A 72,089-nucleotide genomic window follows, 5' to 3' on the forward strand; every position below is an offset into this window, starting at 1 on the left:
TAAAAAGAATAATTCCTAAAACAACAATATGGATGCACCTTACAGATATTATATTGAAGACAGACACAAGGCAGGAGGAAGTCAAACTCAAGGCAATACTTGATTCCATTTATATGAAGCTCAAGAACAAACAAAAATAATCTGTGGTGACTGAAATCAGAAAATGGTTGTTTGTGTGAGGGGATTATTTAAAAACGAAAGGAGCACAAAGGGATTTTTGTGAAGTGATAAAAATGTTCTATATCTTGTTTAGGTGGTGGTTACATGAGTATATACAATTGTTAAAAGTCATCAAGTTGAAGTAAGATCTGCAGATTTTTATTATATGCAAATTTTATTTCAACTTTCAAAAATTAAAAGGGCTATCATTAATGAAGTTTGTGCTGTAGTTTATTTAACCATTTCTCTAATGATAGACATTAGTTTTCCCCCTCTTTGTCACAATAATAAATTATAATACAATAAATATCTTAGTATATTAGGTTGATTCATATGAAATTATCAATATTCAATATTTCCATGTATAAAAATGATAAGTCCATATGTTAATGTTTTGGATTATTCCCTTAGATTAAACTTTCAGAGTTGGGGGGCTTGAGCAAAATTTATGAACATGAAAAACTGTTGATACATATTGCTTAATTGTTTTCCTATTAGTTCTACAAATGTATAAGTCCTACTAACCTTTTTTTGTTGTTGTTAATCCTCACCTGAAGATATTTTTTCATTAATTTTTAGCAGGTTAATTTATTTATTTATTTATTTATTTATTTATTTTTATTTATTAAATTTATTGGGGTGACATTGGTATAGATAGCCCAGCTAAAAAACCACATGTATATGGACAGATAATTTTCAACAAAGGAACCAGAAACACACAATGGAATAAAGATAATCTCTTCAATAAATGCTGCAGAGAAAACTAGAAAGCCACATGCAAACAAATGAAACTGGATTATAGCTTGTCCCCATGTACAAAACTTAATTCAAAGTGCATCAAAGACCTAAACATTAGACCTGAAACAATAAGTTACATAGAATAAAAGATAGGTAACAAACTTATGGACCTTGGTCATAGAGAACATTTTATGAACTTCACCCCAAAGGCAAGGGAAGTAAAAGTAAAAATGAATAAGTGGGACTATATAAAACTAAAAAGCTTCTGCACAGAAAAAGAAACTGACAACAAAGCAAAGAGGCAGCCAACCAGATGGGAGATGATATTTGCAAACAGTAGCTCTGACAAAGGTTTATTTCCAAAATATATAAAGAACTCATAAAACTCAACACCAAACAAACAATCCAACCAAAAATGGGCAGAGGACCTGAAAATACACCTCTCCCAAGAAGACAGATGAACAGCCAATAGATATATGAAAAGATGTTAAACCTCACTAGCAATTAGGGAAATGCAAATCAAAACTACAATGAGATACCACCTCACCCCTGTTAGAGTGGCCATTATCAACAAGACAAGCAATAGCAAGTATTGGAGAGCTTGTGGGAAAAAAGGGAACCCTCATTCACTGCTGGTGGGAATGTAGACGGGTACAACCACTATGGAAAGCAGTCGGGCAATTCCTCAAAAAATTGAGAATAGAGCTACCATATGACCCAGCAATCCCTCTCCTGGGTATATATCCACAAAACTCGAAATCATGTATTCACAAAAGTATGTGTACCCCTATGTTCATTGCAGCATTATTCACGGTGGCCAAGACATGGAAACAACCAAAGTGTCCTGTGATAGAGGACTGGATAAAAAAGATGTGGCACATATACACAATGGATACTGCTCAGCCATGGGAAAGATGAAATACTGCCATTTGCAACAACATGGATGGACCTTGAGAATATTATGCTCACTGAAATAAGTCAGTCAGAAAAAGTATATGGATCAGAAGAACCATATAATTTCTCTCATATAGAGGCCTGGTGCATGAAATTCATGCACAGGGGGGAGGAGGAGGGAGGATGTCCCTCAGCCCAGCCTGCACCCTCTCCAATCCAGAACACTTTGGGGGATGTCCGACTGCCAGTTTAGGCCTGATCCCGCAGGGGATTGGGACATCCCTCTCTCAATCCAGGACTGCTGGCTCCTAATCATTCGCCTGCCTGCCAGCCTGATCGCCCCCTAATTGCTCCCTCCTGCCAGCCTGATTGCTCCCTAACTGCCCCCCCCCGCCCCCGCCTTGCCAGCCTGATCGCCCCTAACCACCTCTGCCTCGGCCCCTGCCACGGTGGCTTTGTCCGGAAGGACATCTGGAAGATGTCCGGTCTAATTAGCACATTACCCTTTTATTAGTATAGATGTGGTATGTAAAACTAAAACTTGTGGACGAAAACAGCAATGTGGTGGTTGCCAGAGGGAACGGGGTGGGGGAGAAGGAGGTTCTAAAGCAGCGGTTCTCAACCTGTGGACCACGACCCCTTTGGGGGTCGAACGACCCTTTCACAGGGGTGGCCTAAGACCATCGGAAAACACATATATAATTACATATTGTTTTTGTGATTAATCACTATGCTTTAATTATGTTCAATTTGTAACAATGAAATTGGGGGTCACCACAACATGAGGAACTGTATTAAAGGGTTGCAGCATTAGGAAGGTTGAGAACCACTGTCCTCATGTATGGTGACAGGAGATTTGACTTTGGGTGGTGGGCACATGGTGCAATATACACACACTTGAAACCTATATGTTCATGTTGACCAATTTCCATTGATTTTTAGAGAGACTGGAAGGGAAGGGGAGAGACAGAGAGAGGCACATGGATTGGTTGCCTCTCACACCAGCTAGGGCCCTACTAACCTTTCAAGAACGTGTCTATTTGCACCTTAATTTTTTTTAATTCTTTATAATTTGATATCCATTTACATCTCTTCCACAAGCATATGCACTGTCTATCTTACCAAAGAGAACACTTTGTAGCTCTCTTATGGCTCATGTATATGTATACTTAAGGGTGTATAAGAAAACAACTTCTGAAAGTCAAGAACAACCTAATTTTTCTTTATCTCCTAGCCTAGGGCCTTGTGCATGTCATTCATTCCCTCAGGGAAAGTCTATTGAATTCGCACAATGGACCAGTAACTGAGATAGGTGCGGCAGGCATTCAGGACGTTTACAGAACTGAGCACCACTAGTTTCAGATATCCTTTTATTGTACCAGTGGGTCGCATTCAACATACACGCCCCGCGTTTTAAATTTCCAGATTGAGACTTTCTCATTTCTATGGTGCACTAATCCGGAAATAAAGGCGCTGAACCTTTAGCCTTTAAATGTATTGACTATGTACAGGTCCTTCCCTTGGCCCTGTTAATAATTCCTTAAAACGCACCCAAGCTCCATACTCTGGGGGACTTCGAACGGGGAGAGTAAAATCGAGGGCAGCCTGGCGATGCAGGGACTTTTCACCGAAGTCTGAAGGGCACCAGGGTGGTGAATGTCTCCATAAGGAACCCCGTGTAATAAATATGCAAATCATGCCGCACAGGCTCGCTCTGGGTCCCGGAGCGCCCGCAGCCCCACCCCACTTCCCGGGGTTGCCATACTCAGCAGGGCCGGATCGCCTCCCGCGCGGTAACGGAGGCCAGCCCCGCCCCCCGCCCCCCGCCCCGCCCCGCCCCGCTCGCCCCGCCCCGCCCCGCCCCGCCCCGCTCGCCCCGCCCCACCCCGCCCCCTGCCCCGCCCCAGGCGCGCGCCCTGAGCCCCGCCCATCCGGCTGGAAGGGCCGCCGGCGCTGCGGCACAGCTTCCTGCCGTCGGATTCGGGCCGGAGCCGCCCGTGACCCGCGCCGCGCGTGGACGCGATGCGCGCGCGCCCGGGCCAGTGACAGCCTCCGGGATGGACGGTGGCTCCGTCTCGGGAGAGGGGCCGAAGCGCCCGCCCGACCGCCGGCGGCTTCTGCTCTTCTTACTCGCCGGCCGCTGCGGAAGCCCGGGCGGCGTCCCGGCGCGCCGCTGCCTGTCCGCGCTCGCGGAAGGTCTGGAGGCGCTGGGCCCCGGCGCCCCCGCGGCCCGCGTCGCGTCACGTGCCTCGGCGCTGTTCCTCCTGGTGCAGGTGCCCGTCCCGCGCCTGGCCGCCGCCGCCCCGCGCCGACCCCTGGGAGACCGGGAACGCTCGCGCCTGGGGCCCTCGGGCCCCCCAGCCGGGCGCTGCTGCGCGTGGAGGTGCCAGCCCGGCCTCGTCCCAGGCGTCGCCTGTGCCGCAGGCCCCCTCCACCTGTGCCATGGCCGAGTGCCCGCCCTCGCGTCCACCCGGAGAGGTAGGGTCCGGCGGTCGGAGGAGAGGGGGCTCGCCCCGTGGGGCTGGGACAGTGGGGCGGGGAGGGGCTGTGGCTTTGACCTCCCGGGGGGAAGGCCGGGAGACCCAGAGGTCGGGTCACTTGAGGTCACCAGGCTCCTAGGGCGTGGGGACGAAGGTCTGTCTGGCCCCGCCCTTCTGGTCCTCGGTATCCAGGACTTGGCCAGCTATGAAGACCTGAGTTACTCGGAATGCCGGCCCAAGGGTTTGGGCGCAAAATTGAAATGGGATGCGGGGAGGTGGTGCGTGCCGGGGCCGAGAGTTTGTGCACGCCCCTGTGCAGAGCTACCACGTGGGCGCTAGCGCACAGGTTGCTGTTTTGCCAGCAACTCTGATGAAGGGTGTGCGGAAGGCTTGCACGTTTGAGAAGCGGAGCTCTGGGAAATGAAGGGACTGTTTTACAGTTTAAGTTGAAACTCTAGTGGGTTCGTTGTTTCCTTCAATTAAGCACTAGCTCCTATTCTGTGCCTGGTACTTTCCTAGATACTTGGGATCTATCAGTCAGCAAAATGCCTTCCTTCTGTTAACGTAAAAAAAACATTGAAATCTGTAATGAATTTTTGTGAGTTTATTCGAGCCAAACTGTTGACATATGCCAGGAAGCAGAACCTCAACGAATTGAGATAATGCTCCAGAGAATGGCGGGCTACATCTGTATTTATACATTGCAATCAAAGGAAAGGGACATAGGTGGGTTACATGAAATCCATTGGTGAAAGACTAGAGAGGCGGGAGAAAGCAACGCAGGGTAAAAAGTAAAATGATAGACACATACTTAGGTGGGTGCAGGAACAATTAACATAACAATGAAGAAATTTGTGGTATCTGTCCTGGAGCCCAGGCACATTAGGTTGTGCCCCAAGGGGTCCAGAAAAAGGGAAGTCACAAGTTACCCAGACATTTCAAGGGTATGTTTTATAGATGCAAAAAGACAGGCTCAGTTAAGGTAAAGGTTGACCTTGTCAGTGAAGATACCAGCCTAGGTATCTTAGTTAAAGTTTAATTTTAGACCATCCTTTGTGGTTACTTTAGGTCTCTGAGTTTGCAAGACTGCCATGCAGGCCTCCCCTGAGCTTGTCAGGTTAGCATGTGGCCCCTTTTGTCCACACTTCTTGGAGCTTAATTCTAGCAGAGGAGATGATACACACATAGATGAATACACACATAATAGATAGATATAGATATAATTTTGTACACATATACAATTTACATATGCACATATGATATTTACATATGCACATGTGATATTTATATGTACATAATGTACACAATGGATAAATACTACAGGAAAAAATAGAGGTGGTAAGGGTTAGGAAGTGAGATGGGCCTCCAGTTACGAATTTAATAGCATCATCAGAATAGGTTTCATTGAGAAGGTGGCTAAATACTTGAGGGGGATGAGAGCAGTCACTGTCCTACATGAGATTAAGGAAATCTAAACAGGTTCAATTTACTAGGTTTGGCTGGGGAAGATACTGATTGGTAGAGCAACAAAGTGAACCAAGCTTGACATACAGAGGTTGGCGAATAAGTAGTGAGTGCACTCTGTCAGTGTCCTGCAGTAATTTTGAGTTAGAGATGGCTTTGAACTTTATTTCTGTACTTGGCCTTTTGGTGCTCTTTTTTGACAAGCTGGAAACTTGTGATTTATTTTCCTCTAAAAACTCAAGATTATGGGGCAAAAGGGAGAGTGTTCTTTCTCATCAGCTTTTTGACAAGCAAGGTAGTAATGTTGTTTTCGTCTCAGATTATGTCATTCTTCACAGTGTGGATGGATTAATAAATACTATGGGGAAACACAGCCAAGACAGTTAAGGATCATGTATGCCCACTCACCATCAGTAAATGAGAGTTTTGTTCCTTTGTCTTCAGCCTAATGGTTTGTTTGGTGCCGAAGGTTCCAAGTAGGGCTACTTAGACTTAAGGATGTTATGGGTAGGAAATTTGTACTTGGTTCCCTCCTCTGGTCAAGGGTAACTTTGGGCTTCTTTTGTGTGTTTTTTTAATATCCTTTTGATATACTGAAGGTCCCCCAAGGAGAATTTCATATTACACTTTAACATAGCTCGGTTTACCTGCTTCCTGTTTTTAAATAGGAATTTATAGTTCGTGGGCCCCGTCTTGTTGTCACAATAAAAGAGGAAAAGTGAGTCAGAGGTGTTCTGGATGTCTGAGTATTGCTGTTACCCTTTGACAGAAAGCAAACTGGCATTCACCTTCTGTCAGCGGGGGTTGGAGGGCCAGCTGGGAAGTGGCCAGCCCTTTTCTCCACTTCTCAGATGACAGTATTTCTTTGAAACAAGCTTGCAATTGAAATTCCAATACTTTTTTTGAAAAAAATAAGCAGTATCTAAGTTGGAATTGGCTCTTGCTTAGAAAATAGTCATAATGCTTTGTTTTATTGGGGAAGGGGGGCAGATTATTATTAGAAACAAGGAAATTGGGAGTAGACTAATCCCATAATTCTTCATAAACCAGCATCTAGACTCCAATGTTTTCAAGCTCCCTAACCCATTACACCGTCCTGAACAGTTCTATGATGGATGAGGTGGCCTGTGGAGAACCCCTTGAGAGGTGCATTCATTCATTCATTCATTCACCCACCCAATGTTTTTAGAGCTTGGTCTGTTTTGTGTCAGCAGACATTCAGGTTCTCTTCTCATGAGACCAGTTTTTGTCCCAGGACTGTAGATAAAGAATGAAAAAAGAGGTACTCATTTATGTGAAAAAGGAAGACCATAGGCAAAGAGCAACACTTCCTCCTGTGATTTTTGTGAACATATAATCAGATGTGCCTCCCTTTGCACGGTATCTGTCACCTAATAATTGGTGACAACCTTATAATTTTTGCCATTGTTACTCTGTCCTCTGAGCATGCTCCCAAACCCTGTCCCCACATGGGGTGGACACTCAGCTGCATGCATAGACATTATGACTCTGCCCCCTAATCATAAATGGTTGGGTCCAGCAGGGCCTCTCAGAGGTCAAATGGCTGGCTGTGCCACTAACTGGCAGTGTGACTTTGGGCAAGTGTCTCAGCCTCCCTGAGTCTTATATTTCTTGTTTGGAACATGAGGCTCATAATAGACCTATATCCCCTATAGGATTGAGCTGAGGATCAAATGAGTTACTGCATGAACAGTATTTAGCACATTGTGGGGCACATGGTAAGTACCTTTAGATATTAACTATTCGTGTTACTACTGACCCATGTGACTACAAGTCATTTGAGTGCCTATTGTATACCAAGCACTGTCCTAAGTGCTGCAGGTACATAGTGAACAAAACCAGGCACACCCTGACCTTGCAGAAGTTAGATCTAGGAGGAGAAGGCAAACAATAAACAAGTAAATATAATATCCAGTAGGGAGCAGTGCAAGGAAGAGCATTAAAGCAGGATGGGTCTATGATACAGCTGATTAAGAAAAGGGGTAACATCAAGCTGTTCACTGAATGTTTTGGGTTCTCCTTCCCGACCTTTGTGACTTGATTTGGCCAATGAATTATGAATAGAAGGGGTAGGTGTCATTTCTGAGTGGACCTGCAGAGGCATGGTGTGATTCTCCACACCCCTTTAAAAATAGAAAAAAAGGAACAAAAAAGAGGTACTCTTTTATGTAAAAAGGGAAGACGATAGGTTAAGAGGAGAAAGGAGTTGATCTCAAAATTTCCTTCTAGACCAGTGGTTCTCAACCTTCCTAATGCCATGACCCTTTAATACAGTTCCTCATGTTGTGGTGACCCCCAGCCATAAAATTATTTTCATTGCTACTTCATAACTGTAATTTTGCTACTGTTATGAGTCGTAATGTAAATATCTGATATGCAGGATGTATTTTCATTGTTACAAATTGAACATAATTAAAGCATAGTGATTAATCATAAAAACAATATGTGATTATATCTGTGTTTTCCAATGGTCTTAGGCGACCCCTGTGAAAGGGTCGTTTGACCCACAGGTTGAGAACCGCTGTTCTAGACAGTCTCATGATCCAGATCTTAGAAATCATACAATTGAATTTTTGTTTTTAATATGTTGTTGGCCTGCAGTATGGCAGGCCCTCTGCTAGATGCTAACAATACAAAAATGACTAAGATTGGCTGCTCTTGGGGTTATGGACTAACACATGATACTGATATGGAAATGATATAACAAGTGCTATGATAGAGCCATCTGTACCAAGCTGAGAACACAGATAAGGGAGCAATAAAGGCTGCTCCCTGACCTGGGTGGGGTTGGCAGAGAGAACTATAAACTGTATAATCATAACCAGAACATAATGAAGACTTAGGAAGTTGTCAAATTAAATGGAGGCGGGGGGGAGGGGTAAAGAAGGTGCTTAAAATTTACCAGTTGAGAAAGGGGAGCAAACCAAGCTTCAGGATGGAATACCAAAGTATGAAAGAAAGTTCAGGAGGCAGAATAGCTTAGGCGGCTAGAAGAAAGCTGAAAAGGTAAGTGGGGGCCAAATTGGCACAGGCTTTGTGTGCTTTGCTAAGGACTTTATAGTATAGTCTGGCTAGTGATTTTTTTTTTAATATAAGGGCCCCTTTTAACCATTAAACACAGATAGACAATTGTTGCATTTTATATTTTGTCAGTCTGCAAACTGTGTGCTACAGAGTGATTATTGGATCTCTTGATCTTACTTGATGCTGACTATGACCAGCAGCCATACTCATTCCAAGTCACCAGGAAGTTAGGAACCACTCACTGCTCTAGGCTTACAGAGAAGAATCAGATCCGTGGGGTCCTGTCCATGTCATCTTTTTGCTTACTTTGCAGTTGCTGTTAGAGTGTGTAAGGCTGAGAATAGGAGTTGATTAGCTGAAGTATCTTTCTGGTCATTTAGGAGATCTACTGAGAAAACCTTTGAACTTTGAGTTAGTAGATGACTGTTCTCTCTTCTACCACTCTTCTACAACACCTGGCATCATTTGAAAAGTAAGAACAAATATGTAGCAAGGTTTACATACCTGTGTTTATTACATTTAAATGGAGGATTTTTATTTTATGTTGTCCATCTCTTTTTTTTCCTTTGCTATCAAAATGTCTTTTTTTAGTATGATTATAATAGTAAGGAGCTCTTAGGTTTACATGTCCTTTTTTGGCAAAATTATAAGTTGACACTGCAGTTGTTCCATTAAAAAAATAAAACTATTATTGTGGTTCAAGAAATACAAAAGCCAGGAAGCCATTACTATGCCACCTCCTTTAAATGAGCACCTTGAAATAAGTATACAAAACAGGTTGGATCTGTGGTTAAGTGCACAGAAATTCATAAAAGTGGTAATATACAAATTGTTAGACTTCATCTCTCCAAAAATGGGCTTTTGCAAAGACATTACAAGGAAAGAAAATGACAGATCAATGTCTCTTGTAAATAAGGATTAAAAAAAAAATACTAGCAGACCAAATCTTGCAATACATAACAGGAGTATACACCATGACCAGATGGGATTTTGTCCCAAGAATACCAAGTTCATTTAGTATCTGAAAATCAATTTATGTAATGCACCTTATTAACAAAATAAAGGAGAGAAAACCACATGATCATTTCAAAAGACAAAGAAAAGGAATTTGAAAAAATTTAGCACCCCTTCATGATTTAAAAAAAAGACCACTTGACAAATTAGGACTAGGAGGGAACTGCCTCATCTGATAAAGGGCGTCTGTGAAAAACCCATGGCTAACATACTTAACTAGGGGCCCAGTGCACGAATTCGTGCACCTTGAAAGGACCTGTGGGCGTGGGGGCAGGTCTCGGCCCATCCTCTGCACTCCCGCCCACTTCCTCCCACCGCGCCTCTGGTCACCTGTCCATGGGCAGCCCTGCTCCTGCCACCGCCACTCCCACACGCTGACAGCACTGGCCCCGCTCGCACCCATCAAAGACGCGATTGGGGCCGGCGCCAGCAGTGGGTGCAAGCAGCAGCTGCTGCCCTGTTCGCCCCTCAGGAGCAGGGGGAGGTGGAGAAGCCCTCGGGTAATCAGGGCTGGCAGCTGCCGCTCACACCCAGTGATGGTGCCAAGTGATTGGGACCGGCAGTGGGTGCGAGCTGGGCTGGCGCTGGCAATGGGTGCAAGCGGTGGCTCGGGCACTGGCAGCAGGTACGAGTGGGGCTGTCGCTGACAGCAGGTGCAAGCAGCAGGCAGCTGCTGGCCCTGATCTCCCCTCAGGAGCAGGGGGAGGTGGAGAAGCCCTGAGGGGCAATTGGGGCTGATAGCCGTCACTCGAACCCGCTGATGGCACCAAGTGATTAAGGCCGGCAACAGGCGCCAGCAGTGGGTCAGTGCCGGGCAGGACTGTGGCACGTGGGAGCAAAGAATTTTCAGTAACCACCAGAGGCTCACCCCAATGACAGTGACTGGTGCCCCACCAAGTTCCGCTCATGCCCCCTGGTGGTCAGTGCACATTATAGCGACCGGTTGTTCCGCCATTTGGTCTATTTGCATATTAGCCTTTTATTATATAGGTTGGCGAAAGACAGACTGCTTTCCCTCATTGTTCCTATGGGGCCATTAGAAAAAGGTCAGGAGCAAGGATATCTGCTCTCATCATTCCATTTAACATTGTACTAGAATTTCTAAGCAGGGAAGTTAGGCAAGAAAATGTAAAAGCATTCAGATTGTAAAGGAAAAAGTAAAACCATCACTATTCACAGGTGACGACCTTGTACATAGAAAACTCTAAGGAATTCACTAAAAAACTATTGGAGCTAATAAGTTCAGCAAGATACAGGATCAATATATTTTTTAAAATATACAAAAATCGCCAGAACCGGTTTGGCTCAGTGGATAGAGCGTCGGCCTGCGGACTCAAGGGTCCCGGGTTCGATTCCGGTCAAGGGCATGTACCTTGTTTGCGGGCACATCCCCAGTGTGGGGCGTGCAGGAGGCAGCTGATCAATGTTTCTCTCTCATTGATGTTTCTGGCTCTCTGTCCCTCTCCCTTCCTCTCTGTAAAAAATCAATAAAATATATTAAAAAAATAATAATAATAAAATAAAATAAAATATACAAAAATCAGTTTTATTTCTACACACTAGCAAGGAAAAATCTGAAAAACCTAAAAAAGAATTCCCTTTATAGTAGCATCAAAAAGAATAAAACACATAGGGATAAATTTAACAAAAGAACATAAAATTTGTACTCTGAAACCTATATAACATTATTAAAGGAATTAAAGACATAAATAAATGGAAAAACATTCCATGTGTGTGAATTGGAAGACTTTAATATTGTTAAAATGGCAGTACTCCTCCAAATTTATCTACAGATTTAATACAATTTCTATCAAAGTTCCAGGTGCCTTCTTTGCAGAAATTGAAAAACTGACCCTAAAATTCATATGGAAATGCAAGGGACTCAGAATAGCCAAAAGCAGTCTTGAAAAAGAACAGGGTTAGAGGATTCACTTCCTGATGTTGAAACTTACTACACAGTAATCAGGAAAATGTGGCACTGGCATAAGAACAGACATACTAGTATAGATCAATGGGATAGAATGGAAGACACAGAGATAAGCCCTCACATTATAGTCCATTGATTTTTTTTTTTTACCAGAGTCACAGGACAATTTAAGGGAGAAAGTAGTGCTGGGACAACTGGACACCCACATCTTTCAAAAGAATGAAGTTGAACCCCCTTCTCACAACATCCTATCTAATAAAAGAGTAATATGGAAATTGACAATTTCTCCAACACACAAGATGGCCGCCCCCATGTGGACACAAGATGGCCTGCAGGGGAGGGCAGTTGGGGGTGATCAGGCCAGCAGGGGAGGGCAGTTGGGGGCAATCGGGCTGGCAGGGGAGCAGTTAGGCATCGATCAGGCTGGCAGGAGAGTGGCTAGAGGGTGATCAGGCTGGTAGGGGAGTGGTTAGGGGGTGGTCAGGCTGGTAGGGGAGTGGTTAGGGGGTGGTCAGGCTAGTAGGGGAGTAGTTAGGGGGTGATTAGGCTGGTAGGGGAGTGGTTAGGGGGTGGTCAGGCTGGTAGGGGAGTGGTTAGGGAGTGATTAGGCTGGCAGGCAGAAGCGGTTAGGGGCAATCAGGCAGGTGAACGGTTGGGAGCCAGCAATCCTGAATTGTGAGAGGGGTCCCAGATTGGAGAGGGTGCAGGCTGGGCTGAGGGCACACACACACACCCTCCCCCATGCATGAATTTTTGTGCACCGGCCTCTAGTATACAAATATTAACTCAAATCGATCAAAAACCTAAATGTAAGAGCTAAAATTGTAAAATAATTAGAAGGAAACGTAGATGTAAATCTTTGTGAACTTGAATTAACCAATAGTTTCTTAGATATGACACTAAAAGCAAGGAACAAAAGGGAAAAAAAATAAATTGGGCTTCACTAAAATAAAAAACTTTTGTGCTTCAAAAAGCACTACAAAGAAAGTGAAAGACAACTCACAGAATGGGAGAGAATATATGAAATCATATATAATACGGAACATGTATCTAAAATATATAAAGAACTCTTACAACTCGGCAATAAAAAAGATAATCCAATTTTTTTAATAGGCAAAGGGTCTTAATAGAAATTTCTTCAAAGGAGATATACAAATGTCCAATAATCACATTGAAAGATGCTCAACATCATTAGCCATTAGGGAAATGCAAATCAAAACTACAATGAGATACCACTTTACACCCGCTAAGATGACTGTAATAAAAAAGATAATACCAAGTGTTGAGGATGTGTAGAAATTGGAACCCTCATACATGGCTGTTGGGAATGTGAAAAGGTGCAGCCACTTTGGAAAACAGTCTGGTGTAACCTCAGAAGGTTTAACATAAAGTTACTGTATGGTGTAGCAGCTCCACTCCTAGGTATGTACCCAAGAGAACTGAAAACATGTTTACACAAAAACTTATATAAAAATGTTCATAGCAGCAGCATTCATAATAGCCAAGAAGAAACAACTCAAGTGACGTTTAATTAATGAATAGGTTAAATAAAATTGGTATATTTATGCAATGGAATAGTATTTAACAATAAAAAGAAATATGGTACTGACACGTACTACAAGGTGGATGAACTTCGAAAACACCATGCTAGGTGAAAGAAACCAGTACAGAATACCACATATCGTATGATTCTGTTCATATGCAGTATCCAGAGTAGGCAAATCCATGGAGACAGAAAGTAAATCAGTGTTTGCCTGGAAGTAGGGGTGTTGGGAGTTTAGGTATAGGGCTTCTTTGGGGGATGATGACAGTGTTTTAAAGTTGATTGTGGGGATGCTTGCACAACTCTGTATATGTATATAAAAAAGCCTAAGTGACTGTTATGACCGAATAACCGGTTGACTGGTGACTATGATGCGCACTGACACCAGGGGCAGATGCTTAATGCAGGAGCTGCCCCCTGGTGGTCAGTGCATTCCCACAGCCAACCTCCTTCAGCTGGCCTACCTCCCACAGTCCCTCCCCCCAGCCGGCTGGCCCCGATCAGGACTGGGCAAGATGGCCCTGATCGCCAGCCAGGCTGAAGGACCTCACCCATGCACGAATTTGTGCACTGGGTCTCTAGTATATAATAAAAATAATCAAATTATATACTTGAAATGGGTGAGTTGTACAGTAGTATGTGAATTATAGCTCAATAAAGCTCTCGTGAAAAACAAACAGGCTTTTGAGGTATGACTGATTTTTTTATGTTGCTGATTTGCTTTTGTTTACCATTATGTCTGTTTGAACTTTATTGTCCTTTCTGTTCTAGAGCTAAGCCTCTCTGCTGGGTGCCTACAGTTGGAGCACAAACGCCGAGATTTCACCTCCGCTGGGAGTAGGAAGCTCTACTTTGACACCCATGCCTTAGTGTGTTTATTTGAAGAAAATGGTAATCCTCTCTCTTTGGTCACTCAGTGCCATAGAAGAACACAATAAATTATGACTTCTCTTATGGTTTCATCTAATTTCTCTTATTTCTCTTTGACTTTTAAGTTTACAAGTAATCTTTTGGTCAGTCTCCATTTCTTAAGTCCTCATTTTCTGTTGAAGGACGTTTTTGCTCCATCAGTGCAGTAAGAGATTTTCTCACACAGTCTGTCCAGGTGAAGCATATTCTTTTAACATCACTCCAGAAATACAGCGCTAAAGATACAAAGTTAGACACAAGTCAGCAAAACTCAAGGGTGGTTCTTATGATGACTATCTGAAGCACATAAGTGATGTTTTATTACTGCATCTTGTGTGCTTTTACAATTTTTATGAAATTAAAATGTTGCTGAGCAGTAGTTATTGATATCAACTCATTGTGTTCTTTATAAAAATATTCAAACTAACATTTTCCCTCACTGCTCTTGTGTTCATTAATGTAAAAGATTGCTCTGAATTTTGTTGAAAGTGCACTTAATCTATAATAATAATAGAGGTATATGCAAATTGTCCGGGACGCCATCACAGTAATAATAACAGTAACGACCAAAAAGCAGGCTGCATGGGGCCACCAGGCCGACAGGGGGGTTAGTGAGGGACTACCAAATTACTGAACAGCAGGCCGTGTGGGTCGGCCAGGCCAGCACAGGGGGCATTTGGGGGCGACCAGGCTGGCAGGGGGGGCAGTTAGGGACGATCAGGCCAGCAGGCAGAGGCAGTTAGGGGTGATGAGGCTGGCGGGGGGGAGGAGGTAGCAGTGATCAGGCAGGTGAGCAGTTAGGAGCCAGCGGTCCCGGATTGTGAGAGGAATGTCCGACTGCTGGTTTAGGCCCCATCCCCGGGACCCGGCCTAAACCGGCAGTCAGATATCCCCCAAGGGGTCCTGGTTTGGAGAGGGTGCAGGCTGGGCTGAGGGGACCCCCTCTTCCCCATGCGCGAATTTTGTGCACTGGGCCTCTAGTATATAGATAACATCCTTATATTTAATCTTATCAAGACAAATACACCAATACTGAGACACATATATTCTCAAAATCAGAACCTCATATATCATAGATTATGCCTTGGAAATAAATATATGTGCTTTTACTTCATTGTGTAGTTATTTACCCAGCTGTGCATGATTGTATCTGAAAAGCTGCCCTCTGTAGATGTACTATATGTCCAGGTCAAGGTGATGGAATAAATTGTGTTCCTATGGGGCAATTAGGAGCTCTGAGTTCAAGCTGTGCTGGTTTCTAGCCTGGGCAGTCCTTTCATCATCCTCAGTTTCCATTACCTCATTGATGGCATGGGCATAAAAAGAATTCCAAAGAACCTTTTAAAAATATATATATGTTTTTAGTGATTTTAGAGAGAGATAGAAACATCTATGAGAGAGAAACATCAATCAGTTACTTCCTGCGTGCCCCCTACCAGGGATCAAGCCCCAAACCCGGGCATGTGCCCTGAACCCGTGACCTCTTGGTGCATGGGCTCAACCACCGAGCCACACCAGCTGGGCTCCAAAGAACCTTTTACTTTTTTTTCTCTCTTTAATTTTTTTCCCCAAAGATCCTTTTAAATATTAAATGAAATAATGTGCTTAAGTGTACTCTGGAAAAAATGTCAAATGCTATATAATAATTTTGGCAATCATTTTCTTCTCAAACTTGAAATAATAGTCGTTTTTCACCAAATATTTCTTTCATTGGCCAAAAAGAAAAGTGGAAGTGAGAAGAGGGCCATCTAAATTATCTTGATGAACAGCAGTCTTCCTAGTTTTTTTCTTATTCTTTTTTTTGGGGGGTGGAGTGTAGGGTGGGGACTGTGTGTTTGTAATCAAAGTAACCAATTGTAAAAGGAGATATTAAAGACAATGGCGACATTTCAACATACACTAGGTGTATGATGGCGTTGAGGGAGCACAGGTAATTTTGTTAAGTGGAACAATGCAAGGTAGCTGCAGTGGACTCTAGATGGCCACCAATCCTTCCAACGAGAGGTGGAGTTTATTGCCCCTCTCCCTCTTTCAGATTTGCTTATTTAGACAGAAATTGCATATGTTAAAAATATGATGTTTTGGTAGATGTACTTTCTGCTTTTCTTGGGTTCAAACCTTGGTCCATGAATATTTGCATATTTCAAGAACAGTGATGTGAAGACCCCACTGAAGTGTGTGTAGGGCATGACTGTGCTGAGATCAGTGGTGGATGTGTAAGTTGTCTGGGTTAGGGTAAGGCCAGGAAGAACCCTTCAAGGAATATTCCCTCCTTTACCCTTTTTTTCTTCAGTTATGTCTCCTGATTAACAAAACTTGCTATGTCTATAATCTCACTAATCCTGATGTCTTATTCTCTCATTCCTACAAAAAATAATTTGTATCTGGTAAGTCAGCAGGTTTTAAGGCTTCTGCTTTTCCTTATTACCTTTCACCTTCCACAGGTGCTTGTTAAATTTTAAGACTTTGGAGTTTATTTGCTTTTTATTATCAGCATAAGTCTTTTCCACTCTCTATTTTTATTTTCTTCATAATTGCCAGATCTCATTATGTTTACCTATGAACTTTTTTTTTCTCTTTTTTTTTATTGCTTAAATTATTACAAAGAGTATTACATATGTCTCCTTTTTTTTTTCCCCCCGTCCTTGATAATCCCCTGGCCTCCCCTACCCCCCAGTGTCTTATGTCCATTGGTTATGCTTATATGCATGCATACAAGTCCTTTGGTTGATCTCTTACTCCCCCCCTCCTGCTCCCCGCCCCCCGCCCCGGCTTCCTGCTGTAGTTTGACAGTCTTTTCGAGGCAACTCTGCCTCTGTATCTATTATTGTTCAAAAGTTTATAATGGTCTCTATTATCCATGAATGAGTGAGATCATGTGGTATTTTTCCTTCAGTGACTGGCTTATTTCACTTAGCATAATGCTCTCCAGTTCCATCCATGCTGTTGCAAATGGTAAGAGTTCCTTCTTTTTTACAGCAGCATAATATTCCATCGTGTAGATGTACCACAGTTTTCTAATCCATTCATCTACAGATGGGCACTTAGGCTGTTTCCAGATCTTAGCTATGGTGAATTGTGCTGCTATGAACATAGGGGTGCATATATCCTTTCTGATTGGTGTTTCTGGTTTCTTGGGATATATTCCTAGAAGTGGGATCACAGGGTCAAATGGGAGTTCCATTTCCAGCTTTTTGAGGAAACTCCATACTGTCTTCCATAGTGGCTGCACCAGTCTGCATTCCCACCAGCAGTGCACAAGTGTTCCTTTTTCTCCACATCCTCTCCAGCACTTGTCATTTGTTGATTTGTTGATGATAGCCATTCTGACAGGTGTGAGATGGTACCTCATTGTTGTTTTGATTTGCATCTCTCGGATGATTAGTGACTTGGAGCATGTTTTCATATGTCTCTTGGCTTTCTGAATGTCCTCTTTTGAGAGGTGTCTATTTAGGTCCTTTTCCCATTTTTTGATTGGATTGTTTATCTTCCTTTTGTTAAGTTGTATGAGGTCCCTATAAATGTTGGAGATTAGGCCCTTATCAGATATGACACTGGCAAATATGTTCTCCCATGTAGTGGGCTTTCTTGTTGTTTTGCTGATGGTTTCTTTTGCTGTGCAGAAGCTTTTTATTTTGATGTAGTCCCATTTGTTTATTTTCTCTTTAGTTTCCAATGCCCTAGGATCTGTATTGGTGAAGAAATTGCTTTGGCATATGTCTGAGATTTTGTTGCCTTTAGATTCTTCTAGTATTTTTATGGTTTCCCGTCGTATATTTAAGTCCTTTATCCATTTTGAGTTTATTTTTGTGTATGGTGTAAGTTGGTGGTCTAGTTTCATTTTCTTGCATGTATCTGTCCAATTTTCCCAACACCATTTATTGAAGAGACTATCTTGACTCCATTGTATGTTTTTGCCTCCTTTGTCAAATATTAATTGAGCGTATTTGTTGGGGCTGATTTCTGGGCTCTCTATTCTATTCCATTGATCTATATGTCTGTTCTTGTGCCAGTACCAGGCAGTTTTGAGAACAGTGGCTTTGTAATACAGCTTGATATCTGGTATTGAGATCCCACCTACTTTGTTCTTTCTCAGGATCGCTGCAGCTATTCGGGGTCGTTTTTTATTCCAGATGAATTTTTGGAGAGTTCGTTCTAGGTCTGTGAAATATGCCGTTGGTATTTTAATGGGAAGTGCGTTGAATTTATAGATTGCTTTGGGCAGTATGGACATTTTAATGATGTTGATTCTACCAATCCAAGAACATGGTATGTTCTTCCATCTCTTTATGTCTTCCTCTATCTCTTTTTTCAATGTCCTGTAGTTTTCTGAGTAGAGGTCTTTTACCTCTTTAGTTAAGTTTATTCCTAGGTATCTTAATTTTTTTGTTGCGATGGTAAATGGGATTGCTTTTTTAGTCTCTCTTTCTGCAAGTTCACTATTGGTGTATAGAAATGCCATAGATTTCTTGGCATTAATTCTGTATCCTGCTACATTGCTGAATTCTTTTATTAAGTCTAATAGTTTTTTGATGGAGTCTTTAGGGTTTTTTAAGTATAATATCATGTCATCTGCAAATAAGGACAGGTTTACTTCTTCTTTTCCAATTTGGATGCCTTTTATTTCTTCTCTAATTGCAATGGCTAATAATTCTAGTACTATGTCGAACAGGAGTGATGAGAGTGGGCATCCCTGTCTTGTTCCTGTTCTTAGGGGAAATGGTGTTAGTTTATGTCCATTGAGTATGATGTTGGTTGTGGGTTTGTCATATGGCTTTTATTATGTTGAGGTATGATCCTTCTATTCCCACCTTGCTGAGAGTTTTTATCAAAAATGGGTGTTGAATTTTGTCAAACGCTTTTTCTGCATCAATTGATATGACTATGTGGTTTTTTTCCTTCAATTTGTTTATGTGATGTATCACGTTTATTGATTTATGGATGTTGTACCATCCTTGCATCCCTGGGATAAATCCTACTTGGTCATGGTGTATGAACTTTCTGATGTACTGCTGGATCTGATTTGCTAAGATTTTGTTGAGGATTTTGGCATCTATATTCATGAGGGATATTGGCCTGTAATTCTCTTTCATTGTGTTGTCTTTACCTGGTTTTGGTATTAGGGTGATGCTGGCTTCATAGAATGAGCTTGGAAGTGTTCCTTCCTCTTGGATTTTTTGTAGTAGTCTGAGGAGTATAGGTTTTAGTTCTTCCTTGAATGTTTGGTAAAACTCCCCTGTGAAGCTCTCTGGTCCTGGGCTTTTGTTTGCTGGAAGCTTTTTGATGACTACTTCAATTTCTTCCATAGTTATTGGCCTGTTGAGATTTTTAGATTCTTCCTGATTAAGTTTTGGAATGTTGTATTTTTCTAGAAATATGTCCCTTTCCTCCAGGTTGTCTAGTTTTTGGAGTAAAGTTGTTCGTAGTATTTTTTAACAATTATTTGTATTTCTGTGGGGTCTGTTGTTATTTTGCCTCTATCATTTTTTATTTTGTTTATTTGGGTCCTCTCTCTTTGCTTCTTGGTGAGCCTGGCTAGAGGTTTGTCAATCTTGTTTATCCTTTCAAAGAACCAGCTCTTGGTTTCATTGATTTTCTGTATTGTTTTTTTGGTCTCTATGTCATTTATTTCTGCTCTAACCTTTATTATCTCCTTCCTTCTGCTCACTCTGGGCTTTTCTTGTTGCTCTCTTTCTAGTTCTTTGAGCTGTAGATTTAGATGATTTACTACCATTTTTTCTTGTTTGTTGAGGTAGGCCTGTAGAGCTATAAACTTCCCTCTCAGGACTGCTTTCATTGTGTCCCAAAGGTTTTGGATTGTTGTGTTTTCATTGTCATTAGTTTCCAGGATGTTTTTAATTTTTTCTTTGATTTCATTGGTAACCCAATCAATATTTAATAACATGCTATTCAGCTTCCAAGTGTTTGAGTATTTTGGGTTGTTTTTATTGTAGTTTATTTCTAATATTATGCCTTTGTGGTCTGAGAAGATGCTTGGTATGATTTCAATCTTCTTGAATTTGGGGAGACTTTGTTTGTGACCCAATATGTGGTCTATTTTTGAATATGTCCCATGAGCACTTGAGAAGAACGTATATTTTGTGGCTTTGGGGTGAAGTGTTCTGAAGATGTCAATTAAGTCCATCTGATCTAGTGAGTCATTTAGGATTGCTGTTTCTTTGCTGATTTTTTGTCTAGCGGATTTATCCAGTGATGTCAGTGGTGTATTAAAGTCCCCTACTATGATTGTATTGTTGTCGATCTCTCCCCTGATATCTTCCAGGAGTTTTCTTATGTATGTGGGTGCTCCTACATTGGGTGCATATATGTTTACCAGGGTTATATCCTCTTGTTGTATTGATCCCTTTAGTATTATGAAGTGGCCTTCCTTATCTCTTGTTATGGCCTTCACTTTGAGGTCTATTTTGTCCGATATAAGTATTGCTACCCCAGCTTTTTTTTCATTTCCATATGCCTGAAAGATATTTTTCCATCCCTTCACTTTCAGTCTGTGTGAGCCCCTTCTAATGAGGTGGGTCTCTTGTAGACAGCAAATGTATGGGTCATGTTTTTTTATCCATTCAGCCACTTGATGTCTTTTGATTGGGCCATTTAGTCCATTTACGTTTAAAGTTATTATTGAAAGGTACTTGTTTGTAGCCATTTCTTTTTGTGTGTGTGGCTGTTTTCTTTCTGAGCTTGCTATTTCTTCTTTTTACACTAGTCCCTTTAGCATTTCTTGCATTGCTGGCTTGGTGGTGATAAACTCCCTTAGCCTTTTTTTGTCTGTGAAGCTTCTTATTTCCCCTTCAATTTTGAATGATAGCCTTGCTGGATAGAGTATTCTTGGATTCAGTCCTTTGCTTTGCATCACTTTGTAAATTTCCGTCCATTCTTTTCTGGCCTGATGTGTTTCTGTTGAGAAATCGTTTGATAATCTGATGGGGGATCCTTTGTAGGTAACTCTCTGTTTCTCTCTTGCAGCCTTTAAGATTCCCTCTTTGTCTTGTACATTTGCCATCGTTATTATGACGTGTCTTGGTGTGGGTCTTTTGGGGTTCATCTTGCCTGGGACTCTCTGTACTTGTGTAACTTTTTTCTTCCCCATATCTGGGAAGTTTTCTGTCATTATTTCTTCAAATAGATTTTCTAATCCTTGCTGCTCTTCTTGTCCTTCTTGCAGCCCTATTATGCGTATGTTACTTCGTTTCATGTTGTCCTGAAGCTCCCTTAGGCTCTCCTCCTGTTTTTTTAATTTTTTTCTCCAGTTGCTGTTCAGATTGAGCTTGTTTCTCTGCCTTATCTTGTAAATCACTAATTCGGTCCTCTGCTTCTTCTGGTCTGCTGTTGAAGCTTTCCATGGTGTTTTTGATTGTAGCTATATCACTTTTCATTTCTTCCTGATTCTTGCATAGGTTGTTGATTTTCTCATCCATCCATTGAATGAATTGTATAACCATTCTGAATTCTTTTTCTGTCATGTTGCATGCTTCAACATCATTAATATCCTTTCTTGGTGATTCCTCATTGGCTTTCCTCTGGGTGTTGTGTCGTCTCTTCATTCTGATTATCTCCCGATGGTTCAAACGTCGAGTTGCGTGGGCCTGGGCCGTGTGCAGTGGTAGCCTCCCACCACCCTAGTGTCACTGAAGAGCTCTGACACTAAGATGTGTGGTTGTTGTTGGTTGGTGGGAACCAGGCTCACTCTGAGTCAGTGTTGCCAGCACTCAATGTGGCCTCGTACGTGCCCTTAGAATCAGGGACCCTGCCTGCACCGTGCTGAAACAGAGACCCCCCTGGAGCGTGTTGAAAACCAGAGCCCCCTAGCATGCGCCAGGAGTCAGAGTTCCCCAAGAGGCCAGTATCAGAGTCTCTGTTGCTTCGCGCCACCTCGCCTTGAGAATCAGGGTCCCTGTGTGCCCTTGCACCAGGAATTGGATTCACTGGCTCTTAGTATGAATGCACAGGGAGTCAGGATCTCAGGCGCAGGTGATAAGAAACAGTCGAGTCACTGGTGCTTGGTGCTGCCTCCTGCCCCAAGAAACGGGGCCCCTGGCCCTGTGCTACGCGGACAAATTCCCGTTCGAGTGTTTGCTCCCAGCCCAGGGCTCAGAAGCAGGTAGTGCGCGAAGGATCAGTTCCATGGTGCTCGTGCACTTCCAGGCCAAAGTTCCTGCAGAGCTGAGGCCCCGGCAAGGGGTGGGTCTATCAGTTACTATGGCGCTGCCCACGAGCCTGTGGGAAGGGGGGATGGGCTCTGTTACTCACGGATCTGCTGCGGGGATCTCTGAACTTTTGGTGTCCGCAGGTCTGTAGCTGTGGTCACAGGTCTCTGTCCCCAGTGGCTGCAGGGTCCTGGTATGTGTCTGAGATCAGACTGGGTGGTGCTGAGGCCAGGATCCTAGTCTCAAGCAGCTCTGTTTCCCAAGATGGCGTGGTCGCTGTGCCTGTGCTAGCCGCCCAGGAGTGTCCGCGCCGGGAGCATCGGGACTCCGCTGCCTAAGACTGCCCGGGTTTAGCAGCCCCTTAGAAGACCTGCAGAATCTAACTGTCCCTAGCTCATACACACACACCACACACGTCCACACACTCCTCTATAACTTCCTTGCGCTCTCACACTCTCTCCTTCCCTACCTTCCTGCTGGTCGCCATTTTTTCCCTCTACCTATGAACTTTTCTTAAAGTTTTAAAAATTGCAAAAGACATGTTTATTTTCAAAAAATTAGGAAGACAGAAAAGAAACATGAAAAGCTATTCTGAATCCCAATGTTAACACTTTGGTGGGTCAACATTTTGGGTTATTTTTCCAGATGTGCATGAACTACACGTTGAAAACTAAAGGATTTTGAATGAAATAAAGGGAATAGATCTTCTTTTCTTAAATTGTTTTTTAGAACTTTATTGATTTTAGAGGAAGGGAGAGAGAGAAACACCTATTGGTTGCCTCCCACACGCACATGCCCCAACCAGTAACCTGGGTATGTGCCCTGACTGGGAATCGAACTTGCCACTTTTTAGTGTATGGGGTGATGGGCGTAAGTCTTTGAAGGTCTTTTTTGTTGCCTTTAAGTCTGTGCCTTGTTCTTTTTTTTCCTCTTTTTTTAAATATATATATATTTTAAGTGTGTCTGCTTTTTATTTTTTTCTCCATCAACATTATATTTAAAAATCTGCATTGTTGAAAGTATTACATATGTCCCTCTCTTTCCCCCATTGACCTCCTTCAGCCCACCCCCTACACCCCACTCCAGGCCTTCAGCACCATATTGTCAGTGTGGCCATGGGTTATGCATATATGCATACAAGGTCTTTGGTCGATTACTTCCCACCCACCCACCCACCCTCCCCACCTTCCCTCTGAGATTCCACACTCTGTTCCATGCTTCCATGTCTCTGGATCCACTCTGTTCATCAGTATATTTTGTTACTTAGGCTCCACATATGAGTGTGATCACGTGATACTTGTCTTTTTCTGACTGATTTATTTCACTTAGCATGATACTGACCCTTCATGCTGTTGCAAATAGTAAGAGTTCTTTTTTACAGCAGCATAGTATTCCATGCTATAAATGTACCATAGTTTTTTAATCCACTCATCTGCTGATGGGTACTTAGGCTGTTTCCAAATCTTAGCTATTGTAAATTGTGCTCCTGTGAACATAGGGGTGCATATATTCTTTTTGATTGGTGTTTCTGATTTCTTGGGATATATTCCTAGCAGTGGGATCACTGGGTCAAGTGGGAATTCCATTTTTAATTTTTTGAGGAAACTCCATACTGTTTTTCACAGTGGCTGCACCAGTCTGCATTCCCACCAGCAGTGCACGGGGGTTCCTTTTTCTCCACATCCTCACCAGCACTTCTCATTTGTTGATTTGTTGATGGAAGCCATTCTGACAGGTGTGAGATGGGACCTCATTGTCGTTTTCATTTGCATCTCTCTGATGATCAGTGACTTTGAGCATTTTTTTCATATGTCTCTTGACCATCTGTATGTCTTCTTTGGAGAAGTGTCAATTTAGGTCCTTTGCCCATTTTTTAATTGGATTAAAGATAAATACATAAAATAGATTTTTTACTTATTTCAGAGAGGAAGGAAGAAGGAGAGAGAAATAGAAGTATCAATGATGAGAGACAATCATTGATCAGCTGCCTCCTGCACACCCCCTCCTGGGCATTGAGCACTCAACCCTGGCATGTGCTCTGACGGAATCAAACTGTGACCTCTTGGTTCATAGGTCAATGCTCATCCACTGAGGCACACACCAGCTGGGCTGTGCCTTGTTTTTTTTTATTATAGTCTCATGCTTAATCTCATCCATATTATATCAGCTATAACTTTATTCAAACAAATGTGCCATTAATTAATTATAAGAATCAATAGAGCCCTAGCCCAGTGGTCGGCAAACTCATTAGTCAACAGAGCCAAATATCAACAGTACAACAATTGAAATTTCTTTTGAGAGCCAAATTTTTTAAACTTAAACTATATAGGTAGGTACATTGTTATTAACTTAATTAGGGTACTCCTAAGGCAGTGATGGCGAACCTTTTGAGCTTGGTGTGTCAGCGTTTTGAAAAACCCTAACTTAACTCTGGTGCCGTGTCACATATAGAAATTTTTTGATATTTGCAACCATAGTAAAACAAAGATGTATGTATATATTTTTAAATATATTTCTTTGTTGATTTCAGAGAGGAAGGGAGAAGGAGAGAGAGAGATAGAAATATCAATGATGAGAGAGAATCATTGATCGACTGCCTCCTGAACACCCCCTACTGGGGATTGAGCCCGAAACCTAGACATGTGCCCTTGGCTGGGATCAAACCTGGGACCCTTCATTCCACAGGCTGATGCTCTATCCACTGAGCCAAGACAGCTAGGGCAAGATGTATATTTTTTTATATTTATTTTATATATTTAAATGCCATTTAACAAAGAAAAATCAACCAAAAAAATGAGTTCACGTGTCACCTCTGACACGCGTGTCATAGGTTCGCCATCACTGTCCTAAGGCTTAGGAAGAGCCACACTCAAGGGGCCAAAGAGCCGCATGTGGCTCGCAAGCTGTAGTTTGCCGACCACTGCCCTAGCCCATTTGGCTCAGTGGATAGAGCGTCAGCCTGCAGACCAAAGGGTCCCAGGTTCGATTCCTGGCAAGGGCATATACCTCGTTTGCAGGCTCCTCCCCGGTCCAGGCCCTAATCGGGTGCATGCAGGTGGCAACCAATCAATGTATTTCTCTCACATTGATATTTCTGCCTTTTTCTCTCTCTTCCACTCTATCTAAAATCAATGGAAAAATATCCTTGGGTGAGGATTAAAAAAAAAAAAAGAATCAATAGATTCTTCTGAAATTCTTATAGATGGACATATTTAATAGAAAGAATTACTTTCCAGGGACTTGGTTTTAAACATTTTATTAGCATTTCCAATATGAAGTATAAATTACTATCTAAAGTTATTAAAAACAGTAATACTGCTGAGTTGAATCTTTATATAACTCAATTTAGCATCATTTCTTGAGTATAAAAGTAAATATATTTTTTCCAGTGTGGGCCCCTATCACTAGTGACTGAAGAGAATTGTGGAGGAAAAACGAAAGAATTGATTTTAACATTATCTTCGAACATTAAATTAACAGCAAAATTATAATTTCCATAGTCAATAATTTGATTTATGCTAGATATAAAACAAATGAGCTTTTTTACTTAAGTAAATTATTTTTGCTAAATATATACATTTTAAAATTAAGGAAGTCACATCCATTGAAGAAAATCAAAATTATCTAGAATCTTTGTTAAATCACAAAAGTGATAAATTGTATCTATAATATTGAGTCTTGCTTTTTTTCACTTGACCTTGCATGACAGGCATCCCCTATGTTATTAGACATCTTCTGAGAACATGGTTTTGACAGTGCAGAAGGACGTTAGAGAGCAGTTAGCCCAACTGCTCATTTCACATGAGGAAACACTCAGACATGTCATACTTGTCCAGATGACAGACACATAATAGCCTGTGACTGTAGTCTCCTCATCTGTTTGCCTTATACGCTTTCCACCTGCTTCTCAAATTTAGACATTTGCTCCATGTGTAACTTTGTGTTGTCTCCCTTTCTACGAAGGCTTTTCTTTGACAACTAGAGTCTCCTAAGTGTGATTGTCTGTGTGTGTTTGCTTAGGGTTTACTACTCAACAAGCAGAAATCATTGTATCTGCATTGGTGAAGATCACGGAGGCCAACATGGATATCGTCTACAAAGACATGGTCACCAAGATGCAACAGGTTAGCTTTGTCAGGGCACCTTTGCAAATTTGTAATATATATTTTTGGATAATGTCCTATTGAAAAGCATGTAGTTAATTTTTATCATAGTTGAGGGGCTAATTATTGCAGTGGCATAAAAAGTATTTGCTCAAAGCTATTTAGTAAACTCTTGTAGAATCAAATTATTATGCTAGAAATTCACTATATTTGAAAAGTCTCTCTGCTTGAAAACTGTTTCAGTCCACCATCCTATATAATAAAAGCCTAATATGCTAAGTGTCCGGTCTTCCGTTCATCCAATCAAAGCATAATATGCTAATTATATGCTAAGGCCACTCAACCACTCGCTATGACGTGCACTGACCACCAGGGGGTAGACGCTCCGACCAGTAGGTTAGCTTGCTGCTTGGGTACGGCCATTGACAGCGAGACAGCTGGACATGCCCTGGAGCCCTCCCACAGTCCCTCCCTGGCTGGCCAAACTCCTGCATCCCTCCCCAGCCCCAGTCGTGCACTGGTGGGGTCCCTCGGCCTGGGGTATGTTGGAGAGCCAGTTTCAGCCCAATGGCAGAATGACCAGTCACTATGATGCACACTGAGCACCAGGGGGCAAATGCTCAATGCAGGAGCTGCCCCCTGGTGGTCAGTGTGCTCCCACAGGGGGAGCACTGCTTAGCCAGAAGCCAGGATCACGCGGGGAACAGGCCTAAGCCATCAGTCAGACATCCCCCTAGGCCTGGACTGCAAGAGGGCACAGGCCAATATGAGGGACCTCCCCATGTGTGCACGAATTTCATGTACCGGGCTCTAGTACTTTAATAAATGGAGGTGTGGCCAGAATTATAGCAGTGTGTTTTTGAGCCAGTGGTCTTCAGACTGCCACCCTTTTAACTGTCATCCACTTGATGATGATACTGGACTTGAGTTTTTATTCTTTTCCTTTTCTCATTTTGGAAGAGAGAAACCTCTTTTCTTGTGTCCACATTCTTCTAGTTTCTCATTAAGATGATACCAGGTAGAGACCATAAAAGGTGTATTTCCTAGACTATACTAGGTTATCTGTTTTGCTTTCCTTTTCCTAGGAGATCACTCTTCAGCAAATAATGTCTCAGATTTCTAACGTGAAAAAAGATATGATTATTTTGGAGAAGAGTGAATTTTCAGCCCTCAGAGCAGAAAATGAGGTAAAACTAAACAGCCATTTATCCTTATAAAATGCTTCATATTCAGACATTGAGATATAATGTACATAAACGGAAGTGCACAAGTAAGTACATCTTGATGAATCATCACAAAGTATGCAGTACCAGAGTAGAATATTACCACACCCCAGAGGTGGCCACTGTCTTGGGTTCTGTCACCATTGACTAGTTTTGCCCATACTAGAACTAGAAGTGATGAGATCTTCAGTGTGTTTTGCAGCAGTAGGTCATTCTTTTTCATTGTCTGTGGTATCATATGAATATGCCACATTATTCTACTATGATGCATATTAGAATTGTTTCCAGTGTTTGGTTATTATGAATAAATGCAGCTATAAAATAGCCCTTAGTTTCTTAAAGTGTGACATGGGATCAACGTTTAAATAAATGCTGTCTTTGCATCTTCCTTGTGTTGTTAGTCCTATCAGAATCCCATAAAGGAAGCTCACTAATTACCTGTTTGTTAGTCTTAGTCTTGCAAGAAACCTTCTAGCAAAGATGCTTTCTTTTGCTAGAAAAAGATACAGCCTGAAACTCTCAGAATTATCATTCAAGTCAGCTGTTTGAGGGCATTTAGTTAAAAAAAAATTTAAAGGAGGTATTCAAGAAAGCAAAGTCTCTAAAGACAAGTTTGTATGTTAAGAAAAAATTGCACCATCCTGGCCATGACAAGTAATCACTTCTCCTATGGAGACTATACAGCTAAGGTTGTATTCTGAATGTAGCAACTTTGCATTGAATGAGGGAAGACCTTGTGCATAAGTACATGTTCTAATATTAGTTTGGTACCAAGTTTTCTTTTCTTCTAACCTTCTAAGCATGTTTTTGACTTGTTTCTTTTTAATGTGTTTTTAGAAAATAAAACTTGAACTACATCAGTTAAAACAACAAATAATGGTAAGATCCTCATTCCTATTTGCTTGCTTGTTTATAATTACCTAAGCTTAATAATAAATATAATGTTAGAAATACTTTATATGTTCTTAAAAACTTAATTCTATGTTAAATGTGTGATATGCCTCAAAGGTACACATTGAAAGATTTAGCTAAAAACACAGCCAATGAGTAAATTACTGATGTGTGTAACCAAATTCATTAAGAAAATTGTGTTCTAGAAGGAATTAAGTCATTTTTAAATAAGAAATTCTCTAAAGTAGCCAAGTGGAACCCTTATATTCTTTTTGAAGGGTTCTCACATGTCTTTAGAGAATTACATGTGATTTTAAAATGATTAGCACTGTTTCAGATTGATTTTTTTAAATGGCAAGGACATTGATGTGAAAGAAGAAAAGATTTTGATGAGTGTCAGAAAGAAGGCTGTATTTAAATAAGAATGTAATATTTTACTTCTTTGAATCCATCTCTGCTTTCCAAAGTTGTCCAAGAAACAGCTTTAATCATAAATTCCACAGGCTATTTATTGTCTTGGGAAGTTTGAGATAAAAAGCAACAGTGACCCACGCTGGGCTGATTTAAGCATAAAAGGGAATTATTTCTGTATATAACTGGAAAGTCCCAAAGCAAGGCTGACTCCAGATGTGGATTGACCAGAGTCTCCCCAATCACTGGTCCCCAGCTCTGTGAGCACCTGGGCTGACCCTTTACCTAGAAGAGTGGAGGCAGCTTCCACAGGCTTCACACACTCAGTGGGTTTTAATTTCTTACTTTGGATTTCTTTCTTTCTTTGTTGTTTGCCCTCCTACTAGGATGAAGTGGTCAAGGTCCGCACAAACTCCAAATTAGACTTCAATCTAGAAAAGAGCAGAGTAAAAGAATTGGTATGTTCCCTTATTAAAAATAGAGTATGAATTAAATTTTTTGCAGGATGGAATGCTTGGTCAAGTCTAAGTTTATACACAGTTCACAAGTACTATTAAATATTTACCTACATGTCATTAAGACACAGTTTTTTTCTTTATTTTAATTATATTTTGGATTAGGGCTTAAATTTGATGCTTTCATAAGTAACATTAAAATTAAAATGTTGCCCTGGCCAGTGTGGCTCACTCAGTTGGTTGGAGCATCGTCCCATACACAGAAGAGATAGTGATTTGACTCCTGGTCAGGGCACATACCCAGGTTGCAGGTTTGATCCCTGGTCAGGGAGCGTATGAGAAGCAACCAATCAATGTTTCTCTCTCGCTCTCGCTCTCTCACTCTCTTTCTTCCTTCCTCTAAAAAATAAAACAACAACAAAAACTTTAAAATTAAAATATTGGTCAAATAAGTTTGAATCCTTTTTTGTTTCAAAGATACTAAATTATCACTTAGATATTAATAAAGAAATTCAACTCAATCCTGACTTGATAGTAAATAATATTAAATTTTATACTATAATTCAAGATTTAAAAAATATTTCCCTCTTGTCTTTTCCTTTAATAAAGAAATCGCAATGACTTTATTATTTTGAAATGCAAATTCTAAATGAGTAAGTTATGTTAAATTGAAACTTTTAATTAGGAAAGTTAGTGCTGCACATTTGTTACCAAAAAGATAAACTAAGAAAACTGGAAATACAGCTCTGTTGCCCTTGCTTTTTCAAAGATAATGCATATAAATATAAATACGATATTTTTTTCCTCAGAGCTTTTGCAGTAATCTTTTTTTTTTAACTGAGGTATAATTGACATATATTAGTTTCAGGTGTACAACATAATGATTTGATATTTGTATATATTGCAAAATGATCAACACAGTAAGTCTAGTTAATATCCATCACCATATTACGTAAAGAAATTTTTTCTTGTTATAAGAACTTTTCAGATTTACTTTCATAGCAACTTTCTAATATACAGAACAGTATTATTAACTCCAGTTGCCCTGTGGTACATTACATCCCCAGGATTCATTTTTTAACTGCAAATTTGTACCTTTTGACTCACTTCACCCATTTTGCTCACCCTCCATCCCTCGCCTCTGGCCACCATTAATCTGTTCTCAGTATCTGTGAGCTCCTGAGGTTTCTTGTTTTTTTCAGATTCCACATGTAAGTGAGATTATACAGTATTTGTCTCTGTCTGACTTAGTTCACTTAGCATAATGCTCCCAAGGTTCATCCATGTTGTTGCAATGGCAATATGTTCTTCTTTTTTATGACAGAATAATATTTCATTTGAGATATATACTATATACCTCAAATTTTTTTTATCCATTCACCCATCAATGGGCTCTTAGGTTGCTTCCATACCTTGGTATTATAAATGCTTCTATGAACATGGGGGCAATAAATTGTATATTTTAATCTTTATGTGTTGGCTTGCCTCTGATTTTTAACCCATCTATTATCTTCTTATTCAGTCTTTATTTGGATTTAATAACATTCAGGAGATATCTTTTTTATTCTTAGCATAATGAGTAAGGGCATATAAAGCACTTTTCACTAATATAGAATTGGATACACATGCAGAAACTGAGTTCTCAAAATTTGTTCATTGTATTCTCATTTTTCAAAATTTGCTTTCAACTAAAATATGCTACGCTGATAAATGAAACTAACATTGAAATGCAAACAAGTATTTCACTATATTTTGGAACTGGATATGGATTCAATAGTTAAGCTAAACTTTATTATACCAAATAATTATTATTCTGTTCATGTTACCTGTCTTTCTAGTCTTAAAACGTTTTTCAACCATGAAGATTAAATCACTTAGTATCTCTAAAATACTTAGTGATCACTAGCATATGACTATATCTGGAAGAGGAGACACTCTTTTGGTTACCTTTGTCCTTATGGTTTGTGTACTTAACAAATTTTCTGAATTCACTTCGTTAAAAATTTTGTTTATTTTAGAGAGAAAGGGTGGAGGGGGGGAGAAACATAGATTTGTTGTTCCACTTATTTATTCATACATTGATTGATTCTTATAAATGCCCTGACTGGGGATCAAACACGCAACCTTGGCATATGGGACAGTGCTCTAACCAACTGATCTACCCGGCCAGGGCTGAATTCACTTGATTTAAGAAGATGCCTGTTGTTAACCAAGCTGGGAAGAAATATACCTAGAAGATTGGGAAATATGGGATGTGAGCCTGGATTAAAGCCTGTGAGTTTATATGATTTACTGATCTAGCTGAGAAGTTGTTTTTGGCAATCCTAAACTTAGATTATTCTGAAGTGCAGGACAGTAACATAATATTATGCAGCTAGTATGCCTTTAACATGCTTTGATGAAGATGAGTTATTTGACCCTCTCATTCCCTTGTTTAATAAAGTTGTAATATCATGCCAATTACATTAACGGGGGTGATATTTACAGCCAGTTTCAAACGTACTATGTGGCAAGTAAACTGTTTTGGGATACAAGAAGATGGGACTTATTTTAAAAATCATGGCAATATCAAGATATGTAGGCTTTTCTTTTCTCTTGTGGCTGAATCAATACTGACTTACTGAAGGCCAGAATTTAAAGGTGTGAAGAAAATCCAGTTCCCCCTGCCTTCTGGTGGGGATCAGATGCATAGCGCTCTCCTGGTCTGAAGCCCTGGCATTTAAAGACGGAGATGAGCATTCGTTGGTACTATGACTAGTCCTTAGTTTGGGACTTTTTCTTCTTCATCTTCTTCTTCCTTCTTCCTTGTTCTTCTTCTTCTTTTTTTTTAATTTACAAGTAATGCTGTTGTAGTCCCAGGGGCAATTTTTATTGGAATTATTCCCCACTTTTTGAACTTTCTCTTATCAAAGCCAAAACACGTATGACTCCGCATCCATCTAAATTGGTCCCTAGAGTGCCGGTATGAGAGTGGGAGGGGCCTAGAGACATCACAGCTAAGAAATGAAAAGAAAAAAAGAGAGAAAGGTGAAGGCTGACAAAAGGGAGTCCAGATACTGGAGTGATGAGTGAATATAAATAAGAAACCTCAAAAAAAATAGATCTGAAGGAAAGGGTCACGTATGCTCCTTTATCCTGGAGGCAGTTTCTAGTGTTACATATTCTTGGAAGTAGTGAGACCAGAATATTTGAGATACTAGTGGAGGAGGAGAGGAGAGAGAAAGGAATCAGAATCTGACCTATGTGACATGTTTGTTTCAGTATTCATTAAACGAAAGGAAGCTGCTGGAAATGAGGACAGAAATGGTGGCATTGGTAAGAATTGAGACTGACTTTTCTTGGTCATTTTATTAATCTCTGCTTCATTCTGTGCGTTGTTACTACTATTTGTAGTGATGTGTTATAGGAAAATATGTGCAGGTTTAATGTCATAGAATTTTTTAAATTGTTGTAAAATACACATAAACAGTACCATTTTAATCATTTTTAACTGTATGTCATTAAGTACGTTATTATGCAACCTTCATTACCATCCATATACAGAACTCTTTTCATGTTGAAAAACTGAAATTCTCCCACTAAACAATAACTCCCCCCCGCCCCAGCCCCTGACTACCTCTATCTATTTTCTGTCTATGAATTTGCCTAATGTAGGTACCTCATATAAGTGGGATTATACAGTATTTGTCCTTTTGTGACTGGCTTATTTTCATTTAGCATAGTGTCCTCTAGCTTCATCCATATTGTAGCATGTGTCATAATGTCCTTTATATAGTTGAACAATAATTAGATGGATTATGCCACATTTGATTATTCTGTCTCTGGACAGTTGGGTTGCTTCATCTGGTGGCTGTTGTGAATAATGCCACTATGAACATGGGGATACAAATATCTGTTGGGGTCCCTGTTTTCAATTTTTTTTTTTTTTTAGCATATAGCTGGAAGTGGGGTATCATAGGACTTTTTTGCACTTAACCAACTACTTGATTATCATAATAAAACTTTAAACCTCAGTGATTTAAGAATAATAAGGACTGGACTTTTTAAATTATATTTTTAATTTATGGCATGCATTTACTTCTTTTCCATTCTATATTACTTGGAACCTCTGAAACCCCCAGGAGATTTCCATGAGAGAATATTGGAATATTCCTCTGGAATACTTTTCTGTTCATCCAGGCTCTTGTTTTTTTTATTTGTTACCTGAATTGTTAGCCATAGGGAACTACTTACCTGCCCTAGAATTTTTAGTGAAGCATTTCTAGTGCTTTGACGCATTAGTAAAGTATGACAACCCCTTTATAACATCAGCCAAACTCACCATTCTTTGGGGGTAATTATGTATCTAATTTGACTGTTATATTTGAGAAAAACACAAATAGGCCTTTGGTATAGCCAAGCCTCATAATAATAATAAAACACTTGGTGTTTGAACTATAAAAGAAGAAAACTTTTAAAAATGTGAATAAAAACAGTGTCAAGGCAAGCACTGTTCCTTTTAAATTATCCAAGATTCTTTTCATTTTTTAAAGCATTTTTGTATTCTTTTCATTAAGGCGAACTTAGAAGGGTGGAACCTATTTATTGCCATTAAGAACAGACTGGCTTCATAATGTTAACATTACTTGCAGAGCAATTTTACGTAGATTATCACACTGGATTCTCTAAATAGCCTGTGTGGAGGCAGGACTAATGGTATTTGTTTTTTCCTTTTTTCAAACAGAAAGAAACAGGCCTAAGTATATTAAAGGCCCTGACCAATGCAACATAGCATGAGGATAGTAGAACTAAGACTAAAGCCCAAGTCTCATTAATCTTACCCCAGTTCCCCTTGACTGCACCTTGGTGGGCAGGAACTCAGGACTGACAGCAGAGGGGACAGTATATCCCAAGTGGTGTAATGCTGCGAATCTCTTTGTTTTAAAAGCATGCCCAGCAAGATCGGGCCGTCACCCAGACAGACAGGAAGATAGACACTGAGGTTGCTGGCCTCAAAACCATGCTCGAGTCGCACAAGCTTGATAATATTAAATATTTAGCAGGTAAGCTGTTTTATATCTAGGTAATTGAAACAAGCTGACAATAAAATAAATAAATTTTATAAAATAACTTGGATAGATATTGCATTTCATTGATTCTAACACATATTTTTTCATATTTTAATATCTTTGAATTTGGCAAGTTTCTTAGGTTTCCGATAAACAGTATCATATTGGCAATTTTTTCTTAGAAGCAAATAAAATGTACTTTACAGTCAATGGAATCTTAAATCTGATAAGATACTATCATTGAATTACAGTTATTTAAAAAATTTTAAGTGGAATTCAAGACGGAATATTGGATGGATAGAACGAAAAGTTTTTAAGTTGTGATGTTTCTGCTTCTATTGGTGACCTTTCTCATAAGGAGTTATTTGCAATTTTTGAGCCAAAACAGGGAATAAAGCTTCATATACAAAAAAATTAGCCATTATTTTAACTCAAATTTAATATGTTGGGTTCATCAATATTTTAAAGATACAATAGTATTAAGAAGTGTCTTAATACTATTGTAACTAAGGCATAAAACTAAGGCTATGTCCCTTCCAGTACATATACATGTGCTTTGTGACCACAGACTTTGTGATTCTAAACTCTTATTGAAATTCTCTTGATTATTGGATACATTTGTCCTTGGACGATGATGATTTCAAGGTGTGGGGTTTTTTATGGGCAGGTGTCTCGTGGAATGTGGCACATCAGTGAAGAAATTTCTTAGTGTGTGTTTTCCCCTTTGTTAGATAGGTGGATATGTTTTCTTAATAAAGAGTTGTTCTCTCAAGTAACTATTAATATAACTAATACTGTGCTTAATTATTTTTTCTTACAGGGTCTGTTTTTACATGCCTAACAGTAGCTCTGGGATTTTATCGACTGTGGATATAATAAAGTGTATATTTAAAGAGATCTCTATTGTTTTGCCTTGAGAATACCAGATTGTTGTGCTCCCCTACCCCTCGTTTCAACTTTTAACACCGATTTTTACTTAAAGCCTGTTATTTATTTTATGCAAATTATGGACCTATAACCAATGCAGAGAAGTCAGGAATTTCACAATTGCTCCTTTTCTCGTTTCTGTTTGGTTGACTTTATAATGCTGAGTGGCAGTGGACAAAACACGGAAGACTCCACTCAGCTGGATCAGTGAACTCGGCCTAACCTGTGGGACACAGCAACAGTAAATATTTGTGTAACTACCATTGTAATCTTTTGTCACACAGAGGACTTGGGGTCTCCGTTTAAAAGGCACAGTGGCTTTACTGAGCGCTGAAGAATCACAGAAAGTAAACCAAGAGCACCAAATCCGCTTCACCTGCCCGACCTTAGCATCAACATCCCTAATGAAACAGCTGTACTTTACTTCCAAACGAGGGTTTTTTCTTTCAATTGCCATTGTCTTAGTTACTGTTATGGGTATTTTTATGTGCCTTCTGGCTAGAAAATCTTGTTGCCTGGTGAGGTGTTGTAATTGTAATGGGGACTCTTGTACTTGTGGGTTTCTCTCCCTCCCTCTCTCTCACTGGGCCCTTCTTCCCCTCCCTCCTGATTGGAGAGCTATGGTCATACTCCACTGTGCCTGCCTGGAAAACTTGCTGATTCTCAGCGTGGATGTCTACTTCAGTTTGTGGGATGGGGTCTGCTTCCTTCTTGTCTTCTGCCTTTTATACAAGGGAGGCAGTTTGTGGCAGCATCTGGATATTTAGAGAGTGTATGCACTTTTAGAAATGGCCCATTACAAGCTCAGATCATAGGCTTTCAAAATTAGAAGACTCATGCCGGGTATCATCTGAGTTTAGGTTGATTTCTTTGGTTATTAAAGATATTCTCATATCTACCTTACCTCTATATTTAAGACAGATAAATTCCTAGATAAAAGGGTATTTTGAGAAAGCACCATCTCAAAAGCATCTTATTGGAATGACTGGCAGGTAGGAGAAAATGAGCATTTTAGACCGGATGACATTGGTAGGACCTTTGCTGTCCTCCACAGGCAGACATGTACGTAATCTGGTACAGTGGAGAGACCACGTTGAGATCACCTGATCAGACTGGTAGAATGAATACCCACTATCACTGTTCCAACCACACTGGTAAAAAAAAAAAAAAAGTCACCTGTTGTCCTGTGGATGTCATTTCTAAACTTCGGAAAGTGTAAGCCGTTGCCTTTTTTAAAAAAACATTTGTGTAGCACAAAGATTCTGAATTCCAAATAAGTCTGAAATTCAGTCGAGTATTTTTGCATTAAGTGAATAACAACTTAATCTTTTCAACTAGATTTAAAATGATCTTAACTGCTTCATAAAATATTTTATCAATATATTCTTCTTTCAGAGAAGGATCCCCAAAAAATGCTGCACATGTAGCCATTGCCTTAAGTAGTGAAGACTCAAGGAAATGACATCCCATTAAGACCACAGTTGCAGCTACTTAATAACTTCGGTTGGTAGAGCTCAGAGAAAAGGCTTGGAGTACAGACACTCCTCCAAAATAAAGAGCTCCCAAGGGAGAAAGTGTTCTATGTGATTATGTTTCAAAGCAGACATCAACTTGTACAGGTTGAAAACAGTGAAGTGGCCTTATATTCTGATAAAATATTTTTAAGGTAACATTCAGTGGAGTGACTTTCTTTCACCTGCCAAAAGTAGTCCAAGTCAGCGGTCGCCAACCTCTCGGACCTCGTGGACCACCAGTGATCTGCGGACCACCGGTTGGCGACCGCTGGTCCAAATGACATTCCTACTGCTGATAGTGGGCTGCATCAGCCCGTCACTTATTTGGGCCGTTGATTTTGCTGTAGAGTCCGTCCTCTGCAGTACAGAGCAGCCTCTTTTACCCCTCCGCCTTGGGAACAAGGAGCTCTCCTTTTGATGGGGGGATTGTGTGCTGATGTGGAAGTTCGGAGGGTTCGGAATGATGTTCCCTTTATTTAGTCAAGTGTATTCTACTTGAAAAGCATATGGGCCAAAAATACAAGTGTCCCTTCCCCACTGCTGGCCCAGATATTGTGAACAGTGTAAGCATGCCGTGATGGGACACCGTGTGACAACTTCCTAAGCCTGCTTGGCTTGGCAGGCTTCAGATCACTTTAGGAAATGAAGCATTCGCACTCAGAAGGCGGCAGATGCCTGGCAAGGCTTCAGAAAATCTGTGTCTAGCCCTCGGGAAATTAACCACAGGTAGCTCCTGAAGCATACCTCTCAAGCACAGGTGCCTAAGGTACAGATGCCTGAAGCAGAACCTCACAGATGGAAACTGTTTCCTTGTACTAATTGCTCCATTCCTCAGGGCTCCTCTGCATTCCTACTGTCTCCTCCCCCTTTATCTTTTTGAAAGAGCTGAACTCCACTTCCTCTTACCTGCCCCATTAATAAGCAAACCCTGTTTGTGTGTGCAGTTCTTACAGGAGACATGGATTTTTGGTTTTCTAGCTTAATACCTGACAAAACTAAATCTGAATGTATTCATTTTCCCCCTTAAGTATGCCAAGTGCCTCAGTTGAGAAGTCACAAATTCAAGAAGAAAGGCTTGATGACGAAAACCATGCGTCTTGCTGGGATTTGTCCGTGAACACATTAAAAACCAAAACCCCGAACCACTGTGAACGTGATCCTGATTGGACTGTCTTGGGCTCAGCTCTGCTTTTCCCTTCGCAGCCCCACTCAGTGACATGGTCCCACTTCGTTTTGGTCGTCTCCAGCTTTGCCGCTTGTTAGTTAACCGTGTCAGCATCAGCAGGCATTCCTCTTCCCTCACCCTAGTGTTTCTCTTCCCCTACCCTAATGTGCTATGTTCTGAGAATTCTGGCCTCATTTCTGAACAGATATACAGTGGTACTAGGGAACTCATAGAAAACTCTGACTTTAACATACATTTACCAAATTTGTTGTGATTTTTCTGACACTACAGCAAAAACATGTTAATCAGAAATAATTCTTTATGTATATAAAGTGTTTGAGAATGTTTAGCCTTTTATTGGAATTTATTTGGAAAATACCCTTCTACAGATTTACGCTTATTATGTTCCTCTGATTATAACCCAAATAATTTCTTAACCCTTTCATTACTTATGCAAATATTCAGTTATCCTTTATGATATATTAGAGTGGGTATAACATTTTTATCATCTAAAATAAAATATTTAATTCTCTCTGTGTGACTAACACACTTTTCTATTTGTTCAAACTGAATCTGAACACTAGAACTTTGCCTACACTGTATTTCAACTGTTATTCCCTCCCATTGTATATGATAACACAAATATTATAAGAAAACCTAGTATCTAAAAATTTGAATTTGCATAAAAGACAAATTTGAAAGTAAATATTTGATTTACAAAATAATTTTTTATTTTTCAAAACAATTCTTTTAGCATGTTCGTAGGAAATACTTGACTTGTTTGAGGGAAAGTGGGGTATATACTAGTATACAATAGTTGAAGATTCAGGTTGCAAATGATATAACCTAAATCGAACCAGCTTGAGCAAAAAGGCACTGCTTTTTTGACTTACGTAATCAAAGTTCAGGAAGAAAAAATCAAAACACCATCACTTCTCCGTACCTCTTACCACTCCCTTTTCTCCAAGCAGGCCCAGTTCTCTCAGTCCAACTTCAAGTATGGAGAGCCGGAAATAGCCAGCAGGTGCCCTACAACCTCACGGTTAGAGTTCCACTTTGAAAAAGCCTGGAAGGAAGTATCCAAAGCAAACTAGCAGCCAGCACAGGGATCCCTAGATGGATCCGTTCCTTGCAGGCTTCTTCCCTGAGGACCTGTGAGCAAATGTCCCACCCCTGGAGAATCAGCTCTTCAGTCAGCCTGCCCTGGCTGATGTTTGCAGTAATAAACGTCTCCTCAGGAGGAACTCAAAGGAACACCTTGGCAAGACAGATAAATGGCAAATAGCCTGGAAATTGATTTTAGATACATTTCATTTTCTCCCACCAGAACTCTTTTACCAAAATTAGAGTCAAATAAACTAAGTAGATTCGAGGATGAGCTGTTAGGTTTCTCAAAGGCACTAAATAATTTGCAAACTTAGTCTGTGTTTAAAATGGTGTGCCGTGGTTAGAAAGTTAGAAAGCCATCTATCCACATTTCTCACCTGGATTCCACTCAGCTGTGGTGTGCGGACCAACTCAAAAACGTTTACTTTGCTTTGAGGCTTTGGTTTCTTTCCAAATAAAATGTCTAGAAGCTGCATTCTCTCTGGAATCAACCTCTGGCATTCCACCGCAGAGCTTCACCACGCAGTGGTGTCTCTACCTTAACTCTGCAGTTTCCACACAAAGATCAGACTGGGAACCGGGAGAGGGGTCATAGAGCCACTGTCAACCTCACGGGTCTGAGGTTTGGTGCCCTTAAAGAGGGAACACTAAGCTTGTCTTGTACATACAGATATGCAGATAACTGTTTTTAGGCCAATACTGAGGAATAAGAAGTTGAAATACTTGGGCATTTTACAAGGTCCTAACTTTTCTGTTTATACTAACCTGTGTGCGCACGCGCGTGCGCGTATACTCTGTTTCAGTGAACCCCAATCAGTGGCTTATGATTTCGAAGTTTAAGGTCAGTGTAATACTAAAGCCCAGGAAGCTGCACTCCATTCCGGGTAGTGTGTCATTTCTGAAGTTACTGTCTTGAGAGGTTTTTTCAAAACTTCCCTCCTCGGCCATTTAGATTGGACAACACCCATTCTCCCAGGAGAAAAGACAGCTGCGTGGTGGTGTCTTGTGCCTTCCAACATGAAAGTCAGCGTCTGCCTAACATAGAAGTGTGTGGGGTTTTTTTTGTTTTTACCATTTCTCTTTAATTTTACAGTAATTTATGGTTTGGATGAACCTCACAGCAACCCAAGCCAATGCTGTAACAGGCACCGTCTCTCTCAAACCTCAAGAATTGCTATCTGTGAAAAACTCAGTGGGAAGACTGTGGGGAAGAGATGGAAGCCAGAGATCAAGACAGTCTGAACCCATGCAAGCACTTGTGCATGTTTTCGTTGCATTTGTGTCAGTTGGCTGCTTTCAACTGCAAGTAACAAAACAAACAGTGCTTGTGCCTAATGACTTCCATTCTTACTTGAGTCTAGAAATAGGTGATCCTCAGGGTTGGGTTGGCAGCTCACTGTTGCTTTCAAGAACCCATCTCTTTTCATCTTTGGCATTTTTACCTTCCTCTATTTGTTAGCTTTCAGCTTCAGCCTTGGTCACCAACCTACTCACAATATTGCTACCACAGCTCCAGGCAGCACGCCCTCGCATGGCAGCATCCAAAGAAAAAGAGGTAGGAAAGAGCTCTTTTCAGATGTCTCCTTTTAATCAGGGAGAATGCTGTTCCCCTCCCGCAGAAATCCCCTTATGTCTCGGGCCAGGACTAGGTCACTAGAGCAAGACAGGTAGCAAAGGGGAATATTTCAATTCTTCAGCCCCTCTGGTAGGATATGGTCAAGGAAGAAAGAGGCTAGAAATGGTTGTTGGTTGGCGTTCAACAGTGTTGGTTACAATGTTCATGAAAATAAAAAACAGGCTACACACTGAAGAGAGCCATACAACTAACTTGGAGTGACCATCCTTTGGTGACTAGAAACAGTTCAGAATATCCTTTCCCTTTATTTCTAATAACGTGGGAATTTTAGTCTGTGATGCGTAATATTTTTACTGGCTTTCCAACCAAATCTTCAATCTCTTTTTTTTGTTTTATAAACCAGTTTTCAGGGTTCCACCATTATTCTGAATAAACTTGCATGACTGAGGGGGGAAAAGGTTGTTCATTAACAAATTCACATACACACTTGAATATTTCTCAAAACTGCTCAATATACAGGGTTATGTATCCTTAGCTTTGTCATATTATTTGAGCCAAACCACAGCATACCCCAGGCTCCACTCTCACCCCTTCAAAGCAGCAGGGTAGCCTTCCCACAGGCCCTGCATTCCTCAGCACCTGCAGGTTTATGTTGTTTCAGTTACTTTAAGCTGCGTGGCGAAAGCATGTCGCCTGCACTCCATCTCTCTTCTTCTCTTCCCAGCTTCCTGGTTTCCTCTTTGCTATCTCCTCTAAAAATAACCCAGAACATATATTCTTGATCTGAAATTCACAGGGTTGAAGGAAGTATAAAAAGTAAGTCTATATGTGTTAGGATTCGAGGTTGGAGGGGATGACTGGGCTTCTTTGGGGGTGGACCTAGATGGCATCGTGGTCTCTACTGAGCAATATATTCTTTGTGGGATGTTGCAAATTACAGATTGTGTCCAACTAGAGGCCCGGTGCATGAAAATTTGTGTACTCGGCGGGAGGGTAGGGGAGGTCCCTCAGCCCGGCCTGTGCCCTTTGCAGTTCAGGACCCCTGGGGGATGTCCACCTGCTGGCTTAGGCCCACTCCCCGAGAGATCAGGTCTAAGCTGGCAGTCAAACATCCCTCTGGGAGCCCTTGGGGGATGTCTGACTAACAGCCATTAGTCGGACATTCTTAGTGCTGCTGAGGAGGTGGGAGAGGCTCCCGCCACCACTGCTGCGCTCACAGCCGTCAGCCCGGCTTGAGGCTGAGCAAAGTTCCCCCTGTGGGAGCGTACTGACCACCAGGGGGCAGCTCCTGCGTTGAGTGTCTGCCCCCTGGTGGTCAGTGCACATCATAGCAACCAGTTGTTCCCAGTTCTGCTATTACGGTCAATTTGCATATTAACCTTTTATTATATAGGGTTTCTTTGGCCTAGGACAAAAAAGTGTGCTCATGATGCCTGTGTGCAATTCAATCACAAGGTCAGATGCTATGAAAACAAAAAGCTGTTGAACCAGGCTAGGTCAGTCAGTCCTGAGTTTTCTCCATTAATATTTCTGTGAATGCTGTGGCATGGTCATGAGTACCAGCAAGTGCTGTTAGAGAGGCAGTAGCAATCCCCAAAGTTTAAGATTGAGAAAAGTCTATTAACAGCTTTCTGTCAGTTAGTAAAACCATGATTATTTTGTTTTAGCTGCACAATATCTTAGTCTAGTTGTTAAACACCAGTTTTTAGGGGCAGATAATTTCACAACCACTAATATGATGAATTCAGCTCCCCAGCCTTGCCATGTTAAACCTTTAACCTTGCCTAGCCTTAGTTCTCCCATTTCTAAAAGCATAACAACAGTAATGATAATGGGAATAGTATAGTGCAGTGATCGGCAAACTCATTAGTCAACAGAGCCAAATATCAACAGTACAACGATTGAAATTTCTTTGAGAGCCAAATTTTTTAAACTTAAACTATATAGGTAGGTACACTGTTATTAACTTAATTAGGGTACTCCTAAGGATTAGGAAGAGCCACATTCAAAGGGCCAAAGAGCCGCCTGTGGCTCGCGAGCCGCAGTTTGCTGACCATGGGTATAGTGCATTTGTTTGCTGTATTCCAGGACAATCCTAAAGTTTTTACACACTCATTGAATCTTCACTGCATTCCTATGAATTAAGTACTATAATGACATCTGTTTTTAGAGGAAATCAAAGCAGAGAGAGTTGAAATAACTTGCCCAAAGGCACCCAACTGCTAAGTGGTGACTCCAGATTCAAACCCAAGCATTCTGACTCCGAGGAATAGAAGCCCTACCCAACTCATAGCACTTGGTAAGGATTGAATGAGGTCAAATACCTGAAAATGTTTTGTAAACTGTAAAACCATACATGCATAACAAACATAATGCAGTCCATGCACCATAACTAAATTCACTTAGTAGTGGTTACTAGTAGTATGGCTTATATTACCACCAAACAACTAAATTTCCCTTAGTATGCTCCTTAGCAACCACTCCAGAGTACCCAGACAGACACATTTCCAGGAAAAGATGCAGGATCTTAGCAAAAGTACATAACCCTTTGAACTCCTAGACCTAGGGTATAGATAATAGTACGTATTGGGGGAATAAGATAGCCTACAGGAAATCAGCATGAGCTCTCAAGTGCTGGACCCCACCAGCCCTCATAAATTTCAGATGATTGTGAATGTTCATATTTATTTGGAAGTCTTTATATAAAAAGATTGATGTTGAGCCCAGCCGGTGTGGCTCAGCAGTTGAGCATTGACCCAGGAACCAAGAGGTCACTGTTTCAATTCCTGGTCAGGGCACATGCCCGGATTATGGACTTGATCCCCCGGGGTGGAGGGGGTGTGTGCAGAAGGCAGCCGATCGATTATGTTTCTCTCTCATCGATGTTTCTATCTCTCTTATGAAAAAGGCCTCCCATTGCCGAACCGGTTTGGCTCAGTGGATAGAGCGTCGGCCTGCGGACTCAAGGTCCCAGGTTCGATTCCGGGCAGGGGCATGTACCTTGGTTGCGGGCACATCCCCACTGGGGGGCGTGCAGGAGGCAGCTGATCGGTGTTTCTCTCTCATCGATGTTTCTAACTCTCTGTCCCTCTCCCTTCTTCTCTGTGAAAAATCAATAAAATATTTAAAAAAAAAAAAAAAAAGAAAGAAAAAGGCCTCCCATTAAAGAAGGCTCATTGCAGTCATTAAAAGTAATATAGGTTAGCAAAAAAAGGAAACCTATCTTTTTTTTAATCTAACACAGTAGCCAGTATTGTGCTTATGGCAGCCAAGGCAGGCAGAGCCACCCATCCTGACCACAGGACCTCTTCTAGGGAGTGAGTCAGTGTGGGGACAGTAGGGGGTGCTGTAACAGGCAGGAAGGCCCAGAGGTTAGCCATCCAGAGAGCCCCGACCAGTCCCCTCCACAGGAGCTCTCTGACAGGACCTCACTGAATCCCTCTCCATGTCCCTAACTCTGGGCTAACCCAGCCAACATAGGTAAGCCAGGCATGCCTCAGAATTCCCCAACTGTGACCATCTTAGACCTGCAATAGCTTCTGAGAAACACTTGTCCAACTGTGCTCCTCTCATCCCAGGCCCAGTCCAACTCAGGCAGCTGCATTCAGAAGGTCACATAAGGGGTGGTGGGGGAGGAAAGGCCCTAGACTGACAATCAGGAGTCTGGGGGTGTGCTGGTCTGGGCACCACAGAATCTCTTTGAGCATAGGTTTCCTTGTCTATAGCATAAAGAGGTGAGCCAGGTGATTTTATCATCCTTTCCAGACCCACAACTCTCATTCTAAAGCACTTCAATCTTGGAACTCAGAGCAAACAGGGCCCCAATAGCCAGTACTTATCTATATATATAAAAGCCTAATATGCAAAGTGTCCCCTCGGGAGTTCGACCGACCAGGAGTTTGATCGCTGGCTATGACATACGCTGACCACCAGGTGGAGACGTAGAACAAAGGAAGGCCCCAACCAGCAGCCGGCACCCAGGGAAGGGAGGCTGTGACCGGCAGCCAGCAGCCACTAGGGACCCTACCCGTGCACGAATTTTGTGCACTGAGCCTAATGGAATGATAAAATTTAAGCATTTATGGAAAAGGCCTCCCATTAAAGAATGGTTATTGCAGTCATTAAAAATAATAAAATTAGTTAATCTAACTCATTCTCATTCACCTCCAACATTGCCCTGATTCCTCATAATTTATCAAAAGAATTCCTGCCCTGGGTGGTGTGGCTCACTTGTTTGGAGCGTCCTCCCATAAACCCAAAAGGTCGCAGGTTAGAATCCCGGTCAGGACACATACCCAGGTTATGGGTTCAACCTGGTCAGCACTCGTGCAGGATGTTTCTCTCACATCGATGTTTTTCTCTCTCTCCCATTCTTTCCTCTCTCTAAAATCAAACACACACGCACACATATCCTTGGGTGAGGATTAAAAATTAAAACTTAACTCCCGCAGCAAGCTGTCTATCAACCCCATTCTTCTCCGTGTCCCTCCCTGTTAGTATGCTGTGGCTGGTTAGGAGCATGACCCCCAGAGCCAGGCTGCCTTGGTTGGAATCCTGTGTGACCTTGGGCAAATGACTTAACCTCTCAGTGCCTCCGTTTCCTCATCAGTAAATTGGGGACGAAAACAATACCTACATCAATATGAGGATTAAGTTAGTGTAAACACCCAGTACCCAGAAACAATCTTGTGTTAGCTCATCTTATTGTTGTGTGTCATTGTCTACTTACTGACTTGTTGTTTTATAGTTGTTTCTAAGCATTGTTGGGAGGATTGTCCCCTAACCGGTGTCCTTTCCCAGGGCTTAAATAGTGCTCTGCACACAGCAAAGACTTTGATAAATGCTTCTCAGTTTCCCAGAGCAGTCTGTTTCAAATAGGAGAAAGTCCTTCGTCAGAATTGTGGTGGGGGGTAACCTGTCCTTACTTTAAACTCTGGGTGAGTGTTGGAGAGAAGAGTTATCACCTTGTTTGAAGCCTTGTTTCATGTTTTCCCTGAGAGTGTCCTTTAGCCAGAGCCACCTCGGGACTGGGGACTGCCCTGCACTGGGCAGGAACTCAGAGCAAACAGGGCCCCAATCGGGGGCTTCAGACTACAGGTTAAAATTAGCCACATCACACTGGGAGGGGGGACAGAGGAGGCAGGATTGTGGTGGGAGAGGATGAGACAGACCTGCCATGGTGACAGTGGTGCGGAGGGACAGAGACAAGAGCCCCCTCAAATGTTGGCATCCACTGAGGGGCTCTAGAGCCTAGGGATCCCCAGGGTTAGAAAAATCCTGAATTCACGCTGTGCATCTGTGTCTTATGCAAGGTCTGCTGCTGCTACATTTTAGCGCTTGACAAGTGGAATCTTCCAGACTATTCCTTTTGTAATTACAGAGTGTCTCTGGAGTTGGTGTGGGTGGATGCAGTTTATAGAACTACTTGGACTAAGAAGGCTGCTCCTCAAAGGAACACTAGCTTTACACTCGTCCAGTGTTGTTCTTGCAAAACAACATCATATGTCCATCTGTTTGGGGGAAAAGAGAGGAGAAAGGACATCATTCAATTTAAGGACATGAGAAATACCAGAGCATAGACCAGCCCTGAATAGAATTCAGCAGCAATTACCTGTCTTGTATGAATCCTCCCTCTTCTCTCTGAACCTTTTCCTCATTCCATGATATCCTTCCTCTGTACAATGCCCACCGCCTTCCTGTAGTCTCAGTACCATAACCCGCCAAAAATACATACAAAACCCTCTGCTCTCAGGACAGGGGCGCACCTCACCGTTTTATGGCTGTATTTTGAAGGCGGGCTTTGACAACAGAGGCCTGGGTTCCAATCCTTGCTCTGCTGCTGCCAAGTTTTCTGAATCTGTGCATGACCACCCCTCTCCCATGTCAAATACAGGTAATAACGCTAGCCCCACCTGGTAGTGTGCTGTCAGCTGCAAGTAACCAAAAAGCCAACGCAAGGGGTTTAACCGTTAAGGAAACTTATTGACCCACGTAATCAGAAGTTCAAAGGTGGGACAGACTGATTGAACCCTGGTGTCAGGAACACAAGTTCTTTCTGCAACTCTGCCTTCCATCCTCAGTGTCAGCTGCATCTTCAGGCTCCTTCCAAAGTCAGAGTGGCTGCCAGCAGGACAGAGAGAGCCACTCCCTCCACCACAAACTAATAACACATCAAGGGATGCTGTGTGCTGATTGGCCTAGGCCTGGGTTCCTAAACCAATTACTAGCAAAGTAGGGACAGGATGACGTGATTGGTACATAGACCAGTGGTTCTCAAACGTGGGCATGCATCAGAGTGACCTGAAGGACTTATTAGTCCACAGATGCTTGGGCCTCAGCCCCAGAGTTTCTGATCCGCTGAGTCCAGGAAAGAGCCTGAGAATTTGCCTTCCTAACAAGTTCTGAGAGGACACTGCTGCTGCTGGGCCACACTTTGAAAACTGCTGGCATAGACTAATTGGGGGTGCCTCTGGACTAAGGTCAGTTCACTAAATCGCAAGTGTAATGGATATTGGAGAGTTAACTGCTATCTTCAAAACCTTGCCGAGTCCATGTGGGATTGTTTCAGTAGTCATTGCTGTGCAACAGGACACTTCATGACTTAGTGGCTTAAAACAGCAATTCTTCGCTATTTCTAATGGTTCTGTGGGTTGACTAGGCTCAGCTGGACAATTTTCACTCAGCGCCTCCTATGCAGTTGTGTGGTAAGAGGTTGGTTAGGGTGGAATCACCCAAAAGCTACATTGAGCTGGACGTCCAAGGCGGCTTCCTCACTCACATGTCTGGAACCTGGTGTGGTCTCAGAAGAGTGACATTTCTTTTTCTTCTTTTTTAAATATATTTTTATTGATTTTAGAGAGGAAGAGAGAGGGAGAGAGAGAGAGAAACATCAATGATAAGAGAGAATCATTGATCGGCTGCCTCCTACATGTCCCCTACTAGGAATCCAGCCTGCAACCGAGGCTTGTGCTCTTGACTGGAATCAAACCAGGGACCCTTCAGTCCACAGGCTGACGCTCTATCCACTGAGCCAAACCAGCCAGGGTGAGTGACATTTCTTTTATGACAATTGGCTTTCCCCAGAATGACCGTTCAAGAAACCAAGAGAGAAGCTGGAAGGCTCCTCCTGATCTAGCCTTGGAAATGACACAGTGTCACTTCTGCTGCATCCTAATAGTTACATATGAGTCACAGGGCAAGCCCAGCTTCAAGTGGAGGGCACCTCTATGACTTTGGGCATGACTATGCAGAGAAGCAAGGGTCATGGAGGGGTTGTCTTGGGGACTGCCTACCAAAGGGATTAAAGGAGTTCACTCATGTACAGTCCTGAGTATAAATGTAAGTAAAGCGTGTATCACTCAGGGAAGGAGCATCCTATATAATAAAAGCCTAATATGCAAATCAACCGAACAGTGGAATGACCGGTCGCTATGATGCGCACAGACCACCAGGGGGCACACACTCAATGCAGGAGCTTCCCCCAGCCCACAGGCCCCAGGCCAGCCAAGGCAGGTGCCAGTGGGGTCCCCTGATCGCCCCCCCCCCCCCCCACCGGTTGTCCCACAGAGGGAGGTGACCAAAGGCGGTACAGGAGGCGGGGCAGGCAAGAAGGTGGCACCAGGCCAGCCAAGGCGGGTGCCAGCGGGGGGGCCCTGATTACCCCACAGTTGCCTTACAGATCCGCCCTGATTGCCGGCCAGGCCTAGGCAACCTACTCAAGCATGAATTTCATGCACCAGGACTCTAGTTATTATTATTGCTGTTCTTTTCAGTGGCTTTTGCTTATTACACTTCATCTGTTATTGAGGAATTTAAGACTTTCTCAACCAGAAAGGATTTTCAGGCAACTCACTAGCCAGAAGGTTAGGCAATATTTTCTTGGAGTGTGATCTTTCCAGGGTCCCCCAAACCATACTTACTCCTGAACCAGGAGTGAAGCCCACACTCTCCAGTACATCTGCTGTTCAATGGAAATGCTCCTTTTCTATTGGTTTCATTGTGGCTCCTATATTACAATGTTGGCTTTTGATGAGTGATTTTTTTTTTAAGTCAGGTTCCTATAGATTGGCTGATTTTACAAATATTTATGACAGCTTGTATTCTGTGTCAGTACCTAGGTAAATGCCAGTCCTTCAATGTCCTCATTCACATTTCAATTATGGAAAAAGTCTCTAGACCAACAACTTATCAAGTTACTCAGTATCACTCTCATCAACCACCTCTATTCTGAAGACAAACAGACCTTCCCAATTTGCAAAACACCATGCACCCACTTAGTTTCAGAACAGCCTCATAGATAGGATGATTTTTCTTATTTCTGCCAAACATGGACATATGTGTCTTAGCTTTATACTTGCGGGTTTTCCCCTCTTCTTTAGAGTCTGAAAGTTGGGTTTTTAGTCAACTGCATGGCTAAGAGAAACTTGGGGGCTTTCAGTTTCTGCATGTTGTTCGGGGTGGAGAAGGAGCAGGTGCAATCTACAAGAAGACTCCACTGGCTCAGAGGGGGAAAGCCAGCAGAGTCTGAGGAACCAGAGTATTAAGGTAACCATGTGGCCTGCCGAGCTCTGATGTGTTTACACTTGAGCTTCATGGGGAAGATTGCACACAGGCAAGTTCCTAGGATCGGTTCTGTGGGCTGGGTAAGCTGGGTGTTCTCACTGAGCTATTTCTGTATAAAAAGCTTTCTGGAACCATCTGAGAACCCACTAACCACTGCAGCTCACTGGAATATATCTAGTCACTCTCTGTTGCATCATTTCCCCTCTGTTTTATGCTTAAGAGAATGACTGTGTGTGCACACGTGTATGTCCGTGTGAGTGTGTGTGCTATGTGTGTTCCAAAGTTATGTTACCATGGAGAGTTGTTTGAAAAGGCATTTTATGAACCACTGCAGCTGAACATATAAAAATGCATTTCAAAAATCAAAGCTCCTCTTATATGTGTAGACTGTCTGGAAGGACACAAAATGTTAGTAACAGTAGTTGCTTCCGGGGAAGGGAACTGGGGGTCAGTGAGCTGAAGGTGACTTACTCTTCCCTGTGTCCTGTTTAATTTTTTCTTCGTACCATCAGCATTTCCTACTTTTTAGAGAATGAAACCCTGAGTCTGTATGCCTGGAGTCTATATATAAGGCTTCTCCTGGAAAACACTTGCTGGTTCACATGCCCCCTTGACTCCTACACTCAGCTTCCCAGAAGGAAATTGGGAGCCTCTGAACAACCATGAGCTGGACAGGAACAAGGAACCTGACTGCCTTCTTGGAAACTGTCCACCGAAATGGATCAAGTGTGCTGAGAGGAGAGACTGTGTCTCTCAGACTCAATAGTAATCAATGATGACTTAAACACACTCCTCCTGGCAGAGTCTTAGAGAAAAGGCAGCTGGCGGTGAGAGCAGCACGGACTGCAGAGAGCTCGGCATATGCATGACGTGGAGCTGCCTGCCAAGCCAGCATGAAACAGCTCATCCAGGTTGGCCAGGGGAGCTCCCTACCTGGCCATGTGGAAGAATATTAAACACATTCATCATGTGTCCACACGGGTTTTAATTCCCGAAGAGATGCTAGCTCAGACTTCAGATATTGTGGTGACCTTACTGTGTATTCTTAGACTCTCTTTGCTGAGCTGATGACCCACTTTTACACCGAGAGTAGAAATTACAAACGAGCATCCCAATCACATTCCCGTTTCCATCTTTACTGGGAGCCCGCTAAAACAGAGTGGACACAGCTCCTCTCAGGACCCTGTGTTCAATGTGGGCTAACTGGATTGCACTGGACAGAGTTCTAGTTGCTGGAAATCATTAGCCAACTCAAGAGGGAGGAAAACATTGCCCCGCACAGAAATAACTCTAGACTCGTGCAACCTGCCCACATTGGTCATTTGTGTTGAACTTGCTTTCAGCACTCTATTAAATGTACCGCATCCTACCACTGAAGCAATTGCTCCCTTCCTTCGAATAACATAATAATGAGAACTAGAAAAGTTTCTGGGAATTTGGCAAGGGTTAAGTATAAATGTTTCCATTAAATCTGGCAAATGTGTGAATGGGAGAGAGAAATCATTATGCTTCAGTGCCACCTGTCTACTCAAGGCTACCTTTTCGGGGTGAAGCTGTGCTTCCCCATACATGAGAGAATGCCTGGACCTAGTATGTACTTGGCTGACTATATATTTGGCTGCACAGGTTATGGTTATATTGTTCCAATGTGTTTGAAATTATTATGGAACTTCATGTAATGCTGAATATTTTCCCATGGGAAATATTCTATTTGGCACACAGAGCTATCCAGTCTCCGAGTTTCCTGCTGAGGACATGGTGTTACTACACTGAACACACTAGGGCAGATGTTTCAGAGGATTTTGGTAGAGTCAGGAGAAATTTGCAGACCGCCAGCTTTGCACCAGACCCTTTCATACATCCCCATGTGCTGTTGGCAGCCACTGGGAGAGGCTGACATCAATGATTGCACTTTCCAAGGGAGGAAGCCAGAGCTCAGGGAAGTGAAAGACTTGCACAAGGGTGTACCCCTGTAAATGACAGAGCTGGGGTACACCCTCGGGCCCTTCTTTCCCTACAGCAGTGCCACAGCCTGTCAATGCCCTCCTTGGTGCTGAAGGTAAGAGGCGTGGCTCATAGTTTGGACGTGGACAGGCAGGCTGACCAGACCATGGGTGGACATTGATGAGGACTTGGATTGGAGGGCGGGGGAGTCTGGTAATTACAATACAATGACATCTGGATTTCTGCTCATCTAATAGCAGGTAAATAGGAACTGCGCTATAGGAGCAGGACTGCAATCTCTAGAAAAACTGAGGAGGAACTAACAAGGCAGACCCTTTGTCATGGAGGATAGAAGCCAGGAAGGCATTGCCTCAGAATCCAAGGGATCGGCGGGTCAAGATGGAAGCCCACAGGCAGGACTTCCGTTGCAGGGACTATGTCAATGGCCAATGTCTGGCATCAGGTCAGAGCAAGACCAGCACCAGCCTGACTTGGTGCTGAGTCTCTACTATGTGTCAGGCACTAGTCTGGTTACCATGGAAACGGCAGTGAACAAAATAGATGAAGTCCCTGCCCTTAGGGGGATAGTATAGCAAGAGATAATTAAACAAATAAACAAGGAAGGATATATCAAATGATGATAAACACTGTAGAAAACAATTCAGCTGAGTAAGGCGGACAGTAATGTGGTGATGGTGGTGCCTGCTAGTTCACACAGGTCATCAGGAAGGACCACTCGCCCTGGGACATTTGAGCAGAGACTTTGAAATGTGAGGGAGTAAACTATGTGACTATCTGGGAGCAGAGCCTTATAAGCAGAAGGAACAGCAATTACAAAAACCCTGAGGAAAAGGGTACTTGAGGTGTTGGAGGAAAAGCAAAGAGCTTTGTTCCCAGGTTGGGTTCCCCAGGAAACAGTTTCTGAGGTGGCGATTAGCACGAGAGATGTTTATTAGGGTGCGCTCTTGGGACCAACCTGTAGAAGGGATTGGAGTGGAAGGAAGCAAGACTGGGCAGAAGATGAGCCGGGATACAGTCCCAACAAGTGCCCCCAGACAGTCCAGGGGGAGTTCTGAAGATTGGATGCCCTTCAGAGCTGTCCCACCCCAGGGAGAGGGGCTGGGCCCTTGTACCGGCTTGTCATTCAGCTGTGGCTGCCATGGGGAAAGGCTGGGGTGAGATGTTGGGGAGGCCATTCTCAGTTCCTGAGGACTGTCAGCCAGCAGTACCTCAATCCCTGAAGGGTGATGGGCAGTGCCTCTCACCATCCACCGCATGCTGGTGTGGTTGGAGGAGAGTAACAGAAAATGGCCTCAGAGAGGTGTCCAGGGGCCAGATCATGCAAGGAACGAGTGTGGATAGGGAATGTATAAAATGGAGTCTCTTTAACTAGGCTGCTAAAATTATTAACATTATGCAGGTTGAAGCATGAGGAAACAATTCTATTCTTGTTCTAACTAGCCTGGGAACTTAAACTTTTGTTGCTATTGTGAATTCTCACCCAAGAATATTTTCTCCATGGATTTTTTTTTTTAAAGAGAGAGTGGAAGGGAGGGAGCAGGGGCTGGGGGTGGGGGAAAGAGAGAGAGAGAGATGTGAGAAAAACACATCGATTGGTTGCCTCCCACACATAGCCTGACCAGGACTGGGGATCAAATCTGCAGCCCAGGTACATGCCCTTGACCAGTAATCAAATCCATGATCCGTCAGCCCTAGCTAGTTTGGCTCAGTGGATAGAGCATTGGCCTGTGGACCAAAGGGTCCTGGGTTCAATTCCAGTCGAGGGCACATGCCTGGGTTGTGGGCTTGGTTCCCAGTAGGGAGCATGCAGGAGGCAGCCAATCAATGATTCTCTCTTGTCATTGATGTTTCTACCTCCCTCTCCCTTCCTCTCTGAAATCAAAAAAAAATTTTTTTTAAAAAACACACACAAATCCATGACCCTTTGGTGTGTGGGCCGGCCAATGCTCTAACCACTGAAAAACACCAGCCAGGGAAGTGGTGATGTTTTTAATGTGAAAAATCCTCTCCAAATATAATCATGTTAAGAGAATTTTCATGTATCCGTTTTTCCAAAAACTGGGTACACCTATAATTACACTTTTGGTTCTTTGCTACATCTAGTATAAAACTAAATATAACTACATATTTTCTTCAAAGAATACTAAATTTTTCTTAAAACCCGAGGCCATCAAAATATGACTGCGAGATCATAGAACAGCATGTGATTTTTAAAAGCTGAAACATGGAGCAGGAAGTATTGTCCAGATGTCACTAAATGAGCCTGGCTGCGCCTAGCAATGAAGCAAGAGAATGGGAATTCAGGGCCAGAAAGTCGGCTGCCCTCAGGGCCCACAGCAGGAGCCACCAGCCGTCGTTTCAAGGCTTTAGGAAGGCTTTAAAAATTAAGGGAGCATCATCTATATATATAAAAGGCTAATATGCTAAGTGTCCAATCATCTGACCTGTCACTATGACACACACTAACCACTAGGGGGCAGATGTTCAGTGCAGCAGCTGCCTTGAAGCACACAGAGAGAAATGGCACTGTGGACTTGGCGCCCACAAAGCAACACTTGGCTTCTCCTACAGGCCCCACCACCACCCCGGAGTGACACCCCACCAAATCGCAGCTGATGCTGCCGAGACTTCATGGCGCAAAATGCAGCGCACAGCCCAGCCCAGCCTGGAAATGGTGGCTGTGGGCGCCAGGTAATGACATCATGTAGCAATGCCCGGCTTCCTCTCCCTAGCGACTACTAGCCTCCTTGCAGTTTCTTCAGCCCAGGAACACAACTTGCTTTATAGCCAGGTGCAAAAATTTCACACTTTAACCAAATGTCTGTGAAGCATTTACCAGTGCCTCATCTCATTTGATCCTCACAGAAGTCCTGGAGTAGTAGGTAGATAGGAGACTCAGTGGAATCTTATTTTCTTTTCATTAGTCAGAAAACGGAGATTTAGAAAGTTAAGAACAGCTGTTCTCATCCTGTGGGTTTCGACCCCTTTGGAGGTCTAACAACCCTTTCACAGGGGTCGCCTAAGACCATCAGAAAACACATATATAATTACATATTTTTGTGATTAATCACTATGCTTTAATTATGTTCAATTTGTAACAATGAAATTGGGGGTCACCACAACATGAGGAACTGTATTAAAGGGTCGTGGCATTAGGAAGGTTGAGAACCACTGGTTTAGAAACTTGACCTGACTGAAAAGAAGTAGGAAATGATGGACCTGGAAAATGACCTCAGGTTTTCTCACTGCACAGAATATAGTCAAACACTGCTGCAGTTAAATATTTTACCCTTTGTTCTCCCTGCATGATCTACAATAATAATCTTCTTCGTGTTGATATTTACTGCTGTGTTGCTGACAATTACCTGAAAGAGAAGTTGGGGCACTCCACTGGGCTGGAAAAAGTTTAGCTACATCAGAGAGCAGGTCTAATTAAGCAAGTTTATTCTATATCTATAAAAGGCTAAGTTGACTCGTGCATGCATGATACATATAAAGCTCTCGCTGGTGCCAATCACACACGTGTGTTTCAATCTGTCATTGTCTATTGTGAATTTGGTTGACACTTCTATTATAGAGAAAGGGTGAATAGTGACATTAAAATATTTCTTCTAATTAATTACCTTTCATTTTGCACAAATTCGTGCACCGGGCCACTAGTTTAATATAAACAGAACCCTAAGAGCAGCATGGAGTAGGGGGACAGAAGATGTGCGCGATATCTACGGGGTGCATGGGGCTACCAGCACTGGCTTGCACTAAGGAGAAGGTATCCATCCTGAGCTTGGAGATTAAAGGCTGTGGAGTACCACCTTGACAGTGACATGATGAGTGCACCACCTCAGGTGCTTTCAACATGGTGTTCCCTCTTCTTGGACTACTTGGCCCTAACCCCCACCCCTGGCTGACTCTTAACTCATCCTTCAGGTCCCCTCTGAATGTCACTTGGTAGGAAACCCCCAAGACAGCTTCATTCCACCTGAATCCAGTTGTGGGGTCAATTAATTTGAAAGCTACGAATATTTCTTCTGGCATAACCTTAGAATACAATGAAAAGGGGATGGTGGGAAAGAGCCCAGGTTGCAAAGTCATCCCATACACCTGTGGTCGGCAAACTGTGGCTCGAGAGCCACATGCGGCTCTTTGGCCCCTTGAGTGTGGCTCTTCCTAAGCCTTAGGAGTACCCTAATTAAGTTAATAACCATGTACCTACCTATATAGTTTAAGTTTAAAAAATTTGGCTCTCAAAAGAAATTTCAATCGTTGTACTGTTGATATTTGGCTCTGTTGACTAATGAGTTTGCCGACCACTGCCATACACCAAAAGGTTATGGGACGATTCCTGGTCAGGTCACATACCTAGGTTGGGGGTTCGATCCCTGGTTCGGGTGCAATTGGGAGGCAACGGATCTCTCTTAAATCAATAAGCATATCCTCAAATGAGGATAAAAAAAAAGTCAACATCTCATTAAATAAGGTATCATTGAGGCCATTACAAATGCTCTGTGAGTTATGCCAATTGTGTGGACTCTAAAGCCCATGGTAATACTATAATCTTCTAGCTTTTCCAGGCCTCCTATACTTAAGGACCATAAAGCACTGTTTAAATCACTCTTGCTAAGGAGGTCTGCAAAACCCACCCCTCCCGTCCTCTAGGTCTCCCATCATCAGAGACAGCATTCCTGAACACTCTATACAAATAGCAAGTCCACCCAGGCCACACCATCACCAACTCTCCTACCTTGCTTTATGGTTCGCCTTAGTCTCTGATGACCTTTTCACTTGTTTATTTGCTGACTAGCTGACCTCCTCCTTGCCATGAGGGAAGGGAGTCTGCCTTGTTCGCTGTGGTATTCCAGGAGTCTGGAAGAATGCCTGGCAAGTTGTAGGTGTTTGATAAATATTTGTTGAATGAATAAGTGGATCAATCAATGTCAGACGACGGGGAGGGAAGGCTGCCAAGGCACTGACCTGGTCGTCACGTCCCAGCTCCAGGACCCCAGGGCTCCGACGGAGGAAAAGCCTCCTGACTTCCCCCTTCTTTTCTTCTCTTTCTGTCGTACAGAGTGACACCAAGCACCTCCACTTCTTGGCTTTGGTGCACCTGCTGTCCCAGTTCTCCTCTCACCTTGTGCTGGGTCTGATTTCCTGGTTCCTCTTGGCCTAATGCAAGCCCCCAACACACAGCCTGTTCACACACCACCGGCTCCAGCTGCTCCCCCTCTGCCTCCAGCCGCCCCTCTGAGTCAGTCCCACCTGATTATGAGATAGAGCATCTCAGCAGCACTATATCCAGTTCCTGAAAAGACACTCACCTGCTTGCTAGCTATGCTGCAGGAAATGTTTACGGAAACTTCTCACTCTCCTGATTAAACAGTGATCACAAAAGGTTTTCCTGCAGCAAAATATTCCAAATAATCATTGAGAAGCACTTTGGGTTTTTTCTTTCTTTTTATTAAGGTATAATTAACATATGACATTATATTCGTTTCAATTTTACAACATAATGAGTCAACATTTGTATATATTGCAAAATGATCAGCACAATTAAGTCTAGTTAACATCTGTTGCCATACATAATTAGAAATTATTTTTTCTTGTGCTGAGAAGAACCTTGATTGGTGTAGAAGTTGCCCTTAAAACTTCCCATTGTTCATGGAGACCTTCCTGTGTAGGATTTTAAGTGACATATTTTGATGAGGTTCTGACTAAAGTACCAGCAGAGAATGAACACATGGAAAGATTTCTCAAGGTCCCACATCATTGACTATTTCAAATATTCGACTGGAATGGGGAAGGGTGAGAGAGAAACAGCCAGAGGTTAGGGTGACACCTTCCGCAGTTCCCTGTCAGTGCTGTTGGTCTTCCCTCACCATAATCAGGACAATCACTAGAATGCCCACACTCAGAACCAAAACACAGCACCCAACTATCATAGGTCTGCTGGATTTTTACCATGTTTTTCTTTACCTTTTTCCTTTTTTTTTAGAAAGGGAGAGAGATAGAAACATCAGTGATGACAGAGAATCATTGATCGGCTGCCTCCTGCACGCCTCACACTGAGGATCAAGCCTGCAACCCGGGCATGTGCCCTGACCCCTGGTTCATAGGTTCATGCTCAACTGCTGAGCAACACTGACCGGGACTACCAAGTTTTTCTTCTCCCAAATGACAAGCATGGCTAAGATACTTCAGACTCTACTAGCCAAAGACTTTCCATGGTTTGGATTTGTGGTCTTGAGGCTACTTCCTCGAATGCCAGGGACCATAGACTGCCTTCGCTCACTAGGACCACAGCCACTGTTTGCTACCACTTTAGGGGTAGGGCCCAGTGACAAAATGCCAGCTGCCACCAAGCCATCCTTTGCTTTTTTTGTTGGAGCAATGCCATCCACAGGTAGAAAAACAGGTGAAGACATCCTTGCAGTTAATGAGGAATTAAGAAGTTTCACCCTTGCTCTTGAGGCTATTATATCTTTACACTGGCAGATGCCAGAGACCTCCTTCCCACAGGCCTTCAATACAGTGTCAGTTAGGCAGCACTTTCCTCTGGGTGAGCCTCGTGTGAGGACACAAACTCTCTTTAACCATTATTGTACATCCAACATATTCCAGCCTGCCGGGAACAGTTATAAATATTTGTTGAATGGATGAATGAATGAACAAATGAATGGATGAGTAAAGAAATTACATTTAAGGATGGTCTCTGGGAACAGAGAAGGCTGCAACTTACCAGCTAAATGACTTTAGGGAATTTACAGAGCCTTAGTATCCCAGTATGTAAATGAGGATGACAATCGTACCTATTTCAAGGTTGCTTTAGAGATTAGACAGCACAGCATAGCACATGCTGTACACAGCATCTGGCACAAATCTCAATACAATATCTTTATTGTTTCCTGTTTCACTTTCCACCCTATTCTCCTCGTAAGGCCTCCAATTCCTGGATTACAGTTCAGCAACCAAACAAGAGGCACTACTATCTTTTGTATATCTGGGGCACTGTGGTTCAATATTATATCATTGTTCCTTTTCAGTTCCTGCAGGTGTGAACTTCTGTGATGTAAAATGGGATTCAGCTAATATAGTTTTTCATTATTAAAGTACTTTCTGGTTGAAAATGATTCCCTGCTTGTAAATTTTTGCTACCTAATCAACAAAGATCTGATTAACAAATTCACATCAATATATTGATGCCTAATGATAATATCTCACTTTAGGAAGCAGTGTAGTGTTAATGATGGAATTTGAGACAGCTAAGTGAGAACTGTAGAGTACGTATTTTTCTAAGGCATTACTATTCAACATGTGGTCCTTTGGGGGTTTGTGAGAAATGCAGAATCTCAGGCCCCACCAGAGTCAGAATCTGTATTTTACAAGGTACCCAGGTGGTTCATATGCACTGCAGTGTGAGAAGCACTTGCCTAGGGGTCCATGAGATACAGGAATTGCCCATTCAATCTATACGGAAAACTCACTGTGTTAAAAACTGAAGAGGGCAGATGGATGTAGTAAAACTTCTACAAGTAAGCACCCATTTCCCACCTGTTTCTGTTGCCCCCTCCTCCCTACCAGTTCTAAAATCCACTTATCATTTTCAAGCACCTCCCTCTACCCTACACACCCACTTTGTCTAGCAATGCCACACAAAAGCACACCTCCACATAACAACAGTGGTGAAAATTGTGAACCTATTTATCTATTTTTACACTTTTATGGTTCAATTGTTTTTTAAAAAAGATGAATCAAAACAAGTCTGTTGCTGATTGTCTCCAATTTTTATAATAAAGGATACAAACTCAGTTGTTCTATCTTCTAAATAAATTCCCATTTTAGTTCATTAGGACTGTCCTCTGAGTTGGCCTAATTTAAAACAATTCTAACGCCTGAATTTTTTCACACATGTATTATGACACAAACTGGTCAATCCTCCTCACCCCGATATCCATGGGAAAACTGAAAAAAAATCAAAATGATCAGATTGGGCACCATCATGCTACAATAACAAAAAGTGAAATTAAGCACTTCTTTGGGTTTTTGTGATGCCTGCAAAATATGGAGGACAGTAGAGGGCTTACAGCTTTCCTGCTCCGTACAAGGGGAACTTATAGTTCTTAAAGAATAAAACAAGGGCTATGCTCAGTGGAAGAACATTCTTTCCTCAATATAGACCTTGGGCCCTGAGCAAAACTGTTTCTGTCATGTATTTACTCCATAGATAACTTAAGGAAAAGCCATTCATAGCTCTCACAGATGGGAAAGGAAATTGAAATTAGGAGGCTCATATTCAGTTTCTACTGTGGGAGCTATATTAGTCAGGGTTCTCAAAAAAAAAAAAAACACACAACCAGATTATATTATATACAGAGGTGAGCAAAAGTAGGCTTACAGTTGTTTGCAAAACACAGTTTATTCTTGCATTATTACTTAGTAATTATTGTATTATTTTCCACATGAATAACTGTAAACCTACTCTGCCCTACTGTGTATATACATAAACAGAATTGTTATAAGGAATTGGTTCACAAAGTTATGGGGGCTGAGAAGTCCCAAGTCCTGCAGTCAGCAACCTGGAGACTTAGGAGAGCCATGGTGTAAGTTCCAGTCACAAAACTGTCAGGCTTGAGACTCAGTTTGAGTCAGGAGGCAGGAACGGACCAATGTCCCAGCTCAAGGCAGTCAGACAGGAAGAGATCCCTCTTACTGACAGAATAGTCAGCCTCTATATTCTATGCATGTCTTCAACTGGTTGGATGAGGCCCACCCATATAGGGAGCATTATCTTCTCTACCCAGTCTACTGATTCAAATGTTAATCCCATCCAGAAACACCCTCACAGACAAAATGTTTGACCACATATCTTGGCACCCCATGGCCTAGTCAACTTGATACATACATAAAATTAACCATCACAGAAGCACAGATGAGGCAGAGAAGCATGTTAGTGTTAGAGTCACTACTTGAATTTTCTGGATGACAAGGAACCTAAGAGGGAAATCTCTTTTTGTGAAAGGGAGTATGACTGTCTGCCTGAGGACTCTCACTGGCTACAGGAGCCTGATCCATCTGCATGCTGGGTAGGCTGGAAGGCAGGGAGCTACTGATCTGGGGAGAGCAGTCTTCAACCAATAATGATTAGGAATTGGTAGAGAAATACCCCAATTTTCTCACCCCTCACAAATCCAGTGCACATTCTGTACCACCTTTAGGGGAGTTTTGTAAGAGTTGTTTATACATCTGAATATGAGTCCTTTGTCAGATGCATATGAATATCAGAAGTTAAAATTTGTCTAATTTATCAGTTAGATAAATCGGGCCCCAGTGATCCAATAGTAGCCTTCTCTTCATAAATGTACCTATCCCATTCCTTTTCTTATCTTACTTCTTTACTGGGTGATCTGAGATCACCTCCAAAATAAACAATTTGCACTCAGATCAGGTCTCAGGGTCTGTTTCTGGGGGAACCTGACCTAAGCTAAGAGAATAAACTAGACTTATAAGTTCAGTGTTACATGGGTTTAGAGTTGTAATTCACACTACATGGTTCTCCAAAAATCCATACCTAAAATCAAACACTTGAAGGCGAAATAGCATGCTATTAAATAATGATTGGGTTACCAAAGAGACCAAAGAAGAAATAAGAAGAATCCTGGAAACAAATGACAATGAAAACACAACAATCCAAAATCTATGGGACACAGTGAAAGCAATCCTGAGAGGGAGGTTCATAGCTCTACGGGTCTACCTCAAAAATCAAGAAAAAATGTTAATGAATTATCTAACCCTGCAGCTCAAAGAGTTAGAAAGAATGCAACAAGAAAAGCCGAGAGTGAACAGAGGAAGGAAATAATAAAGACCAGAGTGGAAATAAATGACATAGGGACCAAAAAACAGCACAAAAAGTCAATAAAACCAAGAGCTGGTTCTTTGAAAGGATAAAAAAGATTGATGAACCTCTAGCCAGGCTCACCAAGAAACAAAGAGAGAGGACCCAAATAAACAAAATAAGAAATGAAAAAGGTGAAGTAACAACCAACCCCACAGTCATACAAAGGATTGTAAAAAAAAAAAAAAAAATACTACGAACAACTCTACTCCAACAAACTGGACAATATTCTTAGAAAAATACAATCTTCCAAAACTCAATCAGGAAGAATCAAAAAAACCTGAATAGGCCAATAACTACCAATGAAATTGAAGCAGTCATCAAAAAACTTCCACCAAACAAAAGCCCTTGTCTGGATGGTTTCACAGGGGAGTTTTACCAAACATTCAAAGAAGAATGAAAACCTATCCTCCTTAGACTATTCCAAATAATTCAAGAAGAAGGCATGCTTCTGAGCTCTTCTTATGAAGCTAGCATTCCCTAATACCAAGACCAGATAAAGACACTACAAAGAAAGAGAATTACAGGCCAACATCCCTGATGAACATAGATGTTAAAATCCTCAACAAAATTCTAGCAAATCGGATCCAGCATTACATTAGAAAGATCATATACCATGACCAAGTGGCACAATTCACCATAGCTAAGATTTGGAAACAGCCTAAGTGTCCATCAGCAGATGAGTGGATTAAAAATTGGTGGTACATCTACCCAATGGAATACTACGGGGCTGTAAAAAAGAAGGAACTCTTACCATTTGCAACAGCCTGGATGGAACTGGAGAGCATTATGCTAAATGAAATAAGCCAGATGGAGAAAGATAAATATCACATGACCTCACTCATTTGAGGAATATAATGAACAATATAAACTGATGAACAAAAATAGATCCAGAGACATAGAAGCATCGAACAGACTGTCCAACCTCAGAGAGAAGGTGGGGGAGGGGGAGGGATAAGAAAGCAACCAAAGGACTTGTATGCGTGCATATGAGCATATCCCATGGACACAGACAGTAGGGGAATGAGGGCATGTGCTGGGGGTGGGAACGGCCAGAGAGAGGTCAATGGGGGGCGGGGAGGGAAGGAGACAAGTAATGCTTTAAATCATAAAGAATTTTTTTAAAAATCCACACCTGGAATTTTGTTTAATGTAGGCCAGGGTAGTAAATTATGGCTGGGAAAAACAAAGACAAATCTCCTCTAAAAAGCACATTTTAAATTCTGGCCTCAAAGAATGATCAGAGATAGATTTCCAAGAGATATGAGCTCACAACAAAAAAAATATCAGAACGCACAAAGATACAAGCCCTCATGCACAAGTCAGCAAATTCTCAGTGATATTTTTAAATGAAAAAAAATTTCATATATAGGTTCAATGTAATCCCTATCAAAATTTCAGTACACATTTTTGAAGAAATTAACAAGCTCATCTATATGGGATTGAAAAGGACATAGAAATGTCAAAAAAAATTTTAAAAGAACAAAGTTTGAGGAATTGCAGTAAATGATTTCAGTTCTAACTACAAAACTACAGTAATTAAGACAGTGTGGTATTGGTATAAGAACAGATGTAGAGATTAATAGTATATAGTAGAGAGTGCAGAAATAGATCTTCTCATATATAGTCAATTGCTTTTTGACCAAGTGCCAAGGTAATTCAATGAGATAAGGGTATCTTTACAATAAAATGTGCTGGAACAATTGGATATCCATATAGAAAAATGAGCCTTGACTTGTACCTCACACCATATCATAAAAGTACATGAAATAATCAGAGACCTATATCTAAAAGCTAATACTATAATATTTCTTTAAAAAAGATTGAAAAAGTATTTACAATATTAGATTAGGCAAAGATTTCTTAGAGGGAACACAAAAACATAATAAAAAATTGATAAATTAGACAAATTTTAACTCCTGATATTCATATATATCTGACAAAGGATTCATATCCAGATGTATAAACAACTCTTACAAATCAATAATAATAATACAAAAACCTAATTTTTAAAAATGGGTAAAAGATTTAAGCAAACATTTTACAAAATAAGATATACAACTGACTAATAAACACATGAAAAATGCTCACCGTTTTTTATTCATCAGAGAAATGCAAACTAAAACCATAATGAGATACCAGTAGACATCCACTAGAGAGGCTAAAATCTTAAAAACTAACACCACTAAGTGTTGGCAAGGATGTAGAGCAATAAAACTCTCATACACTGCTGGTGGAAATACAAAACAGAACAACCATGTTGGAAAACAGTTTGGTGATTTCTTATAAAGTTATCCAACCATATGACCCTGCAATTCTACTCATAGTTTTTTACCCAAGAGAAATGAAAACATATATCCACACAAGGACTTGTACATGAGTGTTTATAGAAGTTTTATTCATAATAACAGAAATAATTCAAAACTGAAAATAACCAAAATGTCTGTCAGCAGGTGAGTAGCTAAGCAAATTTTGGAATAACCATATAATGGAAAACTATTCAGCAATAAAAAGGAACAAATTACTGGTAATATATATATAACAGGGGTAAATTTCAAAAATATTAAACTGGGTGAAAGGAGCCAAATACCAGAGTATAAATATCTGATCACATTTTTAGGAAATTCTAGAAAAGGGGAAAATAATCTATAATGCTCACTCTCATACACAATTTTTTTTAAAGGCAAAGTAAAACCACAATGAAGTATGTTTTTTTTTTACCTCAGGATAGCAAAAGTATGTGCTTTGAGCAAGCACAAATCTAGCTGAGAGGTCACAAGTGGAGTTTGGGAACTGACTGCAAAGGACCATGAGAGAATATTTTGTGGTGACAGAAATGCTGTATCTTTTGATTATGGTAGTGATTACTGAAGAATATACATTTGTCAAAATCCAAAAAAGAATGTATACTTAAAATAGGAATTTTAGCCTGGCCAGTGTTGCTCAGTGGTTGAGGCCATGGTTCAATCCCCCATCAGTGCACATGCCCGGGTTGTGGGCTCTATCCCCAGTAGGGGGCGTACAGGACGCAGTTGACCAATGATACTTTCTCCTCATTGATGTTTCTATCTCCCTCTCCCTCTCCCTCTCCCTTCTCTCTGAAGTCAATAAAAATAGATTTAAAAAATATAGGGATTTTATTGCGTATAAGTTATACCTCAACCATTATTTAATGAGCACAGATTTTCAATTGGGGAAGATGAAAAAGTTTTTCTTTTTTGTGGTGGCGATGGTTAGCATTTAATGTGAATGTTTAAAAGAATAATGTAAATGTATTTAATGCCATAGACTGTACACTTAAAAATATTAAAATGGTAAAATTTGTGTTTTGCATATTTACCACACCAAAAAAGAATATCTCAATAATGTTGATTTTACAAAAATGAAGGAGGGTTTTTCAAATAGAAGTTTGAAAAAGAATGAAATATGATGTCTAGAAATAAATGTATAGTATTTGGAAAGAGTTATGGAGGTTGTACTAGATGCTAGCAAGATGCTATTGGACTGTCGAAGAAGATAAAAATGGCAGCCATAGAGCATAGAAAGAACTAGAATTAAAAGCCAGCATTCTGGCTCCTGCGTGGTGCATGGTGTGACCTGGCCATGTCACTTTTCCTCTCGGAGCTTCAGCTGCCTCACCAGGATCATGTCGGGGATGAATTAGCTTGCACCCCAGGTCCCTCCCAGTTCTAACACTCCCACTTTTATGTCCATTAGGGATGTACTTCCTGATAGAGTAAGATTAGAAAAGGGAATCCATAGTTTAGGTCAAAATGACCTCAAGGTATGCTTTAAAGAAAGGAACAATATTTGCATTCATAATGATTGTTTGTCTTAAAGAAGTCATGCCAGTTTTTTTTTTTTTCAACTAACTTTACTAAGCACTCATGTTTTATGTCCAGGCTTTCTCCCCACCCCTCCCGTCCTCCCTTTTTCTCTGTTTTCCTTCCCTTCCTCTGTTTCTGAGACTCCAATCTATCTGTTTCATCCTGCCTCCGGAACGGCACTGTCCTCAGCCTCTTCTTTTTCTCTTCATACCTTCCAGAGATCAGAAGGCGTTTTCTATAAAGGGCCAGATAGGAACTACTTCAGGCCTTATGGACCCTATGGTCCCCAAGACATATTCTTTGTTTTTTTGTTTCTTTGTATGTTGCTGTTGTTTTAAATCCTTTCCAATGTAAAAGCCATTCTTAGATGAGCACTTCCATTCTGTGTGGTTTTCTCCTCTCAACCTGTGGGTTCTCCCTGGGCCATGTCACCAAGGCCGGCACTCCAACACCCACCTGTAACCCAACAGCCTAAATAAATAGTGATGTCCTTTAAGTTCCATCTTTCCAAGAGAAAGGCATTAAGGATCCCCCACTTTGTGCATTCTAAGAAAAATTGTAGTTGTGCAAAAGAAAAAGGGCAAAGCATATGAACAGATGATTTACAAAATAACAAATATTGATGGCTTTTAAACACACTAAAATTCTTAGCCTCATACAGGATAAAAGAAATGCAAAGTAAAACCACAATGAGATGTGGTTTTTTTGACCTTGCAGAATAACAGAAATGAGGAATAACATAAGGTGTTGATAAGGTATTGAAGAAATAAGCATCATCCTTCTGGGTGGACAATTTAGCAATATGGATCAAAATTTAAAGGCACATATGTTCTGACACAGTAGGTCCAATTTTAAATGATTATATGAGAAAGGCAGAATGGAGAATACAAGTGCAGTATGTTACTACTTGTATTAATAAGGCATAGGGAAAATATATGCATATGCAATAGACTGTTAAGAGTGATTAGGGTGGGGCAGAAACTAGAGTGCTGAGTGACAAGGGTGGGTAGAAACTTATTTTTTCACTGTGTTTCTTTTTTATTGTTAGAATATTTTTATCTTGTGCATATGTATTTTACCAAAAATATTAACATAAATACATGAATAGATAATGATGATAGATAGATAGATAGATAGATAGATAGATAATAGAAGAATCTTATAAACAAACAAAAAAGGAATAGTAGAGACAGAAGGGACCTTGCCCTAGCAGGTTTGGCTCACTGGATAGAGCATCGGCCTGTAGACTGTAAGGTCCTGGGTTCAATTTGGTCAAGGGCACATACCTTGGTTGTAGGCTTGATCCCTGGCCCTGGTCGGGGCGTGTTGGGGAGGCAACAAATCGATGAGTCTCACGTTGGTGTTTCCTTCTCTCTGTCTCTCCCTTTCCCTTCCACTCTCTATAAAAAATCAATGGAAAAATACCCTCGGGTGAGGATTAACATACATACACATAAAAAGAAGGGATCTTAAAGGTGTCTAATCCAGCACTATCATTTGTTGATGAAGAACTGAGCCCAGTGCACCTCTGTGACTTTCCTACGATCTTGCTGTTACTGGCTGAGGTGGAATTTGAGTCCAGGCCTTTTAATTCTCAGTCCAGCACCTGTCCCTCTACATCAAATTAAATTGCATCTTTTACATGTCCCCCTTGATATAAGAAGTTCATCTACATATTTGAACTTGAGAAACAAAGGAAGGCATTTATAAAAATTGAATATTTGCAACGCATTTTCTTTTCTTAAAAGAAGGTCCATTCTTGTATTTTAAAATTACCAAAATATTGGATGCTTTGGTGTCTAGAAAATTGGTAGAAATTTTAAATAATGCAGAAGTGTATTGTAGTGTTGTTTCCTCAACAAACATTCCACCCATTTTCCATCATAATTGATTTTCATGGTAACTACCCCACTTCCAGTTCCAGGGGACACGCTGATTGATCTAGGCTTAAGCAGGCCTTCTTCCCACTGTGATTTATTTAGAGCAGTGGTTCTCAACCTTCCTAATGCCGCGACCCTTTAATACAGTTCCTCATGTTGTGGTGACCCCCAATCATAAAATTATTTTCGTTGATACTTCATAACTGTAATTTTGCTACTGTTATGAATCATAATGTAAATATCTGATATGCAGGATGTATTTTCATTGTTACAAATTGAACATAATTAAAGCATAGTGATTAATCACAAAAACAATATGTAATTATATATGTGTTTTTCGATGGTCTTAGGCGACCCCTGTGAAAGGGTCGTTCGACCCCCAAAGGGGTCGCGACCCACAGGTTGAGAACTGCTGATTTAGAGTATATAGGTTCAAGCCAATCAGCACTTGCCATTCTTCTGGCCACAGGGGTTCATTCAGGGTTGGACCAATCAATATTAAATCTGAAGTCTTTTGCTGAGAATTATGAGACACAAGCACTTCTCTGCTTCTGGATACCATGGAACTGAAGCAACTTATGTGAAGCCTGGAACTGATGCAACTTTTTTTTGCTACCATGAGGGAATCTTACTTAAGAATTCAACTGACATTGATTTATTAACAGAAACATTTCAGGCTAGAAGGGATTGGCATGAAACATTCAAAATGATGAAAAGCAAGGACCTACAACCAAGACTATACTCTACCCAGCAAGGTTATCATTTCAAATTGAAGGAGAAATAGCTTCCCAAATCAGTATTACATAAAATGTTAAAGGTACCTCTTTAAGAAGGAGAAAAAACAAGAAACATAAATCCTATATAATAAAAAGGTAATATGCAAATTGACCCTAATGGCAGAACAACCGGTTGCTATGACGTGCACTGACCATGAGGGGATAGATGCTCAACGCAAGAGCTGCCCCCTGGCAGTCAGTGCACTCCACTCAGCCACAAGCCCGGCGGATGGCTGTAGGCACAGAGGCAGTGGCGGAGCCTCTCCCGCCTCTGCGGCAGCACTAAGGATATCCGACTGCGGCTTAGGCCCGCTCCCTGTCAGACAACCCCTGAGGGCTCCTGGGCTGCAAGAGGGATGTCTGACTGCCAGCTTAGGCCCGATCCCCTGGGAAGGGGGCCTAAGCCAGCAGGTGGACATCCCCTGAGGGGTCCTGGACTGCGAAAGGGCGCAGGCCGGGCTGAGGGGACAGCATCACCCCCACCAGAGTGCAAAAATTTTTGTGCATTGGGCCTCTAGTATGTATAATAAAATGGAAATAGCCCCAGCCAGTGTTGTTCAGTGCTTAGAGCATTGGCCTGTGCACTGAAGGGTCTCAGGTTCAATTACTAGTCACAGGCATGTACCTGGGTTGCAGACTGGATCCCTGGCCCCAGTCAGGGAGAGTGCAGGAGGCACCAAATCAATGTGTCTCTCTCGCTCTCTCTCTCCCTCTCCCTCTATCCCTTTACTCTCTCTAAAAATCAACGGAAAAAATGGCCATAAATACATACCTATCAATATTCACTTTAAATGTATGGGTTAAATGTACCAATCAAAAGACAATGGGTAGCTGAATGGATAAGAAACGAAGACTCCTATATATGCAGTCTACGAGAGACCCACCTCAGATCAAAAGACACACAGAGCCTGAAAGTAAAAAGATGAAAGAAAATATTTCATGCAAACAAAAAAGGCTGTTATATATGACAAAGTAGACTTTAAAACAAAGGCTATAATAAAAGACATAGAAGGACATTACAAAATGATAAAGGGTTCTGCCCAACAAGAGGATATAATCCTTGTAAACATTTTTGCACACAGCACCTAAATATATAAAGCAAATCTTTATTGACGAAAAATGGAGAGATCATAGTAGGGGACTTTAACACCCCCAGTAAGATAAATGGATAGATTTTCCAAACAAAAAATCAACATGGAAACACTGGTCTTAGAAGACACACTAAGCCACATAACTTTAATTGATATTTTCAGAGCATTTCACCCCAAAACAGAATATACATTCTTTTAAAAGAACTATACTCAAAAAAATTGTAAGACATTGAAGAAATAAACTGAAAAAGATACAAATAAATGGAAGCATATACCCGGCTCATAGATAGGAAGCACTAACATCATTAAAATGTCCATACTGGCCGGCCCCACCCCCTATTTGGGTGGGAGGGACCATCAGGGGCAGGGCTGGTCAGGGGGAGGGGCTTCGGGGGGGTTGGCCAGTGAGCCCCGCCCCCTATTGGGCCAGTTTCCTGGCTGCAGTGGGCATCATTGCGAATGGTCGTTCTGGCTATATATATATATATATATATATATATATATATATATATGTTTGTTTTTTGTTATTCCTCACCTGAAGATATTTTTTCCCCATTGCTTTTTAGAGGAAGTGGAAGGGAGGGGGAGAGAGAGAGAAACATCAATTGGTTGCCTCCCACATGAGCCCTGACCAGGGCCAGGGATGGAGCCTGCAACCGGAATCAAACCTGCTACCCTTCAGTCCCCGGGCCAGTCTCTAACCACTGAGCAAAACTGGCCAGGGCGAGTTTTATAATTTTTTAAATATAGTCACGTCTGTCCATTTTTTTCTTGTGGCTTCTGAATTGTGTCTTTTTTAAAAGGATACTTTCTGGTACACATTTGGCTTTTCTATTTTGAGCAGGGTTGTTCCTAGGTTTGGGGCATACCGTGGAGTTTTTTTCAGGAATAGTCTGAGCCTCCTGGACATTATTATAGGCTATTAACTTCTTGGTCTGAAAAAGGTTTATAGTGCCCAGCCTGGGGTCTTGAAGCTGTGTCCACAGCGCCCCCTCCTGGGCACTACAGAACACCCAACCTAGAACAGGCCTCCGAGCTGAGGAAGGGGGTGGGTCTCTTTTCCTTGGTTTAGTATTTATTGAGTGCGGTATTAGCAGTGGGATACAGGAATAATACAGGATATGGAAATAATATAGTTCCTGACCTGGAGGTGCTTGGAGAAAATCGACACAGAAACAGATAATTCCAGGTTTTCTCCTATGCCTGATTACCAGTCTACACTATCTTCATAAAACATTTAAATATGGGTAGTGATGTTGATTAGATTACTTCATTTAGAATCGCAGAATTCTACTTTTAAAAAATGGACCCAGAGAATTATGATCTAAGAACCCACAACAACAAAGAATTGCCTGCTAAATGAGACTAACAAAAGTAGCTGGTGTAGACAGAAGCCACTGAACAGTCAGTTTCTTGGATTCTCACCTGGACTGTGCCAGGAACAAACCTGTGATCCAGATGCTCCCTAAACCTTTAGACTTTGTGTTCTTTTAGTTAACGCTCAGGATCTTAGGGCTAGGAGAGTTTCGTAAGAGGAGGGTAAAGGAAGGCAGAGACGCATAAGGATTGTTTTATTGTTGTTTTGTTTTTTAAATATCACATTGAGAAATCCTGGCCTTTAGAATACACTCATGTTTGGTTTACAAAATACTTTGTCATCTGCCTTGCACCCACCCCAGCTGCATCTGGCCCTCCTGTTTCTCTTCCCAGAACAGCCCTGAGTTCTCTGGTCTCTGCAAAGCTTTCACATGTGCTTCCCTGGCTTTCTGCTCTGGCCTTCCTCCCTTCATTTCTTCACCCACTGTTATGGGGTAAATGTGTCCCTCAAAATTCATATGTTGAAGTCCTAACCTCAGAAAGTAGCCTTATTTAGGGGAAAGGTGTTGTGTATGTAATTAGTTCAATTAGAATGAGGTCATACTGGAGTAGGGTGGGTCCCTAATCCAGTAGGGCTGGTGTCTTAACAAAAAGGGGTCAATTTGGACACAGAGACACAAGTCAAGAAATGCCAGAGATGGCCTGTGAACCACACGAAGCTAGGGGACAGGTGTGGAACAGAGTCACCCCCACAGCCCTCAGAAGGAACAAATCCTACCAAGACCTTGATTTGGGACTTCTGGCCTCCAGAATTTATAGAGATAATTAATTCCTGTTGTTTAAGCCACTCAGACTGTGACACTTCGTTACAGCCGCCCTCTGAAACTAATGCACATATTTCAGGACTGCTCTCACGCATCCCCCAGGAGATGGGAGAGGTGTGGAACAGATTAGCCCCCACAGTCTGGGTGACTTTTTATAAATAACAAATTTGGGTGTGGTTGGCATAAAGTTACATTTTGTAGATGTTCAATTACTCATGTATTTGATATTGTCATTTTCTTTTCATATTTTGGACATAATATATTTTTTTCAGGACTCAAACATATTCATAGTTTCTGGGAAAACTTGTAGGCCTTAAGTTCCTGCCTGTGGTGCCTTGAATGAATCAAACCCTCTGGGTGTGTGGGTATAACTGACACTTCCTCGTAAATTCCTTGAGGACCAGTCTCTACCACAGCTCCCTTTGACGTCTAACCCGCAGCTGGCTGTTCAGGAGACTCATTTAATGAACAAATAAGCTTTTTTTTTTTTTTTTTTTTTTACAAATCCCACTTTTTAAAGTTACTAAGCATGGCAACAATTAATATTTCTATTTTCAAGATCAGAAGCAAGGGATAACCACACACGAAACAAAGAAAAACCTAGGGCACATTTTTTACATGTGAGAAAATTTATACTGAGGACTTAATGAGGACAAACCCACATTTTACAGCATGAAGACAGAACCCTTGTCATTTTGCTAACCCTAACGAGCAGAGGCCGAGTGCTGGTAAGTAATTTAACTAGACTTCCATCTCTCTTGGCCTTTCTCCAAGGCCTTGGTTTAAGGAGGTTACATTGGGCTCCACTTAAGGGTTTAGAATAAATGCTAGAGAGCAAAGGCCAGGTAGGAGAAAAACAGCAACAGCACAGTGACGGGAGTAAGTGGCCTTTGGAAAGAAATGGGCACGTGGGGAAGGAGAAGGCAAACTGGAAAGAGCAGGCGGTTGCCTGTATGATAATGATGCTGTGGATGAGATCATGAGCAGGTGAGTAACCAAGCACATTCTGAAAGTTTACTGTTGCCTAAAATAACAGGAATTACTGGCATGCTTTGTCTTCCTTCACCCTCCTGACAGCTCTGTGATGCAGTTATAATTCTCCCTACTATACTGACAAAGAAACTTGGGTTTAAAGAGGTTATGCTGAGGTGAAGCTGGTGATGGCAGAGCTGGGACTTGGAGTTTGTGTGGCCCCAGAGCCTC

General features: G+C 41.7%; 1 protein-coding gene across 1 annotated transcript; it reads left to right on the forward strand.

The window, feature by feature from the left end:
* Positions 1-3,750: 3,750 nt before the first annotated feature.
* MCUR1 (mitochondrial calcium uniporter regulator 1) lies at positions 3,751-35,366 on the forward strand. Its single transcript, XM_070405701.1, has 9 exons — positions 3,751-4,269; positions 14,036-14,155; positions 26,359-26,462; positions 27,527-27,628; positions 28,502-28,543; positions 29,353-29,424; positions 32,683-32,736; positions 34,349-34,463; positions 35,290-35,366. Exons 1-9 carry the CDS (start codon positions 3,849-3,851, stop codon positions 35,343-35,345), a joined length of 1,086 nt encoding a protein of 361 aa, XP_070261802.1. The 5' UTR covers positions 3,751-3,848; the 3' UTR covers positions 35,346-35,366.
* The last annotated feature ends 36,723 nt before the right edge of the window (positions 35,367-72,089 follow it).

Source organism: Myotis yumanensis, unplaced genomic scaffold (assembly GCF_028538775.1).
Source record: "Myotis yumanensis isolate MYYU_CA2020_CCGP unplaced genomic scaffold, mMyoYum1.0.hap1 SCAF_2, whole genome shotgun sequence".
In the NCBI taxonomy this organism is placed as follows: domain Eukaryota; kingdom Metazoa; phylum Chordata; class Mammalia; order Chiroptera; family Vespertilionidae; genus Myotis; species Myotis yumanensis.

Excerpts from the sequence above, each read along its gene's own strand:
- MCUR1 (XM_070405701.1), top strand. The coding sequence starts at position 3,849 with ATGGACGGTGGCTCCGTCTCGGGAGAGGGGCCGAAGCGCCCGCCCGAC. Across the intron at positions 4,270-14,035 it reads CCTCGCGTCCACCCGGAGAG|AGCTAAGCCTCTCTGCTGGG; the intron begins GTAGGGTCCGGC and ends TTTCTGTTCTAG. Across the intron at positions 29,425-32,682 it reads AGAGCAGAGTAAAAGAATTG|TATTCATTAAACGAAAGGAA; the intron begins GTATGTTCCCTT and ends TGTTTGTTTCAG.